General features: G+C 47.3%; 1 protein-coding gene across 1 annotated transcript; it reads right to left on the bottom strand.

Moving 5' to 3' along the window:
• Positions 1-17,011: 17,011 nt before the first annotated feature.
• On the bottom strand, positions 17,012-68,336 carry LOC119463999 (G1/S-specific cyclin-D3-like). Its single transcript, XM_037724818.2, has 5 exons — positions 67,839-68,336; positions 59,660-59,875; positions 48,624-48,780; positions 22,503-22,648; positions 17,012-21,165 (listed from the first exon to the last, which is right to left on the bottom strand). Exons 1-5 carry the CDS (start codon positions 68,103-68,105, stop codon positions 20,953-20,955), a joined length of 999 nt encoding a protein of 332 aa, XP_037580746.1. The 5' UTR covers positions 68,106-68,336; the 3' UTR covers positions 17,012-20,952.
• Positions 68,337-72,089: the final 3,753 nt, after the last annotated feature.

Below are 72,089 nucleotides of genomic sequence, written 5' to 3'. Positions count from 1 at the left end.
GCGACCTGCGTTGTCATTCACTCCACACCGTCCGGACGAGCGGAAATACCGTGCACTGATTGCGTGCTGGCCGACCCACTGTGTCGTAGACCAACCCCCCCCCCCCCCCCCCCTCCTTTGACCTTTCCCGTAATGTTGACCTCCCTCGTACGCTCTCTGAGCGGGGACAACAGTCCTACGCTTTTACGTGAATGGGTGGCGCGTAAGAGCGGCGAGATTACGCTAATCACGTGGTTGCGCAAGAACAATGAATGAAAATTCCCTCTCCCTTTTTCCACTTCTTCCTCCCTTTCCAGCGCAGTTTGGTTTTTACTTCGCTCATCCTTCTAGACAATATGTACATGCGTGAGTGCCACGTACATGCCAAATGGGGCAAGTTCGCAGAGGGCCACGGAGCTCGAAGGCCACGATTCCCTCTCCCGCGTAGGATACTACAGCCAAATGGCGAACTTCGCGAGCCTTGGGCAGATCCGTGACTACGAAAGCGCTAGAAGACGCGAGATAACTGAATAACTCTGGTGATGCGCTCAAGAAAAGGCAGATATGTTAACCAGGCAGACGTCCGGTTGGCTACCCTGAGAGGTGAAAACGAGATAATAATCTGCATCACGTATGGAAAGAATGCATTCGCAGAAAAATAAAAACGTCTAAAATAAAGCTAAACAAACACCGCCCAAGGCACTCCGTACAGATGGTTAACCAGCGTAACTGAAACGTGCGGCCCCGGTGTTTAGCAGTGGGTTAATCCCGACGCTATTGAAGCGTTTCTCAATTATTGGTTACATGTTTGTGTTTCTAGTGGAAAGCAAGCGCCAATGGCGGGCGGATGCTGCTAACCACGACGCCGAGCTAACTCGAGATATCGAACGCGTGCGACAACGGCGAGCCGAGGAGGCGGCGTTGCGGGCAGAGCAGGTACGATGCAGACAACGTCACTAACGGCGCTGCCAATGGCTTGGGTGCGACGTAGCGAACGACGTAACTGACGGCGCAGCTAATGGAGACGTTTGGCGAAACATACGGGACGGACGGTTTTTCGGTTCGCCTAGCCATATACAGCTTTCGTTGTAAAACAGATGTCATGGGGTTATCGTGTCGTATTCGATTTCTGCCTCTGAAACATTTAATTGAGCTTCAGACCATACTCGGAAATATCGCTTTCAATGTTATGTTTGCCCGGCAGCTGGATGATAAACAAGAACACGAGAGCGTTGATTGCTGCTGCCAGCGGACTGTAACAAATGCTCGAGCAGGTGATAAACTGACCCATACAGAAGTGAAGCGCTCACAGAGAGTAAGAGTGTTGGGTAAAGGAACGCTGGACGACCTGAGGTGATGGATGTTCGTTTGTGCATTTGGTGAATACGTATACAGTCGGCCAGCAACGTTCACATAGCTCGATTTGCACGGCAAATGTAAGTTTCCGCTCTCCCTAGGGATGGCGCATTTAACTTGACGGATCACTGTGTAGGTCGCAAAGAATACACGCACAAATAAAAAAGGAAACTGAATTCAAGGCTTTGTGCCAAGGTGTCGCGGCAATTCAGCTTTCCTCCAAATGCTAGGTTCCCCAAAACTGTCGGGGCTGACTGTACGTACGTACGTACGTACGTACGTACGTACGTACGTACGTACATACATACATACATACATACATACATACATACATACATACATACATACATACATACATACATACATAGATACATACATACATACATACATACATACATACATAGATACATACATACATACATACATACATGGTAAACGAACATGTATGCTGAAAGAACTACAGGTAAATTGAACACGTCTGTCCTAGCTGTTAGCAACAGTTGTAATTTCGGAAAGGTTGTTCATCTAGGGCTGCTTTAGTGATGCGTGCCGCCGTTCACGGTAGTGCAAAATTAACAAAATAAAGTTGTTCCCTGCTCCTCATTGTAGTCACATATATCGTGTCGCCTACATGTTGTTGCATTCTCATTCATTCGTTCATTCGCCATGCATGCATGCAGGTGTTAACTGCACGTGGTCTTCGTTCGAACGTCGACGCTGATCGGTGCGTGCCGCTTCAGTAAATCGTATACCGATATATAAGTTGACCTGGGACAAAGGCCGATGCGCTGCAAGTTCGCGTGGTGTCAAGCAGGTGTTCGTTGGAAGAACGGAAAAGGGGATCGTCCGAAGAGGAAGGAACAGCTTGAGCTGTGCCTGCTGCAAGTGGCCCCCCTCCTTTTCTTCTGGATTACGGTGGCGAGGCCTTCTGGCTTCGCCATCGTAAGTGTGTCACCGGGCCGACGCCCTCGGCAGTACGCTCGCATCTCGCAGTACGTAGCTTGAGCTGTATGTACGAGTATGTATGTATGTATGTATGTATGTATGTATGTATGTATGTATGTATGTATGTATGTATGTATGTATGTATGTATGTATGTATGTATGTATGTATGTATGTATGTATGTATGTATGTATGTATGTATGTATGTATGTATGTATGTATGTGGTGTATGTATGCATGTATGTATGTATGTATGTATGTATGTATGTGGTGTATCTATGTGGTGTATGTATGCATGTATGTATGTGGTGTATCTATGTGGTGTATGTATGCATGCATGTATGTATGTGTGTGTGTATGTATGTATGTACGTGTGTGTATGTATGTATGTATGTATGTATGTATGTATGTATGTATGTATGTATGCATGTATGTATGTGGTGTATCTATGTGGTGTATGTATGCATGCATGTATGTGTGTGTGTGTATGTATGTATGTACGTGTGTGTATGTATGTATGTATGTATGTATGTATGTATGTATGTATGTATGTATGTATGTATGTATGTTCGGAAACGAAGTAATAAGCCAACCGCCATGATGGTATAGTTGCTTTGGTATTGCGTTGCTAAGTGCGAGGCCGCGGGAGGAAATGCCCACCGCGGCGGCCGCAATTCGATGGCTTCGAAAATGTGCAAACGCCCGTGTACCGTTCATTGGGTGCACGTTACAGAATCTCAGGTGATCAAAAATAATACAGAGTCCCCCACTACGGTGTGCCTCATAATCATATCGTGATTTTGGAACGTAAAATCCAAGAATTAATTTAAAATGTTCACTAATAAGCCTAACTCGTTCCCATTTATGCGCGTGCGTGTGTATGTATAGGCACATTCATATAATGAACCTATATAATATCTATAAGTACCTGTATATAATGTCTTAAACGTGATTGCGCAGGTGGCGTTAATCGGCGTGATGCGGCTCTACGTCTCCTTGATTGGTATTCCACCAGTTGCGGCAGGCTTCCGGGCGATGTGACCGTCGGATGCAAGCAACCCCGCGGTCTTTCACGCGCTGCTGGCGTGGCCGGCTGGCTGTGACGCCTTGCCTGAATGAATGAATTCTGGGGTTTTACGTGCCAAAACCACGATTTTAATATGAGGCACGCCGTAGAGGGGGGACTCCGGATTCATTTTGACCACGAGGGTATCTTTAACGCGCTTCCAATGCACGGGACATGGGCGTTTTCGCATTTCGCACACATCGAAATGCGGCCGGGATTTGATCACGCGGCCTCGGGCTTAGCAGCGCGACTCCGAAGCGACTACGCCACCACGGCGAGTGACGCCTTGCGTAAGTGCGACAGGTTTGGTTGTGCTGAGTGGTTTTAGCCAGACAGATAATGTGCACTATCTTGTAGATAGATAGATAGATAGATAGATAGATAGATAGATAGATAGATAGATAGATAGATAGATAGATAGATAGATAGATAGATAGATAGATAGATAGATAGATAGATAGATAGATAGATAGATAGATAGATAGATAGATAGATAGATAGATAGATAGATAGATAGATAGATAGATAGATAGAAACGTCGTGAGTTGCAGAAGCTACGATGCAAAATTGCTTCCGTTGTTCTTTAGCTTCTTTCTCGGTGTTGCAGCATGACTACTTGCTCCTGATAACGGAACATAATGGGGACAGTATGTTGGAGGCAAGCATTAGTGATAAATTTGAACCAGCTTAAGGTGTTTATTTATTTATTTATTCGTTTATTTATAGCGAAGTTCACATTCACACACATAAACGTGGGAACCAACAGCCCCATCAGTCGCACATACATACGTTCGTTAACCACAGTATACCTACACAACTTTCAAATTCGGAGCACACTGCACAATAATTCCCACCCTTAATTCACTTTTAAGGGTGTAAGTTATATTACAGTGGAGAGGACGTGAGCGGTGCACAATGGGGGAGCCCTTCTTATGTATCTCTATGCTGGTTGGCTGACGTGAGGCACAGCTGTTCGCTGCATTGCACAGAGCACGGCAGGCATGAAGTGAGTGCGCGCGCGCTCTTTACACACGCGTATAACAGATCAGCCGTGCAAAGAGTTGTTGAGGTGGTTCGTATAGTCATATTTTGAAAGAAGTAAATAAAAATAAAAATAAAATAAATAAAAATATAGACTTAGCAAGTACATGAAGGCTAGAAGATGTTTATATAATATTGTCACATGACATTTTAAATTTGATACTGAGGCTGGTCTCAAAATGTCGAACAGACCTAAAGAACGCAACAAGCTGGTAGTCAGTGAAGTTAGGTCGAGTTAGGGTCAGTTGCAGAGCCAGGGGGGAGGGGAGGCGCACACCGAGAAGGTGCCTTCTCCGCCCCCTCCCCCTCCCCGAAATTTCTGTGTTAGTATGCGGCCTGTCCAGCGCCCCTCTCCACCCCTCCAACCTCCCCATCCCAGTCAAGTTGGTGCCCCCATCCCCCCGCAAAACATTGCTGGCTGCGCCACTGGTTAGTCTATTCTCATTATAGGCTAAAAATAAAGCAAAACTTCCGATAAGAACCAAGTGGATCCTTCGGTTATAAAAGGCCTCCCAGAATCCGCTCAAACGGCACCGCAATTACGCAGCAAACATGCACGCGTGAATGAGATATCGTTACATTTATCGACCTTCATTCACTAGTGAAGCCGCGCGATTCTGATTTCATGCTCGCTAAAGCGGGTCCTATAATATGTGCAGCTACACAGCTCGACGGGCGCACAAGACGGGGAAACAAAGCATTCGATTCGAACGAGTCGATCGAACAAAACACTGGGGAGGAAATAAGGTGCATCGCATACGCGAGAATCGTGCAGAGATGAAGCAGTACTCCAGGTGCCGTCACGACGAAAAAGAGGGAAGCGAATCCCGTACCTCTCTCGCCGCAATCGCATAAGTACAACCCTCCTCCTCCCAATCGCACAAACACCTTCTGCCTTCTGAATGCGAGCGTAACGACGCAGTGTCAACGGTCTTCGCAGAGTGCAAGAATCTTACACAACACCGGTTTGCTCCTCCGGGTTGGGATATACGTAATTGGCGAGCAGGTGTGATCGCCGTGTAATGTGACGCCGTGCATATATAGTGACAAGGGAGTACGAAGCGTGGCGGTCGTTGGCAGAGGAGTCTTTTTTAAAAAGCGGGGTCTCTGACCACGTAGTTGACGGCCGACGGCGAGCAGATGTGCAGAAGATACACGGCACATGAAGCGAGACGCGTTCTATGAGGGAAATTCCCGGTGTCGACTTGCCCCGAGGAGTAAGTGTAGCAGTAGCCTTTATTGGACTGAACCAAAGTGTGCGCGCGTATGTTGTGTGTGTGCGCGTTTATGCGAGGAGAGAACAGTGACTGCGGTCTTCCTAACTGTCCTACGTTATACGATGAAAACGAAACTGTTCTGCAGAGGAGCATAATTAGATGGTGAAATCAAAGGTTAAAAGCGACAGATGATCAGACGTTAGATAGAATGAAAACATGTAAAGTATATAACGTATACTCGTACACATGTTTAAGACACACACTGAACATACCCGCCGCAGGCTATAGTTTCGTGATTTCAAGGCCCCACGCCGTAAGCCATCCCAGACGCGCCTGCGAATCGAGTCGGCCACCAGGCCGCACTGCTTGCCTTCTCATAATCATGGATCACATCTCCTTTCGACGGAGCAAGTTAAACCGTCGGATGATGCGTTAAATTGAGGTAATTTCGGAACGGCGTTTCTTTTCTCTTTTTTTTTCTCTTTTTCTTGTGCGGAGCGCAGTCGCCCTCATAATTAACGGCTTCACTTCACGCCTCTCCCTTTGCCTTTGATGTCAATAACTGTTATCGCTGCGCGATTCGATGCTATAGCGACGGCGAAACGCGACGGAGCTGCCCGAATGCAATTTTTTCTTTTGTTCCTCCATCATTTCTTTCGTGATATTTCTGATTATGTTGTCCTATTGAATCAGGGACGACGAAGGTCAGGAATATCAAGAAACGTAATATAATCAGCCAAGGGTCAAAATCAGATAAGTCGGAAGCTTTCGTGGGATCCGTTGTATCTGCCGTGGATTCGTAAATGTATTGCAAGAGAGCAGTCAGGGCGACTTTCCAAGCTATAGGCCTTGTGATTTGAACCACGTGGTTTTCACTTTCAGGCGCTTTGCAACGTCTGATGTGAGGACGTGGTCACTTCTGTATTGATGCCGGAAGTGTGTCTGTGTCTGCCAAGAACCTACACTCCGCGGTAGCTTAGTCGCTATGACGTTGCGTTTCTAAGCTCGAGGACGCTGGTTCGATCCCGGCCGAGGCGGCTGTATTTCGATGTGGTCGAAATGCGAGACCGCTCGTGTACTTGGATTTAGATGCCCGTTAAAGAACCCCAGGTGGGTCAAAATTAATCCACAGCCCTGCACTGCGGCGTGCCTCATAATGAGATCGTTATTCTAGCACATAAAACCCCTGAATTGTACTTCATTTTTGTGTACAGAAACTGTCTTGCTTTGATTTTGTTTCCGCCTTACTGGCGTTCGACTCTGCCGCTATCAGGTGGAGGTCACCAAAGCGTGACGCGATCGTTTTAGAGCGCAGCTCATAGGCGCCCGTTATTTCGGCGAGCGTCGGCGTTGTCCATCGTAACCGAGCGAACGAGCAGAGCGAAAGATGAAAGCGAACGCGGAGTGCATCGGAAGATGAAACACGGCGATAGCGAAGAGAGAGCGCGAGGAGGAAAACGGAGGAGGAGGGCATGGCGAAAGCGCGAGAAGAAACGCGTAGTGCCGCGCGAGACGGGCTTTGCGGCGACGATGGCTGCGATGTGGCGCCAGAGTAGCGCGCGTCGTCTGTGTGGAAACAAAGCGCTACATGAGCGGAGGTCCGTCTGCGGCGGCTGCTGTGAATCGCGCCCACGCGTCACCCCCGCGCTGCTTCTCGCGATCTCCCGATTAGCGAGGCAATCGCGCCACACTTCGCTCCGTTTGCAACGTGCCGCCGGAGACAGACTGTCCGCGCCAACCAATTATCGCGAGAGGAAAAGCGTGTAGAGCCGCGCTCAAATTTCGTTTTAGGGAGTATCGTAATCGTCGGTGAATTTTTTAGTCGCCGATTACTGATCTTCAGCAAAGAACGGTAAGGCGGTAGGCATGTCACGCTCTTCCAAACATACGTAGACATAACGTCACGGCCTATCAGGTGGCTTCACTATAAATGAGCAGGTATGAATGAAATTGCGCTTTGGTCCGTATATGTCCGGTTCAACCCGCCGCGGTGGCTCAGTTATAGCTAAGGCGTTTCGCTGCTGATCCCGAAGTTGCGGGATCAAATCCCGGCCGCGGCCGCGTTTCGATGGCGGCGAAATGCAAAAACGCCCGTGTGCTTGCATAGTAGTGCGCGTTAAAGAATCCCAGGTGGTCAAAATTAACCCGGAGCCCTCCATTACGGCGTGCTTCATAATCAGAACTAGTTTTGGCGCGTAAAACCGCAGAAAGAAGAAGATAGCCGGTTGTGTTTTATTGCGATAGCAATTATATGGACACTTCTACCGGATTTCTGCCGTCGCCGTCGCCGTCGCCGTGAGGTTCCCTATAGATAAAATCTTCGCCGCGCGCCGTATGCCCGAGCGGAAGCGTGCGGGGACGCGCGCTATCACGGAGAGCGAACGCACTCAATCACCCACGCGCAAGCAAGGAAGCGGGAAGCCAGCGCCGGAGGGAGCACGGTGGGGGGGGGGGGGGGCGCACTTCTACACTGCCAACAACCGCGCTCGTCGCTCGTCCGCACCGTCTCTTATCTCCACACGGCTCTGACCTTTATGCGCCGTGCATTCGCCGCTCAGTTTCCGTTGAAGCGATAGACCGCACGTACCTTCGCCCGCTGCTGCGGCGTACACTCTAAGAAGAAAAGGAGGAAATGGGGTATTGAGGTTACTCCTTTAGGGGAGGAACTGATCTGCCACAACCATTCCTCCCTTTAGGGGGTAAGTGAGAGGGGATGATTTGTTACTCCCCATGCGGAGGACTAACAGTTGCTCTTTTCCGATGCTCCTCAAGGGAGTAACGGTTATTCTTTCCGGTGCTCCTCGAAGATGGATTTAATTAAATTAACCATTTATTCGCTAATAAAAAAATTACTGGGCGAAAAAAAAAAAAGACGCACCGGCAAGTAGGATTCGAACTCACGTCCTCTCGCTTACAAGTCGGGTACCCTAACCACTTCACCATGGCAGCTCAGTTGACAAGTCAGGTTACCGAGTCGAGGTTAACCAGCTTAACGCAGGTGCGGCAATAACAGAAGAGACTCGGCATTTGGTGTATGCTATGCCGGGAGAGTCTAACGTTGCGCATTCTTACAAATCTAAGCGACTACATAAAGAAAGCTGCCCGATTATTCTTACGGTGATTTAAACTGAGACATTACGTGATCTTTGTGTATATAGCGAGCGCAAACGGGGCACGCAAGACGACAGAGGACAACTTCTCTATCGCTTAGCGTGCCCCTTTTGAGCTACACATCGCTTCAGTTAAGTTTATAATCTCTTTGGAACGAAAGGAACTCCTTAGGTACTACTGGCCAAGAAAATCTGGCAATCCATTTATGACTTGCGCGCTTAATGCGTATCGTTCACTTATGGTGTGCACGCACACGAAGTGCATGGCTCTTCAGATTCCACCTTTTAAATTTCAGGCAATTTTCTCAAGAAGATGCAAAGTGCTGCTTTACATCTAGTTCAGATAGACAGTACACGAACTTCCAACTATGCATGATATATAGACAATACCGCGTTCGCCGCATCACTCCACGAGACGGACGAAAACAGCCAAGTGCATGGGGAGTAACTGTTGCAGTTCGTCCTCGCCGTTGCTCTCTTTCGGACCAGAGATCGTACACTTACTCTCCAAAATTTGCACACGCCACGCAAACTCCTGCAGTTACTCCCTTGAGGGACGAAAGTGCCGTTTTTTGGACTAACTGTGCAGTTACTCCCGTTTTCCCCGGAATACTTCTTAGAGTGTATATATGCGCTTGCTGCCAGCGTTTTGACAGTCGTTGTCTGCAGTCATTCAGTGTGATCTATTCATGTTTGTTTGTGCGCGCTCACACCACGCTTGTTCAATCAGTTGGTAATAGTCGGGCCACATTTTCCAACGCACGCTACACATGCAATGATGCCCGGGTCGGCAGTGCAGCGCTACAGGTGTGTCCCTTCGCACGCGCTGCCCACGGGAAGCGCTTCTCATCAACACCACCGTTTCACACGCGCCTCCTCGTGGTCATCGAGTCTCTCTTCATGTCGGTCTACTTACGCCGCAGCACACCTGCTTACTTAATCAGCTCATGTTTACTACAATTCATATTGCTACCAAAGCCGGTCACCTTACTTCGTATGACATTGCTGTGTTGCTATCGCATTCATTGCTTCGCCCTTAGGGCGAAACTGTGACATTTTTTCGCGCCATCTGAGAACAGCCCGCTCTCCAGAACAACCCGCAATCGACCACATCCAACCCAATATTCTTGCTTCGCGTGTTTTCATATATTTACGATACACTTGTTCCCACGCCGCAAATTACCGCACCTCGCAGCGTCGTTTGTATCGTGTGAACGTGCGATTTCGGTTTCTTCTTATCATGAGTCCTGTTTGCGTGGCAGAAGATGTCGCTTCACTTTGTATATATGCATGCGTGTGCTCAAACGACTTATTCGCTCGCCTGTACTTGCGCCTTTGTTGTTCGTTTACCAAGCATGCTTATTTTTTTAGTAGCATCAAGCCTAATTCAAGTTGTCTGCTCGTGGGCGTCTGTCCGAACGTCGTCTGTTGTTGCTAATACTTTTTTCTTTCAAACCAAATTACACGACTGTCCAATTAACCTGCTTAGAAAAGCTGGAAGGGGACACCATTCCCCATGCCTGCAAACCATTGATGAGCGCTTCCGTTACGAAACGGCTAGACTTTAAAACGTGCAGAAAAAAATCTGACAAAGGAGCCTGCAGATGTAGAAGAATTTCTGCTTCCGTAGCGGAAGTACTGTTGCTATTTATATTCCCATGCAACGACTTCTGGTGAAAGTCCGCCAGATGTGCTTGTGTGCGCTTTAGCAATGCGTAAAGCAAGTTGGAAAGACAGAGGGAATTCGTGAAGGTGAAGAGATGAGCTAAATATTCTCCGTGAAGATGGAAAAACGAGGGATAGGGCGAAGCCATTTAGTGGCTCCCCTCCACTGACCATGATGTTATCTCCGCTGCCGCACGATAGGAAGCGCAGCATGCGAATCCTCCGAAAAGAGCCATCGTTGGCGATCTGGACAAGGAGGATGCACGTCATCTTCAGGGGAGTCAAAAGAACGTTGCGTGCTAAAGAACCGTCAGCTGGTGAATTGTATGTGCCTTCATATTTTCTTTCTCTTCTTTTTTTGCATTCAGGTATCATCTTTGTAACCGTACCTAGAGGTGGGGTGTAACGGTCGCAACAAGCGCATTAGCGGGACCAGAACGCACAGTCGTTTCCTGCGAATTGCTTATGCAATGAGAACAGCGCGTGGCGTACGAAGCGATTCAGGCACTGTAACGCCAAAATTGTAGCTTCTTACCTTTGCTAGGTAAGGGCAGGGACGCTACGTCATCACAAATGACCATCGGCGTTTGAAGGAATACTGTCAAATGAATGAAGAAGTGCTCTTCCAGGCGTTTGCTTTGATTTTTAGTGACTGCGTGTGGTAGCGGAAACTGCCTATGCTATAGCTTGTTTAAGCGCTACAGAGACCTTAGAGCAGTTGTTGGAACGTTTTATGCAATTTTACACTAGGATAAAATCATTCCAGCAAGCGTCTTCAGACATGAAGCAGTGGTATTCGTTTTCGCATGACCGTCCTGAAATGTACGAGGCAAGTGCTAACGAAGCACGTACGGCATATATATGTATTTACAATAATTTTGATAACTATTTTCAATGTTATGCTGGGTATACGCATTGTACCATCCGGTGGTATCCCCAGCGCCTCGGTACCGTCCAAAGAGCCCATGTGCCATGTTTTTCAACACAGCTTTGCTCGAATAGTGGAACATTCGAAACGAGTAGTTTTCGAATCAAAGGAAATACGATTTTTTGAAAAATATGGATGTCGAATATCGAATCGAACTGAATATTCACTTCCTTTTTTTTTCTGCTTCTAGAATCAGAAGAAGAAACATTCACCGACGATTACGATACTCCCTAATGTTAAATTTGAGCGCAGCTCTATACGTGTTTTCATTTCTCGATATATTGGCTAACGCCGACAATCTGTCTCGTGCGGTACGTTGCAAACGGAGCGAAGTGTGCCGCAACCGCCTCGCTAATCGGGAGATCGCGAGAGGCAGCGCGTGGGTGACGCGTGGCGCGATTCTCAGCAGCCGTCGCAGACAGGCCTCCGCTCATGCAGCGCTTTGTTTCCATATATGGTATCGTTGGATGCGCTCGCCGCATGCCATCGGGGAGCAGACTACGGCTCGAAAATCTGGCGCCATCTCGTAGCGGTCGTCACTGCAGAGGAGGCACTATGTTTTTTTGTTCTCACGCTTTCGCCATACCCTGCTCCTGCGTTTTCCGCCTCGTGGTTCCGCTGGACCCTCCTCTGCTTTCGTCCTCGGGCTCTCTTCGCTATCGCCGTCTTTCATCGCCCGAAGTGCTCCGCGTGCACTCTTTCATTGTTCGCTGTGTTCGTTCGCTCGTTACGCCGAGGGTCAACGCCGACGCTCAGCGCACGAACATGCGCCTAAGAGCTGCGCTCAAAAAAAAGAAAATGAGAGCCCTTCCACTACTGTGAAGATGGAAGCCAGCGAAAGTGTGACTATGGAAGCCAGCAAAGCTTTGACTATGATAGGTCTGCTATAGTGAATTTATATATTATCATTATTGACTATATTGAGCGTCTTTGGCATGTTCGTCAAAGAGCAAGGACACTGGCGTCTTGTTTTTGCCCGGCGCAATGGCCAAGTAGTGCGTTTGCTGCGCAAGTCCGCCCCATTGTCATATACTGGCGTATGAGCCACAGCATTCATAGCCGCAGTACACTTCACGGCATCGTCAGGATCCTGACGTTAGGATCTTGGAAGATGTGGTTAAACGAGCGTCCATCCAAGCGAGTCCAAATGGCAACTGCTGATAACAGCGCCAGCGCGATCTCTACGTCACTAGATAAAGGGGCACAACGATTGGTGGGACGTGCCGCCGTCGATTATCGCGACACTTGTGAAAGAGGCATCGACAGTGGCGAAGGGTATAACCATGGGCCATCCATCATCCGTTTTGACACTAGTGCTAAGGCACAGATGGCGGGAAACCGCCACGCACATGGAGCCGAAAATTGTTGATGTACTTCTGGTCTATCTACTTCCGTTGCCGGACGCGATCTCCTGGAACCTAGCCTATAACAACTTCGCTGTAAAAAATTGACTCGCCATCCCAGCCCTGCGAAAGTGGATGTCCAGCCAAGCTACTGCAAAACCATCCCTACAACTGCTGAGAGGGGTATGCAATGCTTTATTGATGGTTTGGGTGCTGGTATTGAGCTTGTTCTTTATTGAAACGTACTTATATGCTGTTATGTGTGTTGTATGGGTGATTTCAATGAATCTATCCACTGCTCGCTGAACTTCACTGAACGCTTGTAGCCTCGGCCTTACAGGAGTATGAGACATCGCATTTTTGCTTTTTGAAACATGTGGGTGACATCGCAAACAGACGACCACAAGAAGGGAGACACGTACAGCAGCGCTTGTGTGTACGTGTCTCCCTTCTTGTAGTCGTCTGTTTGCACTGTTACCAACATGATTCAAGATGAACCAGCTCGCCCAAAATGAAGTATTGAGGAAGTGCATTTTTGCTTGCTTACGGGGAATGAGCCATTGCACTTTTTTGCTTGCTTGCGGAGGTATGAGCCATTGCCGATAATGATAATTTTGTTTCCTCGAAGCCGAAAGGGTCCTTGCTGCTGATTACCTTATTTCTATCGATCTTAATGATTTCAGCGACGAAACAGCGGAAATCGTTTCGCGGTGCGTGCAAACGTCGGGCCTGCCTAGCTAGCCACATCAGTCCTTTATAAAGCGAAGCTTTATATGGGTAGGCGAAACTAAAAAGCTATCAGAAAACTATCATCATCAGCATTGGCTAGAGCGTCGTCGTCTTCTTCCGCAGCTGGCTCGTTGGTTCGTGCTAGTGCTCGGCACGCGCTCGTGCCACTCACTGCTCCCGCGTTCGTTGTCGTCGTCGTCTACTTCTACGGACGGCTCCGTTGCCGCTCATCATTCCAGCGTAGAATTTCACTTCTCTTCTGTCGTCGTAATAGGGAGGCCGCTATTACGGGGGTACGAGCCATTGCTTAAGGGGGCATGGGTTAATTGTCTTTTGTGACGGACAGATTTAATTTTGAAGCAATTTAATTTCGAACAATCGCAAGCGGCAATGGCGGGCGAATGCTGCTGATCAAGCCGCCGAGCAAACTCGTGACTTCGAACGCAAGCGACAACGGCGGACTGCGGGCGTCCCGTCAGTGACGTCGTTCTCTCCGTCGTAGCCGAACGTGTGTGTAAACTCACAATGGACAAATACTTTAATGAACCATCGGCATTAACCCAGTGATAAACACCGAGGCCGCACGTTTCATCTACGCTGTCAACGATCTTCATCAACGTTTCATCATCGCGTCAAAGATCTTGACGGAGTGGAAGGGCCGACGAATTTTTTAAAGACAAAGAACCTTTTAAGCCGAAGGTTCAAGGGAAGTGTTTGTGCGTAGCGGGCTAGCGAAAGGTGCAATTAAGCACTTGTTCGCGGCGTTCCTACACTGCTACAGGTAGGATACTTGACCGTTTTTGACCTTCATAGGCAACTCCGCACTGTGGCTCGCGTTCAGTATATCAGATAGCATCCCACAACATATAGTTGTGCTTTCGGAAGGAAAATACGGGTATTATGCACTGATAGAACGAGGCTAAAACTGTTAAGTTACCTGGTCAGTGTGTCTTCGGATAAAAACAAATGCGAGTTACGTTTGTGAGTCGGGGTGAACCTTTCTCTTTATAGTTAGCTGATCCGTGTAATGAGGTAGTCTGGCGTCTGATGACTGGCGCTTGCTTGTGCTCGCAGTACGCGATGTTCCAGGTAGGGGCCAGGCTTGGGAGCACAGCAGACACCGGCCGCCCGTAGGAATTCTCAAACCCCGATGAAACGTGAGAAGTAAATACAGGTAACAACCAATCGGACCAAGTTGCCTTCCTTCCAATAGGTTTCCGAAATTCAGCGAGGGTTTTCATTTCAGCAATGTCACTTGTACTCGTGTAAATGCACGACTTGGAAACGAATCGAACCTGTTGCAATCGGAATTTGGCTGTGTGCAGCGTCGAAAAGCAAACTAGCGGCGCTGTGGCCAGGCCGAATGCTCCAACTCTGCATGAACGAGCGCTGTTTGCAGTTGCTTCTAAATTTCTTGCGAGCGAATAAACTGACAACTCACCGCGCTGAATGAGAAAAGCGCACCTTCTGCTTACACCGCTTAACTAACGCATGATATCAAAACGATATGTCGTCTCGCGGCATGTGTCATGATCAACTTAAACATTCCGAGATAGTTATCGTTCCTGCTACCGGTGCCCGCAGACAAAAGTACGTTAGCCAGAATATTCCTGCTGCTTAAGGGACTAGTAACGCTAAAGCTGGGGCAGAAAACTAAACTAACCAAACCAAATGAAGCTTCAGCGTACATCATTAATTTATTTAAGCGCCTGCCTAAACAAAGCACACTCCGCGATTTGAAACGCCAGCAACATATTTAAAATATCTAAAAAGGACGAATTGAACGTTACCTCGATGGAGCGAACATTACCGGAGAAACCGAAGGTCCAGCTTCCCGTAAGTTCTTGTGCCGATGAAGTCAGTTAGACGTCACGGCGCATTCGTCTTTACGGACGCTTTTAGTGAGAAAAGTTCGCAAAAGTTGTGAGATAACTTTGGGTGCTGTGTGGTCTTTATCCGCAAAGAACTAGCCCCATGCGAATAATGTGCAAATGTGTGACGTCAGAGAGAGCTGAGGCGTGAACTTGAAGGTGGTATTGCCAAGTCATTTCTTTGTGCATCCTTCCCGATTTACCAAGCTCGTGGTAATACTGCCATATTATTGCGATAGCAATATATGGACACTCCAAGCGCATTTTTGCCATCGCCGTGATGTTCCGTATAAAGTCCGACGGCGATAAAATCGTCGCCGCGCCGTGCGTTGTGTGTGCGAGTGAAAGCGTGCGAGGGTGAGCCGGCAACCGCAGCTTAATCTCGCGCACGCGAGATAGGAAGGCAGTCGGAAGCGCACGGTGTTCGTTCACGCGCGAGGCACGGGGAGGAGGCGACGGAGACGAGAGGGGGGGGGGGGGTGCGTTCTGCTTAAGCGGCTGCTGCTCACGGAGCTATCTTGAAAGCGATCTGCGACGCGGCCGAAGTGTGCGCCCGCCGGAGCCTCATCTTCAAAGCGATCTACAATGGGCCTAAGTGCATTCGCCGAGTGCCGGTAGCTTCGTATGCGCTGCGCTTTCGACGTTTAGTTCATGTTGAAGCGAGCCAGCGCGAAGGTCAATTTGCTCACCGCCGCGCTTTCTCACTCCAGCATTTTGACGAGCTCCCGCGGTCATCGAGCCAGATGTGTCATGTTTACCTGTGCGCGAGAGACACCATGCTTGTTTATTTAGCCAGTAAGCGAAAATTTACTTTGTACGTACGGCCGATAAAACTACTATCCTTACTTAGTATAGCTGTCTACTAATTTGCTATCGCAATCGATGTTTCGCCTTTCGGGAGAAACTGCGACTTTTTTAGTATTCTGGAAGTGTGATATGCCCACGTAGCTTAATATTGTTAGTTTGGCCTAAAAAAGGACATAAGTAGACTGTGCGCTGTACAGTATGCACCGGCTGACATCCTTGATGGGGTAATTGCCATATTTGTTTGCCCGAAAAAACCCTTGTAAGTCATTGTTCAAGATAGACAGGAGCATCTAATCCTCTGGACTGCTTCACGCGCTAGGTTCCGGTGATAAGCTGACTCAATTAAGTTGTGTTTGATTATTGGTCAATATAGCCAGGAGCACCTAATCCTCTGGACTACTTCATGCGCTAGCTTCCGGTGATAAGCTGTGTTTGATTATTGATCATAGTTCAAGATAGGAACACCAAATCCTCTGGACTACTTCACGCGCTAGGTTCCGGTGATAAGCTGATTCGATTAAGTTGTGTTTGATTATTAGTCAGTATAGACAGGAACACCTGATCCTCTGGACTACTTCACGCACGAGGTTCTGGTGATAAGCTGATTCGAATAAGTTGTTTGATTATTCATCACAGTTCAAGATAGGAACACCTAATGTTCTGGACTACTTCACGTGCTAGGTTCCGCTGATAAGCTAATGCAATTAAGTTGTTTTATTATTGGTCAAGATAGGAACACTTAATCCTCTGGACTACTTCACGCTATAGGTTCAGGTGATAAACTGATTCGATTAACTTGTGTTTGATTATTGGACTCTGGCTGTTCGGTCTTCAATGTGGCACTAGACTAACAGCAACTTGCAACAGCATGTACATGACTGCTGGGTGCTAGTTCTTGCACACCATGCGTATTACTTGCAGAGAAATACAAAAGGCACCATGGTGACTCCACAAGTAAATTTTTCAATGTAATGACTTTATTACATTGTTTCGTAATGCATAGAAATGAACACTAGAATTCACTCTAAGAAACACACAAGTTTCATACAAACACACCGGAGCTGTTTTTATACAAGTGAATGATAGATAAACGGCTGCGTACTGCATTTCTTGGATGCTTACTACAGCATCCCCGGCATCAAGTACAAGAATAATGCATTCCAGTGAGAGAGCCCTTCAGTACCTTTAGAAGTCATGAAATTCCTTTACAAGTGCCACGCAGAAAAAAAAATAAAGCAATGACATGGCTAAATGCTTTGAGACTTTTATCCAACTGCTGTTGACTGCATGTGGATATCAATCACATGCTATGTCTCATGCAATTGTGCATGAAGATTCAGCAGAACATCAACATAACTTCCAGCGCTTATTGAAATTTTGCACATCTAAGGGTAACTTGTGGGATGTGTTTTGTCAGGCAACCATTGTATAATACAGTGTTAAATAACAAACTTGGTCAAATGGTCAATACAATTTGTGACATTGACATCCTGTTTTATTCGTAAGGTCATTCAAATGTGTATTCAGTGCAGAAGTTGGAATCCAATTAAGGTATATCTAAGGAGGGTTACCATGATCTTGCATCAATATCAGTTTCCACTGGATTGGGAAAACGTGCCCATAAAATAGCCACGTTTACACATCAATTCTCACGCACCTGATCAAAGCCATATTGCTGATCAAAGTATTTTATTTGAGTGCTGCAGCACATAAGGTTTGGTGGCACCAAATATATAGCGGAACATAAACCTGGAATTCAAATCACATGAAATATCTTCCTGTGATTTGACAGAATAAGGCAAATTAATTAGTGTCCAATAAATAATTTGAGATTGGTTGTTACATTTACCATACATTTAGCTAGAACAAAGTGTACCTAAATGGTGAGGACAGCGTGAAAAAACCTGCATTTTGGCAGCTTTTCGAGTTTAGAACCAACCACAAGGAGTTGGTTGACGATTTAAAAGCAACATTGAAATAAATCTGGGTGGGAATTTCACAACAAAGAGAAGTACTGAATGACTCCGTGGTGTACATGCTTAACTATGTTTGTAAGTGCACTGTTAACTATCACAGTCTACTGGCGCTATTTGCTAGAAATATCACAGACTTCTTGCATATGCATATCACACATGTCTACCAAGGGTGCTTTGAATGTTTTAGCACAGAGATATTGAAACATTACTATAAAGTCTTCATTAAACCTTGTCAAACATAGAAGACAAACACAATATATGTAGTAACAATCCATAAGTGGAATGTTTTCGTTCTTTGGCAGTGGGCTCGGAAACATGGTGGAAACAGTGGCGTAAACAGTACATGTGGAACAATAAGATATGCTTTGAACAATGCATCAACTTGATGCTCATGGATGTTTCAACCGTAAACAATATGTCTGCATTTCGAGAGTGCAATTAATGAGGTACACACACTATGAACATTACAGGAACAATTAACGAAATGCAACACCATATGTGGATATCCATTAAAGAAGAAAAGATGATCTCCACACGTGACTTATGGTATTCACACGAGAAAGAACGAAGAAAGAACAAGGATGGTCATGAGTATGATATTAACTCTTCAAATGTGCAAACAGAGGATGTTCCTTCATCCCCTAGGTCAAAAAGATGATAAATATGTCAACTTTTATTTGTCAAGGAAAAAAGCTTATTTTATCAAACTTTAAGTGTCACAAAATTACAAACCAGAAAAACACAAGCAATAAACAGCTTGCTAAATAATATTTTTGCTTTTTCAACACTTGCAATAGAGGGTCTGCTTCTGTGGTTCTCAAAATAAAGGGCTGAAGATATCAGCACCTGCTTTGTAAACAGGTGGTAGCTCTCTGAGCTTTGGTTGAGATATAACACACAAGCATAAAATCCAGTATTGCTCTTATTGTCAAAATGGCAGCACTTTGCATGTGCCACGCATTTGAAGGCAGGGCCTTCACAAGCGCATTTTATTGAGTTGAATACGGGGATTTCGGTGAGCTAGCATTCCAGCTTACTTGGGCTTTTTAATGCTTCTCCAACCTACTTCTATGGCTGTGGCAGACCAGGTAGGCCATTGTAAGTGGTTCAAGCAGCATGTAGCAATGAAATGCTACAGAGTTTTCTGAGAAATATAGAAGCCACACAGTGGTCCTGATGGGCACCTGAGTATAGTTGAGTTTTCGTGATGCTCGGCACGGTGGACATTATTCAATCATCAAAATGGGAACAAAAATAATATGAAATAGACAGAGGAAGAAAAAAAAAGCAAGAAATCAAGACGTGCAAAAGGTGAGAATGGCAGTGACTTATGTGTATGTTGCGCTATGTCAAGTGGCACCAGCTTGGTACCGAGGTGAGAAATATGCTTGGAGATGTAGACATTCAGGAACTATATTTTTTTGTGTTTTAGTGTAAGAAATATCTGTTGAACAAAGAGAAAAAAGAAAGGGACTAGACACACCTGGACCATCTTGACTTTTGGTGCAGTGCTAACTTAATAAATTATGGTGTAGAATGCTTCAACACACACATAAAAATAGGACAACTGAACACTGTTGCACACACACAAAAAAAAACACAAGTAGAATATATTAAGACACAGCCTAGGCAACAAGCTACCCAGCGCAGCAGGCAGTCTCGTGCAGAATACAATATATAAATTGCAGAATACAATATATAAATTTCAATTGGTGTTACACTGCCTTCTGTTTTACTTTGTTGGATGAAATGTTCCTAAACAAGGCTTCCTATTCAAATTGGAGGCCGTTTTGTTAAAATACAGAATAAATTCATTCAGCACCGGTTCAAAAATAGATTCATCATATTCAAGTGCACATAAGCCTTTATGAAACTATGCCTAGCAACACGAACATTCATAACGGCAAGATACAAAAGAGGCAGTTGGCTACAAATAAAAAATGGCCCTCTATGTAATCTCGCGAGATCTGTCAATAAAAGACGAAAAACTGCTGGCAAAAAGCCATGGACTAGTAAGTGAACGTTATCAGCACCAGTGTATAAAGACCATAATAACTATGTCTGATATGTATAATATGCATGGTGCCAAATTAGCACTGATTTGGTTTCGCAGTTCTGCCAGGTAACGAACTGTGTAGCTTCACACACACAAACACACACACTCACTCATGTGCACACATTATAATATGGTAGCACTGAACACTAGAAATATATATTTTTTTCACGCAGAACAACAAGGGATGTACTTTACATTCCTAGGACTTCCAACGCACCTAAAATATGGTGGATGTCTGTTTTTTTTTGTTTTTTTAATGAAAACACTAGTGATACAAAGTGCAAAAATCTAGCACTTGAAGATGCATAAGTCTGGAAGACATAACGTGAGATGTGAACTCCAAATCAGAAGAGATAATTAAGAAGCAAACATGTTTTTTCAAAACCTGCATAAAACATGAGCAGTAGCAAGTGAGCACAGATGGTTCTGCGGATGACGTACATCTCCTGCTCAACCCTTGTCATAAGAACGTGAAGAAAAAGGAAAACAGGATTTGCAAGGACGAAAAGAAAATGAGTAGTTTTGAGCACTGTGTGCATCAACTGCTAGTCCCCCCTTAAAGGGAGTTTCAATGCCTCCTGACTTCTGAACAGCTTGTGTGTAGAAAAAGACATTGCTAACTGAAGGCGGTGGGATTTGGAAGACTGTAAATGTATCAATAACTTTGGCGCAAAGTCAATCCTTCAAAAATAAGCAATAGAAAAGGCAAAAAGCTTGCAAAAGGCAAAAGGTCGGCACAACACACTGTCTCAAGAACACTCCTAAATCGTAAGACATAGAATGTAACAAGAACAAGTCAAAACAGACACACAACAGACACACATTAACGCACAAACAGCAAGGAACTACAGGAGGATCCGTCTTTTAGAAGCTGATGTCCTGAACATCCGTCGGCGTGTTTGGTTGACAGGAGCTGGGGTCGGCGTTGGAGGGCGCTACAAGCGCATTGTTTTTGCTGGTCGCGTACGACATCAATGCTGCACTGCCGCCCTTACCACATGACTGCTGCTGCTGAAAGGCAGCCACACTGGTTGCCATCAGTGTCTCAATTTCAAGGACACAACGCCGGATGTCCACCTGCGAAAGGATATGAAAATTATTAGGTCGCTAATTAATGAACTAAGGCACACAAATTTTGAAGCTCCAAAGAATTGCAAACTGAGAAAGTCAAAATGGTTGCTTTGTTACTGTACGAAACGTAATAAATAAGAAGTATAGAATACAGTGTGCGAATAATATGGTTACTCGAGTCTTTTCGCCATGCCTGGCTGTAGAGTAAACCACTCGGTTTAGTGTAACACAGCCACTGCAAAAAGCAATGGATTAGTGTATCATAATGCATAAGCATATAATATAATTATAACAATCCTTAGTGCATGAAGCATCTAGGTTGATACAGAAATCTGGCAGATCTAAGACTCTCTAATGACACTACTATAAATTATGCAATGAAAATAAACATGTGTGAACTCACGTTTATTGCTTCTTCAACATCAGTTTTATTTGAATTAATGAGTGAATTACTTTTACACAAAGGGGATACAAAACATCTGAACATACCGTTACTACTCTGCTGCTACACTTGGTAGGGGTAGTCGGAGTAGGACAGTAACAGAATGCTAAAACTTAACAAGCATATACACTGAACGCTAGAAGTACTGATTGCAATATTGTGCTTTTGTCAGTACTATACTCTGTAATATGCAACGAAGCTGAAAATAGCGGTCTGCATTGAAATTTCTTTCTGGTGTTTTAATGCACAGTACAGTGAACACACATATTTTGTGAGAAGCATTTTCATTGTATCCGTTTTATATCATTACTAAAATGCACGCCCCTGTTTCAGGGGTATATATAATATGCCTTCCCTTCTCCCTCTCACTGCAATATATCTAATTGCATTTGCTTATGCGATACCCAACTGGGCTATTATTATTCTTTGATGCTTGTGGCTGCAACACTACTGCAAAATAGACTCCTAAAGCCATAAAAATCGAACACAAGCAAATACCAACATCGTGACTGGTTAGTAGGAAAATGAAGTTGAATATTAGAGTGTAGCTCCATTTCGACAGACAATGTGCAAAATATAGTTTAGCAGAATTATGTTATAGAGCTTAACTTCATCGCCACTACCATAAGCCAATTTATATCCCACATTTCGCCCGGCCAATTGGAATTACCTGTCCTGCATCAGCTGATACCATTTAACCATCCATCCATCGTCCTGTCTCAAGTTACATCTAACATTTTCCATATTCCATTGCTCATCCTATGGTCCTTCGTATGTAACGATCATCGCACATCATGAAAACATAATCATTGGTTAGAGGTGAGATTAGTAAAACGAGTGAGCAAATCTGTCTGATTCTTTATATTTGGTTCAGATGCTTCAAATCCAGCACTACACTCACCATCCGGACGTGTGTGATCCTTTCCAGTGTGGACATGAGTTGGTCCTGGGCACGTGTTGTATAAAGTGGTCCTCTGAGTCCATGTACAGCTGCAGCCACACTGGAAGTGGCTAACAGGGCGGGGCTGTAGCTCATAAAGAGGTACTCTGTAATTGACCAAAAAAAAAGACCAAGATGAGTAATTATATAGATATTATAAACAGTGAACCTCAGTTCAAAATGACAAAGCCAATGCTACAAATTGACGGCGTTAGACAAACACCCAATTAATTGTCACTTGCGGCTACATTAGGACTACGCACTGTGAATGGCCATGAAAGAGCAGCTTTTTTTGTAACTCTGAAAGACATACTACAGTCGGACTTATACATAAAATAATTCGTGTTTGTTGCCATTCTGCTTTTTCCTTAACAGAGAGAGCTTTGTTTCATCAGCTCCTATCCAAATACTTGCGAAAGGAGAAATCGTTTTGTTTGGCGTCCAGTGCACTGAATTCGATGAGGTGTGTTATTTGCACTTTAAGACCTACAATCTAGTGAGTGTAGAAACAAATTTATTTATGCCATGAATAATTAAATTGCTGAAAAGTTTAAAATAAAAGTAAAATTGAGTTGACTCGATATCACAATGCTACAAGTTGCAGCTATTGGGACGTCTCAAGCAGCCAAAGCCAATGTATTACACACCGCTCTGAAATACGGCTCCAATTTGCGAGCAGGATTTCATCGAAACCCTCGTAAACAGTAAAAGCTACACATAAACTATCGAATTCATCAGCTTGAGATGTTTAAACAGATGCAGTTTACTGAAACTGAGATATCTGTTGTTGGCGCAAAGCTACGGATTGGTAAACTTGTGCTTCAGCTTTCTTTTTTTCTGAGAACTTACCAATTTTCTGGAATATTTATAAAAATCTGAGACCCTAAATCAATATTCTGCTACCCACCGTCGGTAGAATCCACCTTTTTCTCTTAGGTGCAACAAATCGCTCGACTCGGTCCAGCGTTTTTTTTAATCAGAGCATTTATGCATTTTGCATGCATTTGAAGGAGAAATCGGAGTTGGCCCCAGGCTAAAACTTCCAAGTATTTAGGGGTTCTTTCACTTGCAAGCATGTGTCAGTGTTCACGCCTATTAACAAGTGCTTCTGATATATATTTAAATTTTCTGCACTGGGTCATTTTTTTATCCTTTACAATGCAACAAAAGACAAAAGAGAAGAATGCACAACCAAGCTGTCAGGCATGCAGGCATGACGAAAAGGAAATGTGATTTGTTGACTGTTATTCAATAATAATAAAAAAAAAGACCTATAGTTGAAACATTTGGCCGTCCCGACTGGGTGAAATCAGGACTTGGGGCATTCACTTAGAAGTTGGGACTGTACCAATAAATTCAGGAGGGTTGATAACGCCAGTCCTGAAGCCATTGCTGGTGTCACGTTGACGCCACCAAAGACATCAACGCGAAGCTAGGCATTTCCCAGCATTTTAGCAGACTGTGGTTAATATTGCTGCGTCTCTGTGCGTGTGGAAAATATCTACGAGACTGAGCAGACAGATTACTTATGTTTGTTTATGAATGGGCAATGCTGTCTAATATTTTGCAATTTACTAGACTCGGTTAGGGGTTGCCACTAGGTTACTTGGCTTGTCTTATCCACAGACCGGTTGCCTGGGAACTAGTATTCCTGTAACCATGCTAGGGTGGCTCGAACCCTAACCATGCCTGAGGCTAACACGTGACACGCCCCCCCTATAAAAAAAGGGAAAAAAAAGATGTAGAGCCCGGACATTGCCCCAAAGGCATTCCGTGATCTAGCCACATTCTTGTACGATTAAAGGTCTTCCGTTAGGGTAGAACACCGTGAACGCCCGTTTCCCTTTGAAAGGAGTCCACAAAGGCTAACAATAACCAGCGGAAGTTAGGCACGCGAAACGTTTAGAGGAAAAGATGTGAACTTCCGGTCTCTCGCCGAAGCCTTCGGCGTCAGTAAACATTTGAGAGACTTCGGCAACATCGTCTTCGTTCTTTATAAAAATTATTATTTTTTTCCTATCCGCTCTCCGTTTCCCGTCTCCTCTGCAGGCACACCTCGATGCCTGGACTCCAGGATAGTATAAACCAGTAAGCGGATTGAATCACTCGTCGCGTCAAAGCACCCTATTTCCATTACGCGATGGCACAGACTCAAACACACACGCCGCTCTTTTTCCCTTACAGACCACCAGTGAGTGCAATGGTATTGGCTGCCATACGCGAGGTATGGTAGCCGCGTATTGTTGACAATACTAATGTGAAAGAACGGATGAACCACGGATACTTCGAATGCGCTCTTTCCGAGGGGCGTGACAAAAAGTGGCAATGCGTGCAATAAGGAGAAGAGCAGTTTGCTTTAGTTTTGTTCTTTTTGCCACTGCTGTACTTTGTCACCGCTGTAGGTTTAAAAACGCTGCAGTGATGGTAACCGAAGTAAAAAGAAAATGCCACTCTAAACAGGAGCAGCAGACCAACGTACACACACAAAACACACACGCAAATACACAAAAAAAATCGGACAGCATTTTTCTTTTTTTTTTTCGCAATTTGTCGCTCTAGCACAAAGGCGGGTGGGTCGGGGAGCGTCTATTCTTCAAGAATATTTCTTTTTCTATTTTACGGAAAGCCATGACTGTTTTCTTTTTGAGGGGCAGAGGGGTGAGTTTAAAGGTCTCGGGTACCTTGAGAACGGTCGGGTCAGAAAAGACACACCCCGAAAACACGACGGGGACGGAAGCCGCTTCGATCGTGCGGATTAAAGTCACGTGGCCTCAGTTGCTGTTATAAATTCCTGGGTTATATGGACGCATACATGCAATGGCTACATTGAGGTGGCACACGGTAAGGCTGCGGCGACTTAAGGCACTTGCGCGAAATTTCCTTTTACCGGCTCCCATGCTTTTTAAGCCTGCACGCACTTGAGCGCGAGAGCGCCCCAATGTACGCCGACAAAACATATAAATAAATAAAAAAGAGCACAACAGACATCCAAGCAACTTTACAACTAGCGTGCGATTTACTCGTTGTAAGTCGTACGAACTTCGCGAATGGTCATCTAGGAAACAGACACGGCCAGTTGGCATTCACAGGAATGCCATTTATCTATTACATTCAAATGCAGGTAATAATAATAATAATAAAAAGAAACTATATGACGCGACTGCCACAGGATCCATGCCACTTTCCGAAACCACACATTCTCGAAAAGTTGGAACCACCGACTATACCGTAGCGTCACCAGCTCGAAGCAACCACGTGTGCCTGCAATCGGGCTCCTGATCGTTTGTTTCCCTGCACAGCCGCGCAGAATAAGAGGCAAGCGAAAGAGACAAGAAAATATCCCCTCGGCATATTACAAGAACAAATCCTCAATGTGGCCCCCACCCCTCCCGACGCCTCTTCTCGAAAGCAGCGGCAACCAGTTTTACGAGCGCGTCGTCTGCTTAGCTCCGCCGCGGCAGAGGTCTCGACCTCTCCAACTTTCGCTCAAACCAACCTGGCCACCGCGTCTTTCTTGCGACGTCCTTCTACAATACAGGTATACAAAAGCAAGAAAGGTGGCAAAAAAGCTTCAACTTCACTCCACAAAGCAAAAATATAGGGCTCAGCGGGGGATAGCATCGCGCGGTCCCTCCCATTTAAAGGTCCCGTCCGAGGGGACCACCTGCTGTTCTGGTTTCGCTTCGACAGCGGCAGCTGAAAGCGCTCGCTCGACGCGGCGGCCATTTTTAAAGTTTCCGGCCGCGTGTTCCGGAAGCCGCGATGACTCTTCCCTCCCTCTCCTTCCGTCGATGTGCCCGCGTTTCGGCCGCCAGGCGTCGCAGTGGCACGGCGACACCGGTCAATGTGAGTGTGTCGGCTCGATTCGGCCAGATGTACGAGGCATGCGCGGATGCTGTTTCTGCACGTGCGAATGGACGGTGTCACATCCGGTGGTCGCCGTTTTTTTAATTCGCGTTTACGACGGAGCGCGGCGCAATGTCTTTCGCTTCTGCATTTCAGATGTGAAAGACACAAACGACAGCTGTAAACAGAGCGACAGCTGTCGCTGCGATACGACCATCCACTGCAATTTAATTGTATACATCTATACATCAACGAGCTATATAGTACGTCGATACGTATATATATATATACAGATGTACGTATAGGTATAGCAAACTGCATACAGCGTTTAACAGTTGTATACAACTGTGTAACAGCGACAGTTTCTGTGCATGGCGACAGCTATAGATAGATACAGCGGAAGTGTTTCTGTAATACGACGATTAACCACAATTAATTTGCATACCGTTGAAATACAGAGATGGCTGCAAATAAGCCTGCAAATTACAGCTCTAAGCGTGGGTTTTGGTACCGATGAGTTGCCGTGGGCAATGGCGGAAAGACTAAACATTACTGTTCTACAGCAGCAAGATACACAGACTAGCCAAGACAGGACGGCAGGACACACGCAAGACTTTCAAGTGTTGAAAGTCTACCCTATGTCGGGCTATCTCTTAACCAGAAACAACTATACATCTTTTCGCCCGTAAAACCGCATATCATTTTTTTAAATATACGAGTGCCGGTAATAGCAGGAGGCTCAACGGAATTACATATCTCTCACTCGAGTGAGTATATGTAAGTACATGTATGTATGTATGTATGTATGTATGTATGTATGTATGTATGTATGTATGTATGTATGTATGTATGTATGTATGTATGTATGTATGTATGTGAATACACGCGCACGTTTAGTGGTTTAAAAGCTAACATGAAACGAAAGAGAGAGGGAAGCAGGAAATCAACAAAGGCACCCATGCACTCTTCAACACCGTTCTTCTTTCCGGAAATCAGTCACTTAACCCAGCAATCGACCACGATACCCTCGGGTGAGCACGCGTAGTACGCTCCCCGCCAAATGCTCCCGAGGGGAATCTCTGCCCAAACCCACGTGATGACGTCGCTTACATCTAGGGCTACCCCCCCCCCCCTCCCCTCATCCTCGGTGTCACTAATGACCATCATCGAGGAAAACCGCAAGATCAGTGAACCACCGGCGCCTCCTGCCTGCGTTGCACGCGCCCCTTTCTGAAAATAATCAAATCCGCGTCACTACAAAAAAATGACGAAATGCAGCCGTTCTTTCGTTTCCTCCTTCTTTTGGTGGGCATTTGCCAGGGAAGTGCCGCGCAAGTAGCATATTACGTTGGGGGTCGCGTAGTCTTTCTGTTCTGCGTTTCAATTGCACACGCCTGTACCCGTGGACGCACTGATACCTGGCCGGACATACGCCGCCCTATGCGGAGAGAGGAGTGGAGAGGGTGTTTGACAATAGGCGGCGCCATCTGTCTCGTAAAGACGGAGCGGCAGCAGCAGCAATCACGCAACCGTGGCAACCGTAAGGGCATGTGTGACCATTCGCATCTGCTCCCAATGTATATATATATATATATATATATATATATATATATATATATATTCCACAAAGCAGTAATAATGCGCCAGAAGCGGCCTCTTCTCGTTAACTCGACGGCGAAGCGGATCCCACAGCTTCCAAGTGCGGTCGTGCGATTGCTACCGAGCGTAATCTCTGTTGCTGCTTTAGTCTATTGCTTTCTATGAGGGGACTGTTTCGTAGTAGCTATGGACGGATGATGTACGGCGCTTCGCAAAGTGAATAACAGTTTCGCTCCCAGCGCAAGGAGGTTTCGAGCTCTTTAATTGTCGCCGTTTAATGGTGGGAACATGACCTCAAGGTGTTTCCTTTTTTTTTTTTTTTTGTGGTCACTCGAAAGTTGACCATTTTGCTGTCGTACTCGACGAAACTTCGGAAGAGAGCGGAGAACCTTTCTGGGGCCTCTTAATTTTCCTTATGTGAAGAGAACAAGGTCGCGGGTTGAACTCCCAGCCGCAGCGGCCGCATTGCTATAGGGAGTGGAATGCAGAGAAAGCTAGTGTGCTGTGATTTGGGTGCACTTAAAAAACCCCAGGCGATCATAATTAACACCTACACTCCAAATCAGCCACAACACCGTTGGAATTAATTATATACATTTCCACGAACACAGCCTGTATAATAGGTACCGATATAACCAACGAAAATGCTTTCAATATTAGTTTACCTCGATGACAAAGTGCGAACTTAGTTATCAAACTAGGTGATTAAAAGCCTGCGCTAAAAAAATAGAAGATCTTGCGTATTCATCGTCACATTCGTCAGCCTACAGGATAAATCGTCCCACTACAGGATAAAAGGCTATCCCAGAGATCTTCAATTAACCCTATGCTGCATCGGTCAACTACGCCCTCCGCACGCGAACTTCCTCGAATCATAACGCGTCCGAATCCTCTGAAGGACTTGGCTACGTTTCCTAAACAAGATGTGAACCAAATAAATTTCGCACGGTTTCAGATACACTATACTCGCATAAGTCTACCTGCTTGCCTTCGGCCTTCTCGTTCATCTACGCCTCCAAAGGAATTCCAGCAAAAGGCTGCTTTGCTAGGCACCACCAGAATTTGCGGGTGAAGTATGAGTGTAGGCACTCATGGCGAAACTCTCATTCAAAGCGGCTACAAGTAACACGCCGGGCGACGCGAGAAACATCTGCATCTGTCGTTCTTTTAGAGTTGTCCCCGAAAAACGTCGCTTCCAGACCGCATAGGAATTCTCGTGTTCCTTCTTTTTCCTTCGAAAGCCGAACGGTCCGTCGGGCACCAAACAATTCCTTTCGTCTTTCTTTCAATCCCCTGCCCACATTCGCCTGCTCTTCCAGTAGTTTCGCATCCCAGCCAGAGACGTGTGCCAACGGCCCAATCCAACAAACTAAACGTGCCTGCAACAATCAAATCGCGGCCCTTCCTAACCCTTTCGCTGCGTCGTACACAAGACTGGCAACGGACTTCCAGTGCGTCCACCAAAGTAATTTTTTGCTGTCTCAAAAAGGCGCGTACCTCGAATTCAAAGCAACGCAAGCTCAACGCAAAGCGAAAGAGAGAGAGAGAGGGAGAGAGAGAGAGAGAGAAAACCACAATAAGAAAGTGAGAGAAACACCGCCTCTAAATACCAATGGAGCCTTCCACACAACGAACGAGCAGCCTGAGGTAAGCCTGACCCATCGTTTTGCTCAGCGCTGTTTACCTTGTAGAGAAGGAAACAGTCGAAACCATACGCCACCGGGTTTCGAATGAAAACCGAATGCCCAAACAGAAGCTGCAAGAAAGGGCCGAGACATTGCGCTCCATTGTGAGCAGGCCTAGCCGAGAAACTATGGGCGGCGTTCCTTTTAACCCGAGCTATAGCCGAGCTCCACCGACTTCTCGCGCGCGGACGCAAGGTGCGATCCGAAAGCCGAGTCAAGCCAATCCGAATGCCGCGTCGTCGCGTCTTGGAAGTCTTTAACAATAACAATGCGACATCTCACAATGGCTGAAGGGGGGATACCTCGCCCAATCCCTACCTCTCTACAAGACTGCTCCTGGCGGAGGAAAAAAAAAAAAAGAAAGGTTTCAGCACTCGGCATTTCGTTGGTGGCTTGGCCGGTCCGTTCTTTCCCCGCCGCTGATTCGCATACGTGGCCTTTCAGTTATGTATCACGCTGGATGGGATTGAGCTGAACACAGGGCCGAGGCGTCGCTCAAGTGTAAGAGGAAATAAGAGGGAACGTAGGGCGAGCTTATGGGAAGCTATGGCTGGTATGTGTTCCCCGAGTTTCTGATGCAGGACCGTGGGTGGGTGGCGCTCTCCCATTTGTAAGCTGCGTGTCTCCGCGGTGGATTTCATTCAATTCTGTGCATCTGTCTTTCTTCGTTCTTCCTAGGTTGCCATTCTTTAACGCCCGTCGGCAAGGTGCCGGCTTTTCGATGTGTCGGCAATGAAGCCCCGAGTTCGTCGACACCGTGGCGCCTTTTTTTGCGAAGGCGGAGCTGTGCTACGCATTCCGAATGAGCGGGCACTCGAGCCTTTTCCGTATCTGCTTTTACGCTGTTCTCTTTCTTTGTATGCGATTGAATAAAGAGTTTACGAGTAGAAGGCAGGGCGCTGCAAAGACTTGAATGAAAGATTGGACAGTCAGACCTGTGCGGAGGCAAATTTTTCAACCATTCATGCAATGTCTCCCCAGTCCTGGACGCTTGTCGACCCCTCCCTTCTGGAACACAGGCGTTTTCGACGCACAGTCATGGCGAAACCGGCGTTTCTCGCCTGCTTTGTGTGAGTAGCGGACACAGTCTGCGGATTATAGAAGTGCGGCTGAAACTCCAAAGTACCTAAAAAAAAAAAAAAAGACAACACGTGAGAGGTAGAGCTACACATATAGCACACTATCGCAGACAGATGGACGCAGTATGCGAAACACGGCGTTCTCTTTCAACTAATTTTTATTCGCTAACAAGAACGCTCCTACGGGATAACGGCTGATAATATAGCAAGCAATCAAGGAAGTGGCGTTCGTACGTGTCATTGCTTGCAAACTTGCTGCCTCGCATTTATTTCCAAATAAATAAATGCGCTGTCTGCTTGGGTTGACAATTTTCACTCACCCGTACCAATGCTACAAATGAGACAGGCACACCTATACGATGAAAGAGACACACCTACGACACATTCACGGATCTCACATAGCCGGTTCGCACACAATACGGTATACTATGCAGGAGGCTGACTTGGGGTGACTATAGATACAGTCAAACGGCCACTTTTCCTTCTAGATATTGAAAACATAATAACGAAGAACAGACGACTTTTGGAATCCGACGAATCCCGCTCCTATCTCGGAGGCGAGGCTAGAACTGTTCGCATTTCGCACGTTCCATCAGAAGAAAGGCGTCGGGGCGGCACAGTTGTTCAGACACAATGGTTCCATTGGCGGTACTACAAGAAACGGTATTCCCAAAGATCGCGCATTTCTATTTGAGAGCGTACGGGTGATACATTAAAAAACAAAAAGAAAGAAAGAAGGATTACAACGGATGAATCTAGAGTGACCGACACAAACGCTTTTTTTTTTTCCCTAAAATTTTGCCGCCTTCCAAGACGCTGAGCGGTTGAGTCAAGTACGTTTACCTTACCGGTTTGCAAACCACTCGAAGAGCAGAGATCGCGGTTTTGGGAGAAAGACCGAAAGAAGGGCGATCCCCGGGATTGCGCGAATTCGAGAAATGCCGGTTCGTTTGACTTTCGCAATAGCAGTGCGTCCACGCTTTCAGAAGTGTGCAGCTACAAAGGCGAAAGAAAGGTTCCGAAGATTGTTTGAGGCGCGCACTTACGAGTGCTATACATAACATACATGCGGTAGGCCTCAGAATGAAACCTTCGGTCGCCGGGCTGGCCGTGGCTAAGGATTGGAGTGGCTACATTGTCGACTTCTAAGCCTACTACTCCGAAGCCACAAAGGAAACCGGTACGGCTTAGTTTGGAATTCATGACGGCGCGCGCGGGTTCAGAATTCATGACGACACGTACTATACAGGCTGGTTCCCTGCAAGTTCCACTAATTCGTCGTTCGCGCCGCCTGCACTGAGCATTTCAAACGTGCTTTATATTTCCCTTTTCACAAAAACAGAAGAACAAGTACCCAACACGCATCTAACAGAAAAAAAAAAAATCTTAAAGACGCATACATGCCAACGAAAGAACGATAGCCATGTGTTAGGTTTCACAGTCTCAGCGTTATTTTCGATTCGAGGACAACGCACTCCAAACCGCCACGTAATACTAACGCAGGCATCCCATTTGACACGAGCTTTAAAAAAATTATGGGAACATATTTATCTTCCAGTAATTCTTTCATTTTTTTTTTAACGCGTGCGATACAACACCCCACGTGTCAGTAAACTTTTGGCGTTGTAGTAAGTACACCAGCAGCTTCTCAAGTTGCGACCACAAACTCCCTTTTTTTTTTCTTTTTTCTTTTGGTGCTCCGTAGACAGAGGAGCTGCTCTGGGTCGAGACTGTCATAAATTGTTCCGTATAACAATAGCGCGAGGATGACGATAAAAAAAAAATGCCGCCAGATAAAGCAACGAAGACACATTGTTTCTTTCGTGGGTAAGAAACGATTTTTTTTTCTTTCCCTCCTGGAGCTTCTATTCAGAGGAAAAGCCCCGTGACTCCCTTTGATGGCGAATGAAAAAAAAAAGTTACGAGCGATATGAAAAAAAGATAAAAGAGTTGAGTCTTGTAAGCTGAACGCCGCGGCAACAACAATGACCAAATCCGATCCGAGCCACGGCTCTTAGCCAAGTGAAGTCAGGTCTGTGTATATTGAATGCGTGATCGCCATATGGAGGTCTATCCTTTCGCGACGGGCAAAAGGAGTACTTAAAACGTTCTTAAGAAATCCCTAAAATAAATAAGCACCAATTTCCCGGACAATAAACTCCGTTGCCGACGGCATCCCGGGTGGACTGGGGTCATTAATTATTCGCGGACTGAAGTTGAGGCTTCGGGCCATTTGGATGCAAATATGTTAAGAAAAAAAAAAAACGTATAGTTTGTAAATCTCGTTCTAAGACCAAGCTCTACTGCTAGAGCTCCTATGCACATGAACGGATAAGTTCTTTTTCTCGGCATCTGATTGGGCGATTTAGATGTAGATACGATAACAAGCTATTTCAATAAGGTCGCGAAAAAAAAAAGCGGTTTTGATAAAGTTGATAGGCAAATATTACCAGAAATCGGACAATATCTGAAAATAAAATAAAAAAAAGTGATGAATACAGCCTCACAACAACCCTTGCAATTCATCAACTCACATCAGAGTATAGCATGGCCTATATCAGAGCGGACACCGCGCCATCTTCTCAACGAACGACTTCACTGTGACGACACACAACTTCGTAATCCTCCGCTACAGTATCGCTCGCTGTAGGCCTCCGAAATATGCGCACATACGGCAACGGATCTCTGAGCCTACGCGTAGCGGTGCCCAAGACGCCGTCCCACAGGTGAGCGCGTTCGGTTCCCAGTTACTGCCGGACGAGACAAGAGTTCGACACGTGTGTGGTGGGCAAACTGGGGGCAAAGCGAGGCCCGAGCTTTTGAGCGATCACTGACATGACAATTCCGACTTATGTATTTATTTTGCGATCAGGTTAGTATATACAAACCCACTAAACCTTACAAAACAAAAGGTGACTCAAAAGCGGTTGAGATCGAAGAAAGCCAATATCTTCTTGGGCGCATTAGTGTACCGCGTGGTTTGTTGCTTACACTGCACTATACCTTTGGGATCGGCCCACATATCTAGACTGCACTATCTCTGGAATCGGCCAATCTAGGCCATCTGGGTTTAAATTCGGCTTTTATTATTATTTTCTTTTGCGCACATTACGCATTATTACTGCTCCGTATACGTATAAGGTCTACGCTACCTTGGTGCGTCTTTTTCGTTCCAAACTTCATTTCGGTGCCTTTTCTTTGTTGTACTGCGTGCACTAGAACGCCTCGAATCGTGCTATTTACGACACTAAAGTGGCCAGGACTTCAGATCACACGAACCCCAAATCGATCTGAACTCGATAACCAAAGAACACCTTGGTCCGAATTCACAAAGCTTTTCGTTTGTAACTGCTCTTAACCATTGGCTGGACGCCTTGGCAAATAATATGTCCATCGTCAGGATTGGCTGAAAATTTCTCTTAAGAACGACACTACAGTGACAACTGTTTTTGTGAATACGGGCCTTTGTCTTCAAAAATTGGCAAGCGTCCGAGCGCCGTGAACAAATTGCGATTAAACTAATTGTTTCTACGAACCATGACGTCAGCACGCGGCATCATTATGACGTCATGATACGGCGACTGACACCATCCCTGCCATCCCCATAGCCTCAACACTTCAACACAGAAAAAACGCGCGTTGCAGTCCTGGGCCCTACATTGACGAAAACCTCTTACGCTTAGAATTGTTCGTAAGAAGTAACGCCAGCCAATCCGGACGCAGAACGTATTAGCGAGGACCGGCCAGCCAATGGAAAAGAGCTTACGAAAGAAAGGCCTTGTGATTTCGGCCCCTACGAGCAACGTCCTAGCCCTATTGTTTCGCAACGTCAGCGAAATTTCGCTGTCACATGACGTCACGATGATGTCAATGTCGTCACGTCCGGGATTTCGTGACCGATACCAAATCAAGATATCTCACAAGTGTTTTCCAAACCTTTACACTTGCTGATTTGATCCTTTCACGTGCCGGAAGCGCGTGGTATCTTCTACAACTTTGAAAATGAGTGTAAAGTACCTCTCTACCTACTATGACATTGCGAACACGGATACTAACACTTGAAAGAACCGGCATGCGAACATCAACAGAAAGAGAGATTGAGAAAAAAAGAAAGAAAGATAGTATTTATGTATGCCACACAGTGCTGCAGTGACGCAAGCTGCCTCACTCGTAACCCGTTCACCAACTCGGGATCGTGGTTGCCTCTTTCAGCTGTGGCTGTCTTCTTTTCTTTTCTTTTTGTCGCTATCTGTTATTATCTTGTGTATACCTCTGTTATGGCAGCTCAAGCGAGACAATGCAGCTGCGGAAAAGACGATTGTAGAACTTTCTCGCACCCCTTTTCCATCACACTTTTGTTTACGTCGCACCGAAGGTGCACAAGTGGCTTGAACACTGCAAACGCGGCACTACGGTTTAAAACATTGTAAACAAATTAAAAAAAAATAAACAAACGTGGGTGAGCGTGGGGTAGGGTGGGAGCAGGGAGCGTTGAGCTCCCTTTATACAGTATACTACTCTGCGGGCAAATCAGGCAACAGAATAGTCCCCGCAACGAAGATTGAGTGGTTCGCTGGTGGAAAATCAGCAAACTGTATACTTTTGGAAACTGCGGCAATTTGAGTCGAGCGCCACCTGGAGGCTCCGCCACACACAATTAAAGCAGAGCAGACGGATACACGGGGTTTTATAGAGGTCTTCATTCATATGCAGCTGCACAAATGTGGTTCAGAAAATCCGCGTCAAACTTCGGGAAAGCTCAGGGTAACTTTCAGCGGTGGGACGAACTGACTGGCGCGCCACGAGTCTTCCCGTCGCCATCCGTCTCGTAAAAAAATGGTCGTAATGGCTAGCTAAATCCGACCAAACAAAGGCGCTGATTCGAAGTACTGTTTATCTGCATTTGTTGACATGCAGTGCCTGACCAGATCTTATTTTGTTGTTGTGCTCTGGAAAATGGCGTCTCTATAGTTAATGCCCTATCACATAGGTGGCGTGGGAGTCAGCAGACCCCCCGCTGTTCGCTAATTAAGGTGCACCGGTTTTGAAAGATGGCTACGAGCACTCTCTTCCTATCTGTGACGTTTCCGTGAATTCCACGAATTGGTGTGACTGAAAATAGCGCTGAAGGCTTCATACTGAAAGTACTAGATGCAAACCTGGTGCTATAGTGTCTGCAGACGCCGCCATTAAAACGTCTAAGCCATATTCGTAATGATGGTATAGAGGTTAGAAACTTTCTAGTCTCTCTAATGATGGACAGTACACGGATTTGTCTGAACTTAGGCCTTTTGGCTTCCAACGCGTCCACGTGCGGCTTCATGCTCTATAGGACAGATCATGTATTTCAGGACGGATATGAACCAGAAACGCCATGTTGATGACCCCTATTCTATCGCGAAATAGAGCCGTAGACGCTAAAAATACCCACCGTTTAGTGCGATTACACCTGCGCGTACAGAATTGATGCATCGTCGACGAGGGCACCCGCATCGGCATCGTCTGCTTATCGTCTGCATACCCCATACAGACGGCGTTGAGCCAGGCGTCGTCTGTATATCGCACGAGGCAGACGACAAGCAGACGATTTCTCACTGTGAACCCCCCTCCCTTCATATCATACGACGCCCGCAGCGCTCTTTCTATTCACCTATGACGCAACCTGCGGCCATTCATCCGACAAACAACTATTTTATATATACAGGGACGGCCATGGAAGTGAGCTTGGGAGAGCGTACGTGTGACAACACGTGTAGCGCTTATGAACCTGTTACCGCATGGCCTTGACACGGGCAGACGAAGCACGTTGCCCCCTCCAAGCCCAGATGGCGCGGACACCGTCTCCACAGGTAGCAGCCGCCATGACATCGCGAAGCTGGTCTAATTTGCAGAAGACAAAAGAGACGACCCAACGACGAACGAGAAAGACTGGATACGAATGGGGAACCGATGGTGTTATGCAATGCTTCTCTTTTCTTTGACAGCCAGACAAATACTTTACAGTTTTGCAAGCATCAATGTCTGCATTAACTGCCAAAAACATACTAAAATCGTAGAATGTCGTCGCCTTCTAGAAATTGCCCGGGTCGAAATCTTGAGCTGAGGTGCAATAGCAGCCACTAAACACTTAAGCTCCAGCCACTAAACACTGAAGGTCAGCTTAACTAATTATGTAATTAGGCTGAATGCAAAAAAAAAAATCTTGAGTATCTACAAACGACCACAAGCAACATTACCTTGGCTCCGTCCAGTTACGTGGCATTTGCATATTTTTAAATCTTGGTGCATGATAGTTGGGACACCCTATATGTCCAGCCTAGGTTTAGCAGCAGGAACGTTGTGAAGCCACAGCGATACAAGAATTGCAACGTAAATGTATTGGTGTACCTTTTCAAGTAATATTAACTTAGTTATTGTTATTTAGTGCATAGCTTATGAGCTAACTCCTCATTTCGAAACTTACAGGTATTATTTTCGTTTAAGCTATTATTTTTAAACATTCTTTCGAGTCTTCTTGACCCCACCTTACCGCCTGATACTCGGGCCGATCCCGTTACACTGAAAAACAAGGAACCAATCGACCAATCATAAGTGAAACTTGCCGAATGCGGCTACTGCGGATATTACATGTGCCGAAGTCCCGGAGAACTTCCTGCAGACGGAATCGCCGAGACTAGAGAACTCCAAGATTCAGACTCGCGATGCTTTCACAACTGTACAGCACTGAGGAGAACGGCAACAAATGTTATAGCTTTAGAATCGTAACGATTGTTTACGGGCTGCATCGCACGCGGATCAAACGAGCGTTGAAAGGCAACTTATTACGACAATCGTGACGCGAAGATTTCTACGCACCTTTCGCACGCTGTATAGCTATAGCGTTTGAAAAGCCACGCTTTTCGCAGAAATCGTAAGGTCACTCTGAATTGTAATCGCTTATATGTTATAGGGTGCTATAGTAAATGAACTGCGAAGCACTAAATCGTTCGTGCAAGTGGAGCCGTAAATATAGGCAAGAGCGGCGGCACGCGTTCGTATTGAAAACAAACGAGCAAAGCTCGAAAGAACAAATGGTTGCAGACGACAGAACGCCTCACGTCTGCTTTCAATATCAAATCTAAAGAACGAATGGTTACACACGGAGAAAAGAAAAAGCTTTACGTCTGCTTTTCATATCGAATCAACGAAGAAAGGGGGGAGGGGGGGGAGGATGCGCCAAAAGAGCAGACGAAAAGTTCACGCATGAGAAATAAAGATGGCGGGCTCGCGATCCCGCCACGCCATCTGGCGTCCCGCTATAGTCTACGCTAAGGCGTTTGTCTTTCTAAACTGTGCGGCGTCGAGAGGGCGCCCTGCTTCATTGTGTATATATAGCTTTCTTGGTTTTTTTTTTCTGCGCAGACGCAAAAGAGCTGGAACCGGGGATTCGTCTGCTGCAACAGACGTGTGCGCTCAGCATCTCCGGCGGCGCGCATTGTCCGTCTGCCACCATAAAGAGCGCGAGCAGGCGTTCCCTAATTTGCATACGTGGTTGGCCGAGAAGGGTGTGCGGAGAATAAGGGCTGGAGAGCCTTGCAGATGAGAAATGGTCCCCACATGGGGTTCTGCGAAAGAAATTCGGAGAAAGAAAAAATCCGGTGGCAGCAATGACCCGTAAGGATTAGCGCTAGCAGGCTGCAGGTTTTTTTGTCGAAAAGAAGAGTTGTAACGTAGTGAAACGACACTGATTTCCTTTAGGTCATCTAGAACTGTCCGGTGCTACGATCAGCATGCAGATTATATGTCTAAAATTAAATACAAGAGGGCGAAGTGCAAGGCTGTGGACGTGAGATGGTCGTTAAATGTCAGCTGTGGCAGTCATGTGTAATATAAGATATGACATCATAGTTTGCAGGCCATAGTTAAAACTAACTGAAGCGTATTCATTGAATGGTTTCGAGCTGTAGTGTGCAGTACAATCACATTTCACATGTGCGCGCTTTTGCGTTAACTTTGCTATTCCAGAGAAACGCATACAGGCCTCCGAAGGGGGTTGAACTACTGATCGCTTCACATATCAGCTGCTGGAGGAACCAACAGCCAAAGGTGAACCACTTGGTCTTGAACAGCTGCCATGAAAAGACGATTCGACGCGGGAAGCATCACTTTTGAGGCATCCAAGCCCAGTACACACCTTGCGAAAACACCCCAACGCACAGTTACATGTACAAGGAAATGGTGAGTGCTTCAATCTTTAGAAAATTTTCTTCACACCCTAAGGGTTTACTAGAACGTATTTTACGAAGACGACGTATTACTAACACCTTTCATGCTAAACACTACAAGCAAAGAGCACCTGTTTCATATAACAGCTGTGATGGAGCTGACATAAAATATCTTTAAAGCAAAAGTGCGAAGGCGAAGACAGTGGCAACTGAGCAGCCAGGGATGGGCACACATACTTTTTAAAACATAATGTGCATCCTCGCACATAGAGACGGGGCAAACGTGACACGTGACGTTACAGAACCTGCTCTTTTCACATCCGCGCATGCGCAATAGAGCGTGCTGCGACACTTCCCGCACGTAGACACGCTTCTGCGGTGCATCTGCCACAACTTCTCTCCAGCAGACGGCCTGTTCCTTTTTATTTCCCCGCTGCTACCATCTTCCCGTCAAACCTCGCGAGGTCATAGCAGTACACAGAGACACCCCGCTTATTTCGTCTCGCTTACTTACGTCGCTGCATACGCGCCTACCCTCTCACTTATTCCTCCTCTCTATCGCCATAACTCTACGCAACAAAGCGATGCAGCCGCTGTTACCTCCCTCCCTCAACTCTAGTTCCCGTTCTAGCAGACGACAACAAAGACAGCAGACGGCATCACTCAAGCGCGCACCAGACCACCGTAGTGTGCAAAAAGCCAGGCAAAGACACCGGTACCTGGAAGCGACGAGAAAGGCACACAGGCAGCGTGGCGTTTTTGTCCTGTTGCGCGTGGAGCCCCGCTGCTTCGAAACAAGCGGGCCGGCTGGATTAAATGACGTCATGCGTGACGCCACGTGCCGCGCGACACGCGCCCCTCGTCACGACACGCTCGCGAAGCTGCAGCCTGCTGTCAGGGCGGCCGCCATTTTGTTTCATTTCTTTTTTTTTTTTTCATTTTCTCCGATGCATTTCGTTTTCGACTGCGACGAAAAACCCCGATGTTTGCGTTTCGCGACCGTGTCGTCTGCGAGAACAGGACGCACGCGCATAGTGCTGAGTTGCGTCATCCGTTTGTAGCTCATGTCGTCTGCTTGTCGTTGCTCAGTGCTTAGCTCCATATGTCTGCAGTCTGCAGCGCAACATTGTAAATTACGGTACATGTCAAATGTCTAGTTGCACTGGCGAGTTCAGCCGCTTCGAACATATCTGTTTCACGTGTCCTCTTTCGGGGTCTGCCGCGAACAAATCAGTGTTCGCGCCACCTTTCGACGATCGAGGTGCTCAACGAAACGTCCTGTTCCAGGGCATAAATTGTGGCGACCATTGGTCACATAGCCTGTGCGAGTTGCTTACGTGTTGCCATACTGTAGCCTAGAATTCTGCTTATCTGTGCTTTATTTCGGAAAGTCTCGCAACAGCTGCGCTGGTAACGCAATCTTGTGGCGCCTTCTTCAACCACAACGCGTTATCGCATGCGGTTGCCGACACGCCGTTAAACTAGCAACTGAATAACACAAAGCCCGTCCTTGCAATAACAGTTTTGCGCGATCTGGCTGGACTCAACGTCACGAGATGGCGTCACCAGCTCTGCTTGTTCACGTCTACGTCACCGGCATTCATCTCGGGAAGAGCCAATTATAGCGCAAGAAAAGGCACAAGAGACACAAGAAGGCACAGGGTTCATACGCGTACAGCCACGCTTAAACTCTAAAGTGCCTCGAAAACTGTCTGCTGCCCACAGAACGAGGCAGACGGGACAAACCAGAAAGCGAAAAACGATACTATACAATGGAAGCTGCAGACGAAAGGCTTAAGCTCCCCGACTTGTTTGCACGGCGGCCAGTGTGCAGAAAACTGAGTGAGAGAGAGAGTGATTGTGGATAGAAAGAGGCGCTATTTTCCGCAGCCCTTTAGGGATTATACAGCTCAGCGCCTTAAAGAAGTGAAAGGAAAATCGCCCGGGTAGATTTCAGGAGCGCGGGCGAGTGGGATGAGAAGAGGGTTAAGAACATCAGTGGGTGGCTCGGATGTCCGGCAGAGGCCTTTACGTCGCGGGGTGCACAGCGCTGAACTTAAGCCTCTAAGGGGTACTCGCGTGGCGGTAGGGGGCGCCTGAATACGCCGGTCGGAGGGTGGTCCGGACCACGGTCCGGACGCAGTTAGGTCGACTCCCACTCTACGGCGGTACTAAACTTTAACGCTGGCTCGACTCGTGGAAGCTTACGCTCGAAAAGAAGAATAAAATAGCTAACTAGATGGAAAAGAAAAAGAAAAAGAAAACTACGAAGCGAGATTGCCAATGGCGAGGTTAAAAGCCATCGTCCCTCCTTCGAGGCTCCAGAAGCCACTAAAAGATCTTAGAAATGAAATTAGTCGTGCAGTGCCCTAGCGGACGTGTTACGTCTTCTAGTTTATAATAATGACCATAACAGCTTCTGTTTTCAGTGTTGGCTAGACTGAACATTATCTTTTTGGTGCACATAAAAATTATTTTTACTACTACTACTTGGTCGGAAAACATATAAACGTGAGAGAAAAGAAAGCAAGCAGCAGGCAGGCAACTGTTACCGGAAGGGGCACAACGCCTGCCTTCTCTTCAGGAAAAAGGGCACAGAAAAATACAAATGGCAAAAGATATAAGACGCACATAAACAAAGAAGCGCATGTGTCGGTCACTACGCATGAAACATGCATGTCGGTCATCAGACGTCCGAAAGGCGATTCATCAGACATAACAGGCCTGCAGCGGTCATCGGTCGTAAGTGTCGCCGGCATGAAACTAACTGCATGCTAGGAAGAAGCCGTCGCTCCACATGGGACAGAACTTACGTGCAAACATGTTTAGTAAAAAAAATTACATTGTGGCCATTTTGAGAACGCATCGACGCAAAATCCGGCAAACTTTCCTGCGCATCCAGTTGGGCAGCGTTGGGCGGGCATCCACCCAGACACGACGAACACGATCGATCCGACAACTCCCCTGCGGAGGTGAAAGTTCAAACGGGCCGGTCAACAACTCTTTGCCTCCGTTCTACGACGCCACAAAAGCGAGTAGCGGCTAGTGAACTTCAAGTCTAGTCACCCAGAACACCGCTACACCCTGACTGGCTCGTCGCATTCATACTATAAAGAGCCGACCCTCGGCACGCCGGTAGTTGGTCGGGGTGGCTCTCGGGGGCGCCACAGGCAGGTGACGCTTAGTGACGCTCGGGAGTCTCGATCTCTCCACTGCCGCCTGAAGCCGTGTAAAAGTCCTACGGCCGGCTTGGCTATGTCCCTCTCTCCCCCACAGGTCTGATCCTTCTCCGTGCTTCAAAGCATCCGTTCAAAGAGCCCGAACACCCTTCTCTTCAATTCACGCACCCCTTTGCTGCCCTTAGGACCACCTGGTGCGCATGTTTACTGGCCCTTGTGGATCGTACGAAAAAAAAAAAAAGAAAAAAAAAACAAGGAATATAGAAAAGTATAGCAGGGGTAGGGGAGGGGGATGGGAAGGGAGAGAGAAAGTTTTACAGGACACGTGGAGCGATGGGTTTTACCGATACGAAAGTGCTCGAATGTCGATACGTATCTGTTCGATACGGGCGGTTTCCCAAAGCCGTCGATTTCGAAGCGTAAAAGGGGTGTAAATGACGGGTAATACCTTCCGGTTAAGTTCGCATGGCAAAGCAGCATCTAGTGCAGCGAACGTCCACGTGCCTAGCCGCATATCGATACACTCCGTGCAGCGACGTTCTCTGCACGGAGTGTATGGATATGACCAGTGAATGCATCAGCGCTTATGCATTATGATGGAAAAGGCGATAAACCATACGAACAAACCATTGGACACGAAAGAACGTCCTTGCCGTCCGGTCATTTCGCGTCTCTCCGCCGAAATAAGTACGAACCAACTAGCCGAGCAACCAGTAGTGACACGTTTATGTATGCTTAGATTTAGGTGCACGTCAAAGAACTCCAGGTTGTCGAAATTAATCCGAAGCCCCTAAAGTACGGTGTCTTTTCATAGCCCGCGTTGTTTAGCGACGTTAGCACCCCTTAGTTTATTTTAGTTGAATTATGGTATAATGATCGGAGACCTTGTAGTCCAGCTTATAGAACTCCGGTACGCTAATAACCTCCGTGTAGCTGGCCCTGACCTTCCACACTTATAGTCATCATGATCTGCCAGTCATCACCATCATCATGAGCCTACCCGATTCCTATAACAGGATGAAGGTCTCCCGTATAGCAATCTCTTCTTTGCGCCAGCCGACTCTGTCCTATGCGCTTAAAATTTATCGATATTGTCATGCAACCCAACTTCTAACGCACTATACAGGCTGCGTTTTCCTTCAGTCGGCAACCATTATGTTAGTTTATTTAGAGACCACCAGTTACCTGCTATACGCATCACATGGCCTGCCCAACTCCAGATCGTCAGCTCAGTAGCGACTTCATTGTGAGTTGTCCCATGCAATCTGCTCACTAATCCATACTGTGACCTTTCCGAATTTTAGTGTTACGCCTATGAGAACTTTAGAGCGACTAAGATTATTGTTAGATGCATATTCAAAACTCAAAGGAGAATACACAGCGCGAAGGTTTAACATAAGCGTACCTGACGGGCGCACTTCGTGCTATATGTTTATGTTATCTTTTCGGACCTGGGTAATGCGCTATCCGTTTTGAACATGCTTCGCCAACCGGACCAAAAGAATGCCATCCTAAACTTTAGAGGCACGAAACTGGTATAATCACGGCTGAAGGAAGTACTGCAAATAAATCGGCGCATCCCACGCACCATTGTGGGGAAATCGTTTATAAGCGAAGCTTTCCTTGACGCTTACAGAAATGTCTTCACTTCCCCACTTTCCTGTAGGTCAAGGTTTCTCGCTCAATGCACGCTCTGATCTCATTCTATTTCCTTCAGGTTTTTCTCGACACTTGGCTACTTCTGTTGCCGAGTTCATTTCTTGCCTCTTGTTCTGCTTGCCTACTCGGGCATCTTCACCCAGTGGCAGATATTCATTTTGGGGGATTGGCCAAAAATGCTCACATAGCCAATGACATACGACCAGTTGCAAAAGCCCATCGAACCAAATAGTCTATTCCGGCACATACGCAATGGTCCAAGTTATACAATCGGGAAGTACGCGCAAAATGTGGGGAAAAGGCTCTAAAGTTAAGCACAGCACGATTCCGCGCGAGGCTTGGCGCAAGTCTTTAAAAGTCAGCTGACGTTCGTATAGTACGTAACGCTTCGGAGACCATCAGCACCTACAAGTCAGCGCAGTATACCCCTTATTAGCAAGAAAAAGAAGACAAAGTCCACTCATCAGCGGGCAAGCAGACAGGCAGCTGTAAATAAACTCAACAGCTGGTCGAGGGGTGCGCTCTTGTGGCGCACATGACAGGAGCCAACACTCTCGTGGACTCTGTATAGTTGCAGCATGGATAGATATGTAGATATGCCCTCTGCTTGCGCTGAGGAAGGGGGCAGAACAATCGATTAGCGGCACGCACCGCTATGCGGCGGCGCGTGGTTCGCACCTGGATGCCTTCGCTTAGAGTGGAGGAGGAAAGCTAGGAAAGGGAAGGGATGGAAGCGTTCCGGATCCGAGACAAGCCAAAATCCGTAGCGGAGAGTGGGCTAGCAGAAGAGAGAGGAAAGAAAACAAACACGACAGAAATTTGAATAACACGGAAACGGGCGGAAAATGCCAGACATAAAGAAAGGAGCAGACGACGTGAAAGGTCTATGAGAATAGTTTGGAACAGAAGTTGCAGGTTTCTGCGCAGTGGTCGACAGAACAGAAAGCAGAAGGGCTAAGGACAGACAGACAAGCTTGTGACACCGGACAGACGACGGAAGACGACGTACAGACGACGTACAGACGACGGACAGACAGCCGTACAGACGACGGACAGACGGCCGGACACACGATGGACAGACGGCCGGGGCAATAAGAACACGAGATTATCGGGCCACTGAACTATGACAGCTGAATAAACGAAAAAAAAAAAATGAAAGGATTCTCCTCCGAAGGGGAGTTAACAAGAGGGCGCGGTGCGCGTGACGCAAATGGAACCGCGCGGTAGCCGTCTCGCCACGGCGTAGGGCGAGTTCGAGAAAAAGGGATCCGCTCGCAGCTTCCGTAATCAGAGCGTCCCGCTTATCCTCCAGGGCGTTCCGCTATGACGGACCGGTTCGCCAGCCCTCCCCCTCCCCACCTCCGTCGAGTTCGACAGCTACTAAGCTGCAACGCAAGCCCATTATTCTCCGCTGAAATAATCGCAGTCCAAACACAAAGGGACCGGGCACGTGCGGGGCTTTTTTGTATGTCTGTTTATCCCCGAGCGGGGAAGCATCGGATCGCGGATAACCTCCGACGTGGAAATCAATAAGTGCGTGCCACCGGGAGAAGCGAAAGCAGATGAAGAGCTAGAAAGACCGGAAACAGCTGGGTGCAGAAGCCGACGAAGGTGGCAGGGGGCTCTAACCCCGCTTCGAGTCCCCACAGCTCTGCATGAACGAGGTTCACTTTTATTCTTCTTCTTTTGGAAGCTACATCGCTCATCCATCGTTTAATACCCACCTATCGGCCATATCCTATTCGTTTTAAGACACCGAGCATATGAATGAAGCCGGCGGAGGCTGCTGTTCTCTATCTTACTTTCTCAAAGAAAAAGGACCCACGTAACAGATACCGTAAATTTCTAAACTACGCTGACCATAAGCAGACGAAGATGCAGACGAAGTGGCAGGCGACGATCAAAGGAAGCCCAGGCCTCACAGCAGTAGCCATCTAAAGCTAAAGAAAAAGAGACGAAAATAGCAGGCAACTCGCTGTACCAGCAGACGACGACCTCGCGCGACAACCAGCCCCGACGCAGGAGGCAAACCACGAGCAGACGACGACGCAACAGCCTAAAGCGCATGACAGCAGAGGTGGAGCAGACGACATACCTCGCGTTAGGCTTAAAGAAGCATACACCGCAGAAGCCTGCCTGCAGAGGCATTCTATCCGCTAGCTACAGGCCAAGGCGGGGGTCGTCAAAGGTAGTAATAAAGACTAAAAACTCGTTCCGGAGGAAACGGCGGCGCGGTAGGCGAACGACACAAAAGACGCGCCGCACGCGTACGGCGTGTGCCGGGTGCCTCCATTGTTGTACCAGGAGGGGGGGGGGACGGGGGGTGAAGGTTATGGCGGGGAGGGGGAGGCGGCAACAGCGGCAAGAACTCCGATGCATCCAGGTGTTCTGTCCGGCGCGCCATGCCATTGTCCCCGCATAGCAGTACAGCGGGGACGCTTCTGGCAATAGCGTTGTGTGCACGTATGCACGTACCGAGGTTATAGCTGCAGACTGGAGAAGGCAGGGAGGTCGCTTCTGCGCACGCCGCTAGGAGCAGACGCGTGGCAAGCACTAGAGAGATGAATCGCGTACGGAAAAATAAAAAGAATGAAAAAAAGGGGGGATCACCACTTCACGAACGTACATCAGACGGTCTCTTTTTACGAGCCACAGAAGGTCGCTGCTGCCACCCGCAGCCTGAAGGATAAAATGACGCATGCGTGCAAGACCTAAGGAAGAAAGATGGCCTCTGGTGTAGAGTGAAAGCTTACACGTCCTGCTTCCCTCGTACAAGCGCAAAACCACTTCCTCTGGCAGGCACAACGCGGAACGTTTACTCAAGCGTGCAGGGAGAGAAGCCGCAAGTCAAACTGATGCCACCAAGACACCCAAAGCCGCCACCAACACCAGCAAACGATGGGCGAGGTGGGGACAAGCATCGACGAACCCAGGCTTCGGGTGCAGGCGACACTTTAAAAGAAAAAGGCTTCGAGGTATTGTCTGTATACGGTTATACGGTCGCGTGCCGACGGTAGCACACTCGATGACGCCAGATGGAACGGTTCTTCAAACAACCTCCTGGCTTTTTTTTTTTTTTTTTTCTAAAAGAGAGAGAAGGTCCCGTTTTCTGCCACGCAAAACTTGAAGACCCGGGGTGGAGGGAATCGTCCGCTACAGCTGCGGCAAGAGATTCTATATTAAAGGTACCTATACGTTCCTTCGGTCTTTTAAAAGAGACCGCCTTCCGTATACGACGCGGACGCCAGGGAACTGGTTTGGGGAGCAGGTGATACGCACACGACAGCCTTGCAAAGGAGTCAGTGTGGGGCATTGTTCGACGTCGTCCGGCCCCGCACAATAGCCGGCGCGCACGCCAGACGTCAAAGCCTGTTATGAACCTTGCGTATTGAAACAAGCGGGCAAGTGATCTTGCACGCGCATTGTTGTTACGGAGCCGTGAACACCGGTCCTTCCTCATACACCCTTTCTACGTCTCATCCTTTCTGTATGGGGCGCTTATTTCTCTTCTACGGAGATTAGCCCAAAGCACCTGGACGCATATATCGCGCAAAGCGGCCGCAGCTCAGAGCCCTTTCTTACGCGTAAGGTATCGCAGTTTCGTTTTTTACTACGACAGCAGGCAAACTTTCGAAACTGTCCACCGCGATGGCTGGGTGGGTTAATGGCATTGCGCTGTTAAATTGACACTAAAAAGAAACACGGAATGAGTTTAGATTGATGAAGCATTCCTCGAAAACTCGCATTTTTAGTCGATTTCGCGACAATGGATAGACTATTAAAAGAGAAAACGAAGGTCAAAGTTCAATCTTCTTGAATTCCGCGCCGAAACTCCAGCGCCCTTACGTCAGTGTGACGTCACCGATTTCAAAGTATTTCGTTTTTTCGTACTTCGGCCTCCTTGGCTCGGTTAAAGTTCGCCAAACTTGCCAAGTTCAATCTCTGACTCCTTTATAATACAATGTAGTTCATTTTTATACCCATAAACAACTCACGAGGTCCTAGCAGACGTTGTCGAAATCTGTGACGTCACAGCGAGCTAGTGCGAGAGCTCCAAGGCGGTGTCGCCACCCATCTTAGCCTTTTGCGGCTTTTCCTGGCTAACCAAGCATCTTCTTTCGGTAAGAGTGGCTTTTTTTTTTAGTTGTCTAGAAGGGTAATTTACTAACAGAGGTGCAATCATTTTTCTCTTTACTGTCCCTTCAAGCACGAGGTCGCCTGTGCGACTCCCGGCCGCGGCGGCCGCTGACGGAATGAAAAAAAAAAAGAACAAAACAAAACAAAACAGCGCCTGTGTACAGTGCTTTGGGTGCCCGTTAAAAACCCCAGCTGCTCTAAATTAATCCGAAGCCTTTCAGGACGTACGGACTCCCCCTTAACACACTGTCCAGTTTCGGGACGTTAGGACACGCAGTTGAGTCCAAAACTTCGAAACTGTTTTCGCTGTGCCGGTAGTGCACCAGAAACAAGGGGCACACTATCGTTCCTGCATTTCGCCTCCGCTGGAATGCGACCGCCCCTCCCACGAAACCGAACCCCTGACCTTGAGCTCTGCAGCAGAAATACATAGCAGCTGATCTACCGCAGCGACTTACGAAAAACCCGGCCGTCTCCAACGCACGGGCAGTCAAGTCCACACTGCCGTTGCATTTCGTTGCACCTAAACGAATCGACTAATGCGCGCAGTTGTTGGCAGTTATGGTTCGGCAGCATGGCGGCTTTGATGATGACGTCCGGGTTAAGCCGTGTTTTGTAAAAAACCAAAGGCGCCGACAACAGCTCGAACATATATATACCAGCATATACTGTAAGTGTCAGTCGATCCACTCACCGGAGGCGCAGAGTGAGATGAAGGTGTTCGCGTGCCTCCGCACGGTGTCGCCGCAGTCGGCGAGACTCAACATGGCGACCAGGTGGTCGACGAAGTCGTTGGCCACCACCGATGCCACGTCCCAGTTCAGCCGGTCCAGTACCTGCAGCTCCCAAGCCTGCAACAGAAGAGAAGAGCACGGGATATGTTTTTGTGTGAACGCTTAGCGTCATCCAATAGGCAAATAAACAGACAAACGCACGCACACACACCTACAGTCACCTGCGTTTGGGGTTCTGCAAGTGACAACTCTACAACGTGTTCTAAGTGACCGACTTCTTTGTCTACGGCGGATATATAGTCATATTTTCTAGCTGTGCTCTGATACTCAAGATAATACTAATCACAAAGTACTCAGGGAGGGCTAACTCAAAACCCGATGTTCCAGAGGGCAATGCCCATTCAACAACGGACAAGCAATGCGCTAATTCATTGTTGCAGTGTATACCAACATCACACAAGGGCTACATGCGTTTACGTAATCGATGCCCTTTTGTTAATTTTATTGCGATAGTAATAGTAGAGACACTCGGTCTATTAATTTCGAACATGCGAGATCACGTAAAGCTGCGCTTCTGCATTACGCCCCTATTGGAATGCCACCCGTGGAATTGAACTCACGAGCTTGTTCTCAGCCAGCAAAATGCCGTAGACACCGAACCACCACGGCGGCTGCAGCAACGAAGCTTACTGTAATGGGCGAAGCTTTCACGAAAGTATACAAGGCCAAGAATATGCCTCCATACCGCGTGTCGGAGCTAAAGTTAGCTAAGTTGGTAAAAGAAAAATTATATATATACAATGCGAGATCCGGTTATAAGACCTACCGCGTTCGGTCGTCAGAACTGTGAAGACCCAACACTCTAATGTTGTAATGATATCGTGGCCTGTAAGTCTTTAAACCTTTTTTTTTTTTTTTCTTTAACAGCGTGGCTAACGTTAGCTGGGACACGCGGCATAGTACAAAACAGCGACACACGGGCAGGCCTTATAGTAAAAAGGGCACTCAGTTTGTGTCGACGCGATTACCGCCATGCCCTTTGCGCGGCTTTTGCTCGAGGTACGAAGCGGCGGCGACGCTCCGGCGCCGACGGCTGACACCGCGGGCGTCAGACGGGAGACAAGACGTTGCGAGCGACTCCGCTGGAATGCCTCTCGGCGGGCGTCGCCGCCGCACGAGCAGGCGCGCACACTCCGGATCGGAATCGACAAGTGCGTTCAGCATATGCATATATATATATATATATATATATATATATATATATATATATATATATTCATATATATGCACGGTGTTTCATTTAACTTTAGCCGAACTTTAAAGGTATGCAAATGCCACGTACCTGGACAGAACCAATGTAATGTTGTTTGCCGTCGCTTGGAGATACCCAGATTTTATTTTTTGCATCCCGTCTAATTATATTATTAGTCCTAATTAATTAATCAACTTCTCAATTATAGTTAGATGAAAAGTGTAAATGAGAAGATTGTAGAGCAACATGAGAAACTCCCGATACAGCTTTCTGTTGCTCAATACGCGTGCTACATAAAAGTGTTTTTCCGAGTGTGAAAGATGCCCGCGAATGCACGCCAAATCTGCCTCGAGCAGCCAGTCGCGCGGCAGTTTTTGCGTGTGTTCGCGGGATACAAATCGCCGTGGCGTCAACGGTCATAAATTGCGACAGCCTCTTAGACGGGTCTAATCAGGAGCTTATAGCCAATAGGTAAAGCAGCAATACGTTGCATTCTAAGAGAAACGAATTAAAGGGCAAATCTAACAAGTGCGGAAACCTCTTCTCCGCCGAAACGCGGTTCAAATGGGAGAAAACATCTCAGACATACACATACGTCACGTCATACTGACATACAGGCCCGTAGCCAGCCCCCCCCCCCCCCCCCCCCCTTCAAATTGTGATTTTTCCTGCCCATGTCCCACGGCTCTGAGTACATCGGCCGAACGGGCCGCCGCATAAGCGACCCGGAGCATCACAAAAGAGCAGAGGACGCCGCACCCGGCAGTGTGCATCAAAAAACGAATATTTCCACTTCGCCTTTTTAGTTTTGGCACTGAGTAACGCTCTTTATTTTTATCAATGAAATCTATTGAGACGAATCGTCCGTATAAAAGTATTACACTATTAGGAAGATTCGTCTCAAAACTACAAATATAGAACTATCAATAAAACAGTATTTAAAAAGCCACATAATTTACATACTGCGATTTTTACAGAAAATAATTACTGAGAAATAGGTGCTTTCCTCAAATAGTGTAGGTCTGCAGCAAGTGGTCGCCGCCCCCCCCCCCCCCCCCCCCCCCCCCGCCGCCGAAAAAAATTACTGGCTACGAGCCTGCTGACATACCAGCGTCGGGACATACCGTCAAATTAATACAAAGAACGATTTTTGTCTCGCAATAATCAACATTCTAACGCGAGATGAATGAAATTTGCTTCTAAACAATAATTCTCTGGTTTAAACTGACTTAATGGATAACTTTATATACATGTAGTGTTCTGCAAAAGAGCTACAGGGTGTTTCATTTTAGCTGCACCAAATAAAAAAAATACCTGTGGCAGATAGCCGAATTATAAATCCTTAATCTAAACTACTCGATGAGGCGGCCATTACTTGTACGAGAAATCAAAGCGCCTGATTGAATAATTAACATAACTGCACAAATTAACTTTTTAATTAATTATTTTACGGCGCATCTTTCAATCTACGAATTATAGCCGCTGAGTTCACAGGGCGCATCCACTTGGATCGAATTCTCAGGACTAATTAAACCAGTTTCGAGAGGTTAACTTTCAATGTGTCCGACGAAATGCATTGGCGTTCCAGTTACTTGTGTGCTTCAATGCGTAAAACAGCTTTTTCCTCAAAAAGTTCCTTCGTCTTTATCATCATTAAAGTTAACAGTGCCGTTGTCACCGTCGTGACGCACTTGGCAGTTCAGCGACATCGCGAGACGTCGACATTTTGCAGTGACGCGTACAAGTGACGCTCAGGGAGTTCACGACATCTCAATGACGCCAACTATATAGCACATACGCCCGAGCGGCACCAACGTTCGCAGTATAACCGCTCCGGCGCAGAAACACGCTATAAAGTACACCGCGTACGCAGTTCAACTCAAAATGGCACATGCCAAACACGGACGTCAAAAGCACTGCGCTGTTGCTGTGTGCAAGTTACACGCGACATGCTCGTGAAAACTTGACGGGGTCGCGATGTGCATATTTTCGGTATTCGAAACGCTATAGGTTTACCTCACCGAATGCTATACAGCTAAGGGGTTGAGCACCGTTGATACGAACGCCCGTTCTAGTTATAATGTGACTTACTGCGCAGACCGGGACAAGGACAAGAAACGAAGGCTCGTCCTTGTCCCGGGGTGCGCTAAATCGCCGTGACACGGAACATCAACTATAGCTCGGTCTCAAGCCTGTTTTAGGGTGCGTAAATTAAGTTGGGTGGTGTTAGCCTCTGAATGTGTACCTGTCTCTATCCGCTCAATATGACGAGGAAGGGGGCGATAACTTCCCGCTAAATTTCGCGGTGTGAGAATAAAAAATGGTGGTCCGCGCCAAGACGTCACCCTCACAGGTCACGTTGTGTCATGCATTCCCATTCATTAAATAAACTCTGCCCTTATATAGACACCAAAGAAATACAGTACAGGCGAGCTATCCGTGTAGCTGCAGCTGAAGACTATAGTATTCGCGTTATTCATTATTAAAAGAGCGCGAAAAACACCATCTATTTTAGGTGCAAGAGGAGATGAAACCGGGCGGACTGCATTTCACGTTCTTGGCGCGAGATGGAGCTGGAGACGAAGGGTACGGTCACAAGTTCAGTTCCGTTCACGATGCTTCTGGATCTGTTGTCGACAGCTCGAGCTACGAGCATAGCCTGCGTATCTAAAGCCCAATTTCCCCGAGATGTCGAACCGATTAAGGTCTAATACTCTGCACCGTTATCCGTGTTGGGCGTATACAGCTCTTGGAGTATATCTCGAGTCCAGACATCTCGCTTTCCCATAACCACTCGAGAAGGAAGGAGCGCGCAGCACTTCTCTATACAAAGTGACGAGCGCCACGCCGCGACTTGTGCTACTTCCTGAATCCCTGGGAATGCTGCCAACGGCGCGCAGGGCATCCGACTGAGTCAGTACACTCACAATCTCTGCATTGAAGTGACACAATCTCTGCATTGAAATGACAGGACAGAACAACAAAAGGATGCGAGACAGCGCCCTGAGCAATGACGAGGCTCCCCGCCCGCGTATAGCTACGTGAGAACGGGAAAGGGTGAGAGTTCTCAAATTGAGGGAGGGTCGCTGCTGCCGATGCATGTTCCTTTACTTTCGCCAGCACGAACTGACAGGAATCGTCGTCAAAGGGAGACGAACATATGCGCAGCGGATTTCGCTCAGGTGTCTCGAATCTGACATTTTTGTGAGAACGTATACGCGTTTGGGGAAACGCTTTCTTTCTTTTTTTTCTTTTTTTTTTTTTTTCACCGTCGACGAAACAGTTGTATGCGGCGCGAAGTTGACGAGAAGAAAACAACGAATTTGAGAAACAAGCGTATACGCGAGATGCGCGCGCCTGTTTTTCCTAGGGGTAAACAAACAAGAATGTCACAGCAGGGTGCAAACAGGGTTTCCGGCAACACGCGTTTCGTGGCTCCAAGGACAGCTCTGACAAGACGAAGAGAGGAAACAAGAAAGCTACAAAAAGCTACAATCGACGTGAGTCACAGAGCGGCGTTGTTTTTTTTTTTTTTTTCTGAAAGCCCATCGGGGACAGCTGTCTTCGACGATGGCGCGTTTGTCTCGATGAACTCGACCTCACCAGGCGCATTCGAGAAACAAAACGAGACGAAAGGTCTACGTAAAAGCATTAGAGGTTTGAAGTGATTCCACGAAGGCTTATGGAAGCTCGAGGACAGATTCGGAGTTGTCACCGCGGTACGATTTATTGGGGCGACGCTCCCATTCGTCTTACGCAACGTGATTCCGTCGCGCATGGCTGCAGTTACAGAGTGCGGACACTTCGAAAGAGGCCTAAACAGGACAGACCGGGACTGAAGGAACAGACGGGCTCCTGGACTGATCATCGGTTGCGCCAAAGTCTTTCTTTCTACGTGCAGACGGCTCGCTTATTAAAACCACGAGGCGGAAGGAAGAAAGACATATAGAGACACAACAGGCCAATGCGAGACGGAGAGCAGAGTGCGCAAGCGCCACCGCGGACTCGTACTTAACAGCCTGGTTGATAACAGCTAGTGCGAAGCGCGTACGTCTTCAATCATGGCAGCAAGCACAATGTGGCATTGTGGTGGGAACATCGCACGCACCTTGCGAACTTCTCTTTCTGGCAAAAGAAAAAAAAAAAAAACACATTCGGCGATTCGCGGGCGTACCACGCTGTATACAACGTCAGAAAAAGAGAAGTCCATTGTGTGCGCACGAAACGTCTGGCTCGAAGCACCCACGGAGTCGGGGCCCGAAGGAGGTCCCGGCGCAATGGTCAAGTGCGAGCAGCTAGAAATTGAGCGCGAGCGCGCGCTTATACGCCGGAGATTTGAGTGCTTCGCAAACGATCTTGACATTGCATGCCTAATGGCCTTGTGGTCGCCAGCGGCGGAGAAGACAGTCTTTCCGCTGAGGCGGTCTTTGGAGGGCGTTGATCTCATAAAAGCAGGGATACATATACGGGTATACAAAAGGACGTGGATTTACTCGAGACCCTTTACGGTGGACTCAGGTCATGCAGCCATCGCGCGGTGATTTGCTTCGGTGATTCCCATCCCTTTTCGAGGAAGCGGAAGGCCCATGGAAAGCAGCAGCTGGATTTATACGTGGGGCCTCAAGCGCAGGATCCAGGACTCGAGTTTGACCAAGGCTTTTTCATTCGACTAAGCGGTGCCTTTCTCGACCTATAACATAGCATGATCTTAATGGCTACAGAGAGGGGAGACAATGTACTGGAGCGCAGATTCCGACACATTTACAGGAGTTACCACCGCCGTTGGAGAGTCGGTAGGCGTTTAAGTGTTATTCGGAAAATCAGTCCAAGGAATCTGCAGTGCTCACACAGAAACTCGCCCACACAGCAAACTGCTGCACCGTCTTGATTACGCAATCACCGCCAGTAGAGATCTCCAAAATCACGACCCAAGGTGCTAAATAACCATGCTGCCACCACAAAGCATCGACTCGGCGACCCATAAATACGCATTTGTTCCCAATTAAGCGATACTTATACGCATATTGCTGAACCCACCTGAATGCCTGGTTGAACAGGTGTACTCGCTTTGCTGACGTCAGCGGCAAAGGTGCCATCGTCTTCATAATCATCATGACTCTTCATATCCACTGCGCGAGGAGGGCATCTCCCAGCAATTTCCAATTAATAATGTCTTACGTAAGCCGATTCCATCCAATACCAGCAATTTCACTAATCTCAGCAACTAATCCTAATCCTTCACTGTCCTGGACAGCATTTCCTTGTCCTTGGGAACCCATTGCGTTTCTATGATTGGACTACCGGTGTGTGCTCTACGCAATTTGGAGTGTAAACTTGGACGACTTGTTTCAAGTTCGCTAAGCCGACAGCGCAAATAAAGGGGAAGGCGACGCTGAAGGACACAGGACAAGCGCTCTCCAGTGCCCTTCTTTTTCTCAGTGTCGCCTTCGCATTTGACCTCATAATGTGCTCTACGCATTACATGGCCCACCCAACTCAATTTATTCTTTTCAACATTAACTAAAATGCCTGCTACCCCCATTTGCTCTTCAATCGGCACCGTCATTTTCCTGCCTCGCGCAAGGACACCGCTGATGATGTTTATTGGCATCCTCTTTGAAACGGGGCGGGGTCCCCTAGTCGCCACACTTGCTAGTGGCGCCAGCTGGTGTTGCAGTTTCCGTAACGCTGCTAACAGCATGGATGAGTGACGTGTGCTACCAGCACGCCTTAAATAACATAAAAAAGCGCTAGTGACATGACAGAATGTAGCAGAATTGCGGTCTCCCTTATATATTACGTGCTTCCAACTCGCAAGAGCTGATTTGAATAATCGGTCGCTAATGGCGCACGGCAGGCGAATGGGGACGTCACGCAGTCCCCTTATCTCTCAAAAACCTCTCCCGTAAGCTCCCAGCCCGTTGGATGCATATGCGGGGAAAAGGAGCCGGACGTCAGCAGCTATAGCGATCAGAACTACTACATAACGGTGAAAAGCAGTAGATAAGGCAACGGAAGAGAGAGAGAGAAAAAAAAAAGCATTTGTCAAGTAGCTAGAACGACTAACACCAAAGATGCCGTGGCTGCAACCGGATTGCGTGCGGCTGTTTGTTAGCCAGCTCGCACGAGTAATTTAGGTAGCCTTCAGCGCTGGCGTAGACATGCGTACGTAGGCTCCATAGCGTAGTTGAGGAGACAGCGCCCTCTCGTGGAATACAAAATCAGCTGATGACGCATAAGTTTTCGGCGACGATATGCCCGGTCACCAGATGGACGAGAAGGCATCGACCTCGGACGTGCGAGTCAAATTGCGAGGACATTTCTTCCGCTGCGGAAAATGCGACAAGAGAACGTTAATGACGTAACGCCGTAAGGGGCATGATAGAATACGAGCAAAAAGTGGAACGGCAGAAAAAAAAAACAAAAAAAAGAAGAAAAAAACAGCCGTGTATACTGAAGAAAATAAGCAGACGGAATAAGGACGGAAAGTAATGCAGAAAGAGCGAAACAGACGGCAAGCAGAAGTGCGCAAAAAAAAAAAAGTAGCAGACGGAGTAAGCCCAGATGGACGCTCATAGAAGTAGACAAGAAGGACAAAAAAAGAAAAGAAAAGCTAACAAAGGTAAGGCAGAGCAAGGCCAGACGAGGCCACGCCGACCGGACGCAAGAACTCAGACACAGACGAGCAGACTGTCCAGACGGCGGCGGGGGCCGTCCATTCCGACGTCAACAGTCAAGCCCCTCAACAATCTCCGCCACACGTTCACCGATTCAGACAAGGCGTGTGCCGGGCGCGTGGAATAGCGGGACTGCAAAGCGTTTCAGCAACGCACTCAAAGAAGAACCGGGACGAACAATCCTTTGACAACGGTATAACAAAAGTGTCAGGGGACAGTCTCGTCCATCCTGGACAGAAGAAGTATACGCGTAGCGCCGACCAGCGTCTGGCTCCTCCAGCCATGTACACTCTTCTCTCGGCGATCGGTCTCCCCCCAATGACCTTTTCGCCCCGCTGCGAGGCGTCACGAAGCCCGTGTACCCTTTTAGAACGCCTCCTCCCGTCTATCAGGCCCTCAGCTAACGCCTTTCCATACGCGTGGCTTCTGTGCTCCGCCTCACGAAATCCGTGCATCGCAGTCAAAACTACGGATCGCGTCAGCCAAGCTGCAACTCGAAGCAGAAGATATGGCCCATTGTCCAGATGTACCCACTGTGCGCAGGTAATCCGTCCGTAATCCCTTAATCGACCTGACGTCACACAGGGGACGGATTGATGGCGGACGTTTGGACGAACCCCTTTATTATTCGCTTGGTCATCGTTCCTGATTGGTCGACGCGCGTTCCACAGCTCTCACGGCGCTGCACGTATTTTCACGGCGGCGGCTTCGAATGAGGCATTCCCCGCCGCTTCTTCTTTCAACTACGGAGCGACGTCCTTGAAGCCCCGCCTGAACGGCGCCCGCTATTTCGAACCGTACCGCCTCCCGCTAACCGGAGGTCAGAGGTCAATCGCTCTGGCGCTGCGGCTACCGGAGTTGGGGACCTCACTGGGTGAAGCGCGCTGCCACAGCTGGCCAGTTCCTTATAAGGCCAAATTGAACGCCACTGTACTGGCAGCTAAAATGCCGCTGAACTATGATTCAGAGAGCGTAGACAAAGTTGCTGTGCGGTTTCGTGGGCGGTGCCTGTACAGATTCCGCCATACTTAACCGGAACACACCTAAAGAGGAGTGGTTAACTCGGCAGCTCTTATCTAAATAGTTTGGAAAGGAGAAATCGTTTTGCCTCAACTGCTTCACTGATTTTTTTTTTCTTTTGCATTTAAAAGAAAACGTTAGGACCTAGTGACTGCAGAAAGCAGACTTTTTTATTTGTGTCGTCAACTTTTTAGAAATATTCTTGAACATAGCAATGGTAAAAAAAAAAAAAAAAACCTCAACTACCAAGTTTACAAACCTGTAACGCAGCACTAAAATGTCATATCAATTCAGAAAAGCGCAAGCGATGATACATCTAAAGCGGACAAAATTGGTGTATAATACACCGCTCTGAAATATGCACCACTAATTTGTGAGTAGGACTTTACCGAAACTCTCGTAAACATTGTAACAATTCCACGTAAGCTGTAAATTCATTATTTAGTTGTGTGTTTTAGATTCTCTAGCACGTGCACTTTACAGAACTGCGATATTAGTACAGAGTTACGAATTTGTAAACTTCGTGCTTCCATTCATTTTTTTTAACTTACCAATTTTCGACAATCACTATGGTAAATTGCAGGCCCTAAATCAGAATCCTGCTTCCTATAGTAACTATATTCGGTCCAGTTCTGGTCTGTCACAGCACTTCTACGCTTTAAATGTATTTGATTAGCGAAATACCGAGCTAAATCTTTAAGCGCCTGTTTTGCTTCTCATGTGGATGCTGCTAGATATTTATTCTCTTTGGGCTGCCTTGAATGTGCCCGCTTCACGAGTCTGCAGTCTAAACCATTCAAATTTTGCTACTTAAAACCTGCTTTGTTCACATTAAGCCACTAGATAGGGGTCTTCATCGTTTGGCTTGAATCTGAATTCGCCTGTACTGAACTACTGGGTCGTCGCCGAGTACAGTATGTGATACCACTGGCCTTCGACACGTCTCGTTTCGGAATCAAGCTTCACTTTGAGCCTGAAAGATGCTTGTGTCTTGTACACGGAGATTCGAACCGACCACCTTGAGAGCTGGAACCCGACGCCACTGTTGGCAACTGGACAAAGTCGCCCGGTCGCCTTACAAAAAATACTCCATTTCTTTTTGCGGGAAATCGCCTGGTGCACAATGACGGCCACTAGCTCGTAATTTTGCTTTTCTAATGTTTTAAATGTTCCCGGATGTTCTCGTCGCTATTTTCTTTTTGTAACGAGAGCTTTAAATTATCTCCTAGACTGACGAGTCAAGGATCGGAACGTGGTAAGAGAAAGCAACCTCCGATTTTCTAAAACGGTGTGAGATACGAAGATTGTGCTTCGCCTTGAAAATCAGCTTTGGTGCCCTCACGAATGGCTCACAAATAAGCTCTACGATGTGTCTTTAAAGACTATAGTGACAAAAAGAGGGCGCAAGGCAGTGAACTTAGCCAATGCCCCCCAATAAATATTACCAGGTCAATTTACTGGCTATTTGCGTCACCGAAAGTGTCACTAAAAGTGACGCTAAGACTAAAGTAAAAATTATTCAAGGGGCACTTAGTTATTCCAAGGTGGATGAATACAAAGCAGTGCGACCACCAAAGGTCGATGGTTCGACACCCACTAAAGGGTGTTCGAGTGCCTTAATGACCTATATCTTAATTAACTGTACCTTAATTAACTTCGCCTTAAGTAACACCAACTGTCGTCGGTTCGACTCGCACCCATGGCTGTGGCTTCCGAGTGCCGTGACGAACTCTATCTTAATTAAACCTGCCTTAATTACCTTTACCTTAGTTGACGTCATCAACTGTCTCGATTGACTCACTTGGACCATCGTGGCTCACTTGGACACTTGACCATCGTGGTCACGCCAACGCCGGATTTTTCCGCCTCACGAGGCATATCATCATGTTTTCGCGTTAAAGAAAGACAAGGTTGTCGTTAAGGTGATCGAGAACTCGCTATATTTAGCGACCATCTCACAAGGTCACCAACATTGCCCTACAACATCGCCCATTGTCTCTTGCACGTTCGTAAAGCTACGAGTCGAATGCTTGCGTGAAAAGCTCACCTGTATCTCCTCGACGGTGACCGAGTGGTCGGTGAAGTAGGCGAGCACGTCGACGGCCAGCGCGCGGGTCTGACGCAACTTGGAGGCTAGGAGCAGGCACACGCAGCCCAGCAGCTGCAGGTGAGACTTGCGCGCCGCCGCCACGGACAGGTACCGGTCCAGCAGGTTCATGGCCGTCGGGAACACCGAGTCTTCGCAGCCCTGTTCCTCGCACACCTGCGCGTTGAACAAGGAACCGTGTGTGCACGACCTGATATACCCTCATCATCGGCCTATATAAGTCTAACGACTGAATGACATCATCCTGAATGTCTAACGAGGCCGAATATCCACGAGACGTGTCCGACGAGCCTCCAATGTCCAACGACGCGGAGCGTACACTGCCGGACACTTCCTCTCGTTGGACATCCGGACAGCCGAATGATGGCGAGGCCCGCCGTCCTCCAATTACCTTCGTCTTGCGCTAACTCTATCCGGTGCCAGCAAATTTACCAATGTCACCACATCGCAAGCTTATTGGCCCTCCCCGACTGGTTTTCCTTCCCCGCGAACCCATTTATCTTTTTTTTTTTTTTAGTCTAGCTGACCGCCTGTCATCTGCAATACGCATTACATGGTCTGCCAACTCCCTGCCTTTCTATTAATATCAACTGCAACGACATCTTTCTAATCCATAGCGTCTTTTTGCTTCTTAAGGTTACGCCTGGTATACCGGGTCGAATAGTGCGACTCGGGCCGTCTGGATGGCCGAAGACGCCGCCAGAAAGCAAGGGCTGGCCGCCGTCTGAGGAAGGGGAGGCCTGGGGGTTTGTCTCCCAACCCCCGCCGCACCAGACCCCATCATGGACACAATAAAGTTCTCTCTCTCTCTCTCTCTCGGGTGATAACCGTGCTTTCTCACTGCACGTCTTTTGCATCTTTCCCCCCTTTTTTTTTTGCTTTTGCATTTTACGAGATTACACGTATGCCAAGCAACAGGTTTCAGACAAGATTACACGAACTAGCGCAACCGCTAGGTATAACTTGCTATTGCAAGTAAAATTCCGTGTGACTAGGCATCTTGGGGGCACATATGACACTCAAGGGGCTTCACACAAGGGGCTTTAAGAAACCCCGCGAACAATACGTATAACATGGTACAGCAAATAAAGATAGCCATATGAAAGGTAGCACGTATTGCCGTGCATATACTGTCGCAGGCGTTACGGAAGTACCATTGCGGTTGCCGTCAAAGAAACATCCATTACTCGCCTGGTTCCCCAGTGCCCCTCTGGTCCCTATCTCGCAGAGTCGGTCTCTCCGAAAAGCTTCAACCACGCTATAATGGCCCCTACCGCGGTTTGCGCCCGGTCGCCGAAGTCGCCTATGATATTTTCTCGGTGAAACCTACGGCACCTTCTGCATGTGACATGGTTTATACGTCGGGCGACTTAAGCCGTAAAACATGCATGCCGCCGTCCAGGTGCCAGCAGACTGCGCTCGACTGCTACAGTGCGGTCAGCAGCCATTTCCTATACCCTTCATTTTCCTCTATTCCTTTATTTAGATCAGCGACCAATTACTATATCTTGGCTACTGATTTGACTCAGCCTCTTGTTTTTCCCTCGTAAATACTCGTAAATACGCGCTTTTGTGCAACAATATGATCGAGCTGACGCCGCCGGCGAGCATATCGTGGAAAGGATTAGGACTCTCTGCGCAGTTTTCAAAAGGTTAATACTTAAGATCACCCAAGAAACGCTGAACTGAAACCAGACGTATCTGATAACTACACCTGTTGGTTGACGGACAATGTTTTCGCCGGTATACTGCTTCAGTTTCTGCACAATGCAGAGTTACAAGCTTTTATTTTATTGGACCCCCTATGTGACTTGCGGGAGATCGATCCTCCCGAAAGAAAAAAAAAAGAAAGAAAAAAGAAAGAAGGAAAGGATCATGACGTCTCATTCTAAGAAATAATGTCGCTGACGGGGCACGGCATACTACGTGCCGTACGCCGAACACAGTGCATAACAAACACATTATAAATAACGTATTCGTTATCCCAGGTAAAACAAAACCATCGTTTACGCCCCCAGCAGCGTTCGGACGTCAATGGGTGCAGACGAGGTCATCAAGGTCAAACTGATCGACGCGTTACTGGCTTTCAATAACGCGAAATGTTAACGACTGCCAATGACGTCAGCGACGAGGTATTGTACTGGTAATCCTTCCAATTTATTAAAACGAGAAGTGAGAACCTGGGCCCGGGCGTCTATAAAGGGATGATAAAGGGCAATGCTTCCTTTAGTCGGGTGAACTACACTTTTTAACACTCAATTTGCATTCGTGGGGACCGGGTTGGTTACTACGGCTACCTGCATGCTACTACTTCAAAGACATCTTGCGGCCGAAGAAGATAGGACATAATAGAGTATAATATAACGTCACGCCGTAGTGCAGGGTGAAGAACCGAACAATGCTAAATGTCTGAGCTGATAATCGAACTCTTTATTGGGCGAACTTGTGCCCAGAAAGACAAAGCAACACTCGAATCGCAAGGATTGCGACGAGCATAGTCTTCGGTTGTCGAAACCTGAGCTTATGTGTCAAGTCTGTCCCATATTTATAAACGTATCGCCGCACATTCCCTAATGTTCGCTTATGCTCGCGTGCATTCAAGAAGGTGCAACAGAATTCACACCTTGCGCAATGTCATTTGACACGACTCTTTAAAACACACGGCGACAACATTGGAGAGTTTTCGAATACGGTATATATAGGCGTCGTCGTCTTGCGATGAGCAATAACTTGAAGACAGTGATAATGTGTGGTCCAATTCACAAAAAGTTTCCCGTTCGTAACTGCAGCTCTTCGCCATTGGGCGGTCCTCTTCTTTAATAATATGTGCAGCGTTAGGATTGGCTGGAATTGGCTCTTACGAACAATCGTATACCTCAGAGCCTCTCGTGAATTCGGTCCCTGGTGAAAAAACGGTCCCTGGGAAAAAGCAAAATGAAGCATTCGCGTGATAGCATGTCACGTCTCTGTCTTCCGGAACAATATTTCATAGCAGTATGGTATTTCCTTGAGGCGCCAATTCTTTCTGTCCAGCTAACATTTCGTTCCACCACATTTATTTACTGCATCTTCAGGGTCATTAAAACCCCACTCGCAGCAGCACACACTCGGAATTTTCAGATCTTCAGCGAGTTTAGTCAAGTTTGCAATATAATGCGAACTCTATGCGCCAGCTCTCGACAGGAACGTTAAATACGAGAGCGTCAACTATTGCATGCCTACAGCCGTATACTTGGAAAGAATCCACCCAGCCATTTGGAAAGATAAGCCTGACGTAAAACATCTCCAGAAACAACGAGAGAGATGGAACCCACTAATACATGACGAAAGAATGGCACCGAGGGCAAACACCCAGGCGTCTATATTATACAACTCCTTCCACTAAATTCACTTTGCGCGTATTATTCGCATTTGCAGCCAAAGTCCAGCCGGGAAATTTCCCAAGATGTGTGTGACGTCACGTCTTAAACAGCAGTATCTTCATCAATGCTTTTCCTTGTGATGCGCTGTCCATGAGCGCGGAGTCATGCAAACAGCGCTTGAAAACATACAATAATAATAATAATAATAATAATAATAATAATAATAATAATAATAATAATAATAATAATAATAATAATAATAATAATACAATTTTCATGCGCCGTCTTCGGCGCATCGCCTTTTGACTCACTCGAAAGCGTACTCCAACTCAGTCGCTGCCCATATGCAAAGTATCGAAGGCTATCCATCAAAACAAGTACGGCTGCTGAGTTACTGGAACTGGAATTGGCGTCAGCTGTTCGGGGTATGTCGGATACAAAGTTGAAAGCTTGTTGCCCACCGACGACATCGCCATTAAATGTAGCCGCGTCATTTACATACGCGACGGGAGATTTAGACCAGCCGTATGCTCGAGTGTCTAGAGAATAGAAAAGAATGAAGAAATATAAAAGACATGATAGTGATAAAACGCTTAGATGGAATGCAGCGACGACTTTTCTGTCTAACACACACACATGTAGCTCTAAACGCGTTGAAATGACGCCCGCAACAAACGCTGCGTCAGTGGTGCGAATATAGAACCGGGTGCCAGAGAACTCGAAAAACGCCACTGATACCAGGAAATAAACCAAAAAGAAAGAAAGAAAAAAGAAAAGAATGCTGACGTCACAGATTCAGTGTACACATTCGCATTTTAGCAGCATTTTATAAAAATGTCACAGTTTCGCCCTAAAGGCGAAGCAATGAATGCGATAGCAACACGGCAATGTCATACGAAGTAAGGTGAGCGGTGGGAACCAACAACACGCGTCGTTACAGTTTTCATCTCGCGTGTTTTATCGCGATTATCATTCTTTGGTAACTTCACGCAGTTTGCGGTATGTATGTTCGTATCTAACCTCTTTCACGCCGACTTGGGGCACCAGGTGACGCTGTTGTCGTTGTCGCCCTTCAACATATGGCACGAACCCACGAGGGGCGATTGACAAAGGTTCGCGATGGAAACATAATAGAATTCCTTGCTTCCGGTTAACTTACTGGTCTGTATTACGCTCATTTAAATAATAATGATTATGATACTACACGATACTTGAAAATTCGCCGCTCTTCAATTAACTTCTTTCGTGATAACTTGGGTCACGTGGTATGTGCCAAAAGGTACGTGTCGTTCTTTTAAAAATAAAAAAAATAAATCCTTTAGAATTTATCCGGTGCTGAGCGGAATCGAACCCGCTTCTCGTATAATTACGACCGTTCTCTGTGAACCGGATATAACAAATTATCAGTGTATAACGAACAGCTCGGAAATTTTCTATAAAATCTTCATTTTTATATTTATTTTATCTATTTTTATTTATCGATACTGTCAGCCCATATGACGGGCTATTACAGGAGTTGATTTAACGTACATAAACAGAAAAGTGCATTTGTGCACTTGACCAATGCACAAAAAAGAAAAAAAAGATGAAGCAGCACTGCTGATATGAAACACATTGACAATATAATTACAGAGCACATTTCGACTTATTATATCACAATATTAGTACAGAACATCAAGGTGCATCAGGGTACATAAGGCAATGTTGTTATATCGAATTATCGAATTATTGACACATCGAACCACTTCGCGATCCCCTTCGAGTGCGATATATCCGGGTCCGACTGTATCAAGAAGAGCGCCGCATGCGAACTTCGCGGCGCCACCGCCGCTAAATGGAGCGGCGTGTCCAGTGGTTTAAGCGCGGAAGAGCCGGCTGCAGTACCCGCCTCATGCGCATGGCGCGTTTCGGCGTTGGCGATACGGCTTATCGCTGCGTTGCTCATCACATTAACGTCAAAAGCTATCGTCAGATGATTTTTTTTTTTTATGCAAGGAAAAGGTGTCTTTCGCCACATCAAACACGAGGAGATGGTTACTTTGCCCACATATACATGGAGGTGCTGCTTCTGTCCTCTAACACTGACATATACACATTAACTTAGTTTCTCGAGTTCGCAACATTATACCAGTCGTAATAAGAACTGAATCGTAAAGTGATTATGTCCGTGGGCTGTTTTCAGGTCTCGTCGGGAGGATATACTTCTGCACGGCTTAGTATCGCGAAATGGCCCGGCTGACAGGTTGCGATCCGCTAGAACCTTAGTGCTACGCAACCTGGGCACGTTTAATTAGACTGACAGCTTCTTCTCTGGAGCTGACGTCCAAGAACAGTGTTATGGTTTTGATTTGTTACGCGATCTCCTCGGTAACAAATGTTTACATCCGATACTTTTTATTGTTATAATTATTATCAATATCATGTTTGAAGATGTGGGACGGGGGGGGGGGGGGGGGGGGTCCTAATATCCGCTATGAATACGTTCAACACACACACGCAGTTATTTCGTCGCAAAGTTCAGCATCCGAGGGACGCCCTTGTTAAAGTTTCCTGATGTCATTCCGCAAAACAAAGTGCCGTTCAAGCAACACACTAGAGCACTTACTAAAGCTTCTCGGGCATCCACTACAAGTGCGCTGAAAAATATTGATGCGGAATCTACTACGAAAAAAAACCCTTATATTTTACTATAAGCAGATTTCTGCTGCTAAACAATACATACATACAATCCGCAAGGTCTAGCGAAAAAATCGGCTATAATGGTAACAGCTCTCCGCACCGCTCACGACGTTTTCAACGCTACCACGGTCCGGCCCAAAGGAGAAAAAAAAAATCTACGATTAAAATTTATTAGCACACATTTGCGACCGCCATAATGCTGTGTATTGTAGGGTGAAGTTAATCTTAAGGCTTCTCATTTTGTTACTGCGATATCGTGAATCCATCAGCCGCTTTGAGTACCCAAGGTTACTAGCAACATTGTAAAGTATCGCTGTATCGAGGATCGAACGCCAAATCTAACGGCTTGGAAAGTTAGAATCAATACAGCGAAACCATATACCAAATGCGAACAGTAGTGAGCTGCTGTAATTACGATGCTAAGAGCACAAGCAAGCAAAATATGTAAGGAAACTCAGCTGGAGACTAAATCTATATATAGTGCGTGGAAGTTACAAAGGCAAGGCACGGCCGTGCGCGCAGCTGAACGTCAGCTCTTGGTTTACCAGACGACAATTAAACGATACGATCACAGCTATTATCGTTTGGAACAAACGCCACAGTCCAATCTCGTCCACGTATAAAAACAAATGCACTGATTTCCCCAATCAGAAGCACTATACGGCGTTCATGAGCAGTTAAGCTACTCATCACTGTAAAATTCCCAGTTTTGTCGCAAGCGATATGATCAGAAACGATAAGCATCTATCGAACAGGTTATTGCCATTGAACGGTACGGACGGCGGAGTGTGTCAATCCTGGCATTCGGTTGAGAAACACGGATGTGTCAACAGACGAACAGACGATAATTAGACTAGTAACGACATTCACAAAGCCGATCCCGGTGCCACCCAATACGCTTCAACAAGCCGTCAGTTGAATGAAGAATGCGATTCTGAAAACGCACCGTCAATTAGCGTGTACGCGAAATTAAGATACGCGAGAATCAAAAAAATAAGGCAGACGTCCGCGCAAACAAACGGAAATCAGCTGCAGACATCAAACAAGCTCATAGCAGACGTCAGACGAACTAAACTGTTTAGTAAACGAAGGAATTAACGTTATAACTTGCAAAAGCTTGAAACGAAATGAAAAAAAAAATGAAAAAAAGAACGAGCATTGGTAACGACGAAGGAAAAAAAAATAAACAACTAAACAAACCACGATAAGCTTTCAGTTACAATGCGCTTTCAAAACACGACAGACCAGCGAAAGAAATGACATTAAACAGACCTGTATTAAACAGACTCAATCATGCACGGCGACTCAAGTTCAAAGCCTGGTTACAAAACGGCTACCGAAAGCCAACATATAGTCAGTAAATGTCGATGGTCTGGCTTAAAACGTGTTGTATAAATGACCGAGTTCGAGAGAGCTTCGTTTTCAGAAAAGTCCACCACGGCGCCTATACTTTCACTAACGCAGCCACGAACAAAACTAATCTGGCCAACGACTACGTGGCAGTAACTTTCACGCATACTCGAACGCCAAGCTAACTCGATAGTAAGGTTACGAATTCCACCTGCAGCTTCCCGCTAAACATCAGAAATTTCGCGCCATTAGCGGCCTGCACCGCCAGGGGGGGAAGGGGTGTTGGAAGAAAGAAATAAAAAAAAAAAAAAAGAAAGAAAATCACGGTAGCGCTTCCGAAACGATAGCGAAACATCGCATTCTCACTTATTGACTCACCAAGGAATGTGCAACGTCTCGCGAGACGTGCCGTACAAACGCGCAACGACACGTAAGAACTATACAGTCCGTTAAGCAGCAGACACAAATTTGAACTGCTTTCGAAGAAGCGGCAACGCGGGAAACCGTTGTCAGCTGGCCACTGGCGCGACAGACATGGCTTCGTCGACATTTCCGGAGCTCGACGAAGCACTCGTTAACCGCAGCGGCACGCGTACGAGAATTCAAACACCGTTCTCACACGCGTAATTGACGCATATCGCGCGAGCCACAATTAACGGCGACATGTCGATACGCAGGCTGTCGTCGATTTAAAGAGGAACACGCTTAGATATACATGTAACACTTACCTCCGACATCCAAAGCGCCAACGTTTTTCTCATCGGCTTCTGCACCTCGGTCTGAACATGGACGCAGTAGTCGCAGGTGACCGTGTATCGACTCTGCAGCTGGATCAGCTTCTCCATGACACGGGCATCGCCGACGATGGCCGAATCGTACGACGCCCGCGCTATCTGTTCGTAATGCGGCGCTTCCATGCACATCAGCACTAAGCAATCGTCGTCCATAGCCGTCGATTGAGTCCCAGGCAGCACGTTAAACGTTGTCGGAGCCATCTTGTCGGTGAGGTTAATCCGATAATCGATGCAGTGGATAATCGAGGAAGCCGCTCGCCGCCGCGCTACGACCACGCCGCAACGGACTGACACGTTAACGCCGGAGACACAGCTGAGCACGCCGAGGTTTAGAGTTCAGAGCCGCCGACAACGGCTGTTGGCGCCGTGTGAGTGAGCAGAGCGTGGAGTGAGTAGCGCCGACGGGGCCGACAGTCGCTTGCTGCTTCGCGCAAACTTTTTTTCGAGCGAGAAGGCGGAGACCGCCGGCGAGGTGGCGCTCGAGTTGTGTCCTCTTTCTCTTCGTTGGAATGTTTCGCGAGAGAGGAGGTTTCCGTTAGCGTGCGCTGTAAGCCTATGGAGGATCGGGCAAGAGAGAGTGGAGTAAGGGGGGGGGGGGGGGGGCGATAAAATGGACAAAGAAATAATCAAACAAGCGATGCGCCGAACGAGACGCACTTTTTTTTTTTTTTTTTTGAGAGCTGGATTGTGTGGCTTGTTGCGACGACGAGACATTCTCCATGCGTGGTGCGAAAGCGGGGGGAGAGGGGGGGGGGTCAAGGCGCGCGGGCTGCTGGGAGCTGGCCGATAATTTGAATTCAAATCTTGGAACGGTCAACTGCGATATATGAAAGCGCAGGTGGCAACGTCTGTCGGAATGCGCCGTGTGCGAAATTCAGTACGAGAAAAAGTTCGTTCTCTTCGAAAAATAGTTTGACCAAAGCCACACGTTGGGGGCTTGGAGCTCAAGGTAGCACCTGTTACGTCGCTATTGCTAACAAGCGTGCGTTCCGAATTATACAAACGCAGCAGGCGACTAAGCTTTAGGTTTTCGGTCTGTGTACATGTGCAGTCGGAAGTGGCCTGCCTGTTTTTTGGAAGACTAATCGCGGGCTTATAAGTCTCGCGAAATTATGAAATTGTGAAAGCAATGAACATTGAGGAGCCGCGAAAAAAAACATAAAATTATCTACAGTTTGCGATGAAAGCGTCTAAAGAATTTACGGGATAAGTCGGAACCACTGTCCGTGTCGTCATACCTTGAGCCTGAAATTACATGTCTTTCTTTTTATGTCATTGGAATACTCAATTTCATGCACCACACTAGGACCCTAAAAACTACTGCGAATTTTAATGTTATCACTGTAGATCGCCTCCTCAAATTTTCATATACCATTAGCATTCTTAGGGCACTTCATGAGCTTTCTGGGATCTGTCTGTCTGCATCTTGGTGCTCTGCGTATGTCCCACTATAAAAGTCGGGTACAACTTTAGAAGGCAGCGGCATTTGCCCCTCAAAGGCGGATGCACACGAACCTCCACCAATGGGCGCGCACTGTAGTGTGACATCATGAGCCGGACGGCCGGCCGGTGCCCCCGCCGACGAAGAACACGGTCGCCCGCGCTTCGAACTTGGCGGGACTTTTGAGCGGTGCAATTTTTTTAGTCGCCGAGGCAATTGGCTGCCGCACTTCGGTGATCTGGGCGGGGCATCTCCTGCCTTTTTAAGTTGTACCCGACTATGGGTTTGTGCCGCTCTTTAATGAACCTCATTGACGCCCGCTTGAGTATTCGGTATGTGTAGTCACTGGAACCTGGACGAAAGTTACATATGGCCTAAAGTACACAAAATGCAAAATCCGACTTCGTTGATGGCTCATACGCGCGGCGTGTGCGAGCGATGCCATCTGCGCGTACGCTCCGGCGAAGCGTGGACCATCTATGGCAGAAAGTGATCACGCGACGGCAACTGACCAATCCGCAGCGCGGCGGCGAAGAGAAAAGGGCTGCGATACTTTCCAGGTTCCAGTGACTTTAAAGGGATACGGTCACAAAAGTTGGCGGGTGGTTTTTTGCGTCGGAACAAAAGTTTAACTGTTGAAAATGACGAATACAACAAGCTGCTTCGAAAAAAGAACGAGAAACATCTTTCTTTTGCGATTTTCTGTTGCACCTTGCCTCCAAGCGGCCGCCGGCAGAAGCTGAAATTTGACGTCGTACAACGCACCCGTGCGCGCGCGCGCGGACAAGGTCGGCCACAGCCGTCGCAGTGTTTCCGGGGGTGTCGGTCCCTTGCAGCGTATGTTTAACCCGTTTCGGCGATCTTCGCACGTGGTCCGTCTGAAACATTATCACCGTCGGCGCTCCACGCAGGTGGTGCGTCTTACACTCGCCTTCCCGCGGCGGAAGGAAATGCCCAGACAGCATCGTCGGTCGTGACACGTCGTCGCACAGGTTTCCCAGAGATGAGAAGGGTCGTAAACTTTGGATACCTGCCTATTAGAGAGCTTTAGCTTGTCGGTTAATCGGGTAAACGCGGGCGTTGGGGCGTTCGGGGGGAACCGTAAACGTGAGCGGCCTGTATGGTGCGTCCACCTGGTGGCGCAAAGCTCAAACAGGAAAAAACAGCTAATATTGCAGTAACCAAGTGTATTCTACTTCGCTGCTGGCGTAAATCTTCGGCAGCAACACGATTACGCCACTGCCGAAAATTTACACCAGGAAATTGACCAATAATTCTTGCATAAGTGTCTGGTGCAGAGAGAAATCTTCGCTGCTACGGTTCACGAATACCTGACCGGCACTTCCACGGCCGCCTACTCTTCTTTGTCGCTTGACGCGGAAGGCTCGTAACCGTAAGCGGTAATATTTCTTGCCAAGTTGGAATGGCCCTCGTATTCAGACGTGTACCCATCGCTGGTAGACGCACGAGAACTCGAATCCATGCTCGCGAAGACGGCGTCGGCGCGCTTCGTATGACCGCGGCCGGCCGGCTGGCTATCCGACGAGGGTGTCGTGACGTCACGCCTTCCAACTCCCGCGGGTCGGGCGGCGCGAGGCGCTCGCTCACAAAAACGCCAAAAATAAAGCCATCGATCGGCTCAAAAATGAGCTAAGTGACTACTTCTTTTCGCGGTAATCACACACTAAGGATTCATTTTCAGCCTTTTCGTAAAATTTTCATATTTTGTGTCCGTATCCCTTTAAGTGGGAAGCGCGGAAGAGGAGCCCGGCCTGAAATATGGCGTGCCGCTGCATCGATTCAGTGCTAATTGCATTGACGGTGACAATCACGGTGAGATGGGCCCTGCCGGAATTTCTATTTAAAAAAAAGAATACCCTGCTCTACTCCTTTTCAGACTCACAAGTAGTTGCTATAGTGTCAAAATGTCACTGCGCTTTCTACTTAGCGTGAGCAAGGGCGTAAGCAAGCAGTCGTAGGCGTTAAGCGCTAGCGAGATGTTTATACTTTGCCACGAAATTCAATGTTGCCATACCAGAGCACGCACGTAGGCGTATAGTGCAAGCGCTCATCAATCACAAACGCTGAAGCACAACACAGACACATGGAATACATTGCCGCTACCTGTACGTCATCCACCGCCGCACGCGCATCCTCTGCGATGTAAACAAACCGCTTATACGTAAATAAAGCAGCGGCACAGCGATCCGACGCATAGCCAGGGGCATATACATTAAGAAAGAAAGAAGAAAATTAATACTTATTTCGCATCCTTAAAGGGGCCCTAAACCACCTTTCTGGCTTGGTGAAATAACATAGTCCGCGGGTATGTATAGCATACGCTGCCGTGAACATCTCAGCCAAGTTTTGCTGTCGTACGCGGTGCGTGGAGCTCACAAGCGGAGCGCGAAGTCACCTTTCTCTCAAACGCTCTCATTTCAACAGAGGCCATGTTCCTCGCTATTTTCTGGACGCTTTATTTCGTAATAAAGCGGATTCCCACACGTGGCTGCTATTGGTAGCTGCGGTCGGCTACGCAGCGTAGATAGCGCGGCCGCGCCGCGGGGTGTCGCCACGGGTCCACTGGCTAAGCGCACTGCGGCTCGTTGAGGACAACCGCGTTTGGCTTACGTTTAGCGCGTCGTAGGGCACCAAAATCGGAAGTCGTGGCGTCTACGTTAATACCCAAAATGAAATTTGAACTGCGCGCCACGGTGACATTTAGAAGGGGGAGCGTTGCGGGC

Source organism: Dermacentor silvarum, chromosome 9, assembly GCF_013339745.2.
Source record: "Dermacentor silvarum isolate Dsil-2018 chromosome 9, BIME_Dsil_1.4, whole genome shotgun sequence".
Classification (NCBI taxonomy): domain Eukaryota; kingdom Metazoa; phylum Arthropoda; class Arachnida; order Ixodida; family Ixodidae; genus Dermacentor; species Dermacentor silvarum.
Note: the sequence above shows the minus strand (reverse complement) of the source record. Positions and strands in the feature narration are given on the sequence as shown.

What these genes read in the sequence shown, in the direction of transcription:
- LOC119463999 (XM_037724818.2), bottom strand. Translation starts at nt 68,105, where the DNA reads ATGGCTCCGACAACGTTTAACGTGCTGCCTGGGACTCAATCGACGGCT. An exon ending in TCACCGTCGAGGAGATACAG is followed by an intron (nt 48,781 to 59,659) that starts GTGAGCTTTTCA and finishes CTTCTGTTGCAG; the next exon opens with GCTTGGGAGCTGCAGGTACT. An exon ending in GGATCACACACGTCCGGATG is followed by an intron (nt 21,166 to 22,502) that starts GTGAGTGTAGTG and finishes ATCCTTTCGCAG; the next exon opens with GTGGACATCCGGCGTTGTGT.